This window comes from Euprymna scolopes, chromosome 12 (assembly GCF_053919585.1).
Source record: "Euprymna scolopes isolate OS-2025 chromosome 12, ASM5391958v1, whole genome shotgun sequence".
Classification (NCBI taxonomy): domain Eukaryota; kingdom Metazoa; phylum Mollusca; class Cephalopoda; order Sepiida; family Sepiolidae; genus Euprymna; species Euprymna scolopes.
In genome coordinates, this window is record NC_136493.1 from 151,231,020 (window position 1) to 151,303,108 (window position 72,089).

Sequence of the window (72,089 nt, forward strand, 5' to 3'; positions counted from 1 at the left end):
TGCATCATCTAAAGAAAAAAAATGTATATTTGACTATTTTGAGTACGGATGTATAATGCATCATCTAAAGAAAAAAAAATGTATATTTGACTATTTTGTGTACGGATGTATAATGCATCATCTAAAGAAAAAAACTGTATATTTGACTATTTTGTGTACGGATGTATAATGCATCATCTAAAGAAAAAAAATGTATATTTGACTATTTTGTGTACGGATGTATAATGCATCATCTAAAGGAAAAAAACTGTATATTTGATTATTTTGTGTACGGATGTATAATGCATCATCTAAAGAAATAAAAACTGTATATTTGACTATTTTGTGTACGGATGTATAATGCATCATCTAAAGAAAAAAAAACTGTATATTTGACTATTTTGTGTACGGATGTATAATGCATCATCTAAAGAAAAAAAAATGTATATTTGACTATTTTGTGTACGGATGTATAATGCATCATCTAAAGAAAAAAAATGAATATTTGACTATTTTGTGTACGGATGTATAATGCATCATCTAAAGAAAAAAAAACTGTATATTTGACTATTTTGTGTACTAATGTGTAATGCATAATCTAAAGAAAAAAAAACTGTATATTTGATTATTTTGTGTACTGATGTGTAATGCATAATCTAAAGAAAAAAAATGTATATTTGACTATTTTGTGTACGGATGTATAATGCATCATCTAAAGAAAAAAACTGTATATTTGACTATTTTGTGTACGGATGTATAATGTATCATCTAAAGAAAAAAAATGTATATTTGACTATTTTGTGTACGGATGTATAATGCATCATCTAAAGAAAAAAACTGTATATTTGACTATTTTGTGTACGGATGTATAATGCATCATCTAAAGAAAAAAAAATGTATATTTGACTATTTTGTGTACGGATGTATAATGCATTATATAAAGAAAAAAAAACTGTATATTTGACTATTTTGTGTACGGATGTATAATGCATCATCTAAAGAAAAAAACTGTATATTTGACTATTTTGTGTACGGATGTGTAATGCATCATCTAAAGAAAAAAAACTGTATATTTGACTATTTTGTGTACTGATGTGTAATGCATAATCTAAAGAAAAAAACTGTATATTTGACTATTTTGTGTACGGATGTGTAATGCATAATCTAAAGAAAAAACAACTGTATATTTGACTATTTTGTGTACTGATGTGTAATGCATAATCTAAAGAAAAAAAAATGTATATTTGACTATTTTGTGTACGGATGTATAATGCATCATCTAAAGAAAAAAAAACTGTATATTTGACTATTTTGTGTACGGATGTATAATGCATCATCTAAAGAAAAAACATGTATATTTGACTATTTTGTGTACGGATGTATAATGCATCATCTAAAGAAAACAACTGTATATTTGACTATTTTGTGTACGGATGTATAATGCATCATCTAAAGAAAAAAAACTGTATATTTGACTATTTTGTGTACGGATGTATAATGCATCATCTAAAGAAAAAAAAACTGTATATTTGACTATTTTGTGTACGGATGTATAATGCATCATCTAAAGAAAAAAAATGTATATTTGACTACTTTGTGTACGGATGTATAATCCATCATCTAAAGAAAAAAACTGTATATTTGACTATTTTGTGTACGGATGTATAATGCATATCTAAAGAAAAAAAACTGTATATTTGATTATTTTGTGTACGGATGTATAATGCATCATCTAAAGAAAAAAAACTGTATATTTGACTATTTTGTGTACGGATGTATAATGCATCATCTAAAGAAAAAAAATGTATATTTGACTATTTTGAGTACGGATGTATAATGCATCATCTAAAGAAAAAAAATGTATATTTGACTATTTTGTGTACGGATGTATCATGCATCATCTAAAGAAAAAAACTGTATATTTGACTATTTTGTGTACGGATGTATAATGCATCATCTAAAGAAAAAAACTGTATATTTGACTATTTTGTGTACGGATGTATAATGCATCATCTAAAGAAAAAAAAACTGTATATTTGACTATTTTGTGTACGGATGTATAATGCATCATCTAAAGGAAAAAAACTGTATATTTGATTATTTTGTGTACGGATGTATAATGCATCATCTAAAGAAATAAAAAATGTATATTTGACTATTTTGTGTACGGATGTATAATGCATCATCTAAAGAAAAAAAAACTGTATATTTGACTATTTTGTGTACGGATGTATAATGCATCATCTAAAGAAAAAAAAACTGTATATTTGACTATTTTGTGTACGGATGTATAATGCATATCTAAAGAAAAAAACTTTATATTTGACTATTTTGTGTACGGATGTATAATGCATCATCTAAAGAAAAAAAACTGTATATTTGATTATTTTGTGTACGGATGCGTAATGCATCATCTAAATATAAAAAAAACTGTATATTTGACTATTTTGTGTACGGATGTATAATGCATCATCTAAAGAAAAAAAACTGTATATTTGATTATTTTGTGTACGGATGCGTAATGCATCATCTAAAGATAAAAAAAAATGTATATTTGACTATTTTGTGTACGGATGTATAATGCATCATCTAAAGAAAAAAACTGTATATTTGACTATTTTGTGTACGGATGCGTAATGCATCATCTAAATATAAAAACAACTGTATATTTGACTATTTTGTGTACGGATGTATAATGCATCATCTAAAGAAAAAAACATGTATATTTGATTATTTTGTGTACGGATGTATAATGCATCATCTAAAGAAAAAAAATGTATTTTTGACTATTTTGTGTACGGATGTATAATGCATCATCTAAAGAAAAAAAATGTATATTTGACTATTTTGAGTACGGATGTATAATGCATCATCAAAAGGAAAAAAACTGTATATTTGATTATTTTGTGTACGGATGTATAATGCATATCTAAAGAAAAAAAAACTGTATATTTGACTATTTTGTGTACGGATGTATAATGCATCATCTAAAGAAATAAAAACTGTATATTTGACTATTCTGTGTACGGATGTATAATGCATCATCTAAAGAAAAAAAAACTGTATATTTGACTATTTTGTGTACGGATGTATAATGCATCATCTAAAGAAAAAAAAACTGTATATTTGATTATTTTGTGTACGGATGTGTAATGCATCATCTAAAGGAAAAAAACTGTATATTTGATTATTTTGTGTACGGATGTATAATGCATCATCTAAAGAAATAAAAACTGTATATTTGACTATTTTGTGTACGGATGTATAATGCATCATCTAAAGAAAAAAAAACTGTATATTTGACTATTTTGTGTACGGATGTATAATGCATCATCTAAAGGAAAAAAACTGTATATTTGATTATTTTGTGTACGGATGTATAATGCATATCTAAAGAAAAAAAACTGTATATTTGACTATTTTGTGTACGGATGTATAATGCATCATCTAAAGAAATAAAAACTGTATATTTGACTATTTTGTGTACGGATGTATAATGCATCATCTAAAGAAAAAAAAACTGTATATTTGACTATTTTGTGTACGGATGTATAATGCATCATCTAAAGAAAAAAAAACTGTATATTTGACTATTTTGTGTACGGATGTGTAATGCATCATCTAAAGGAAAAAAACTGTATATTTGATTATTTTTTGTACGGATGTATAATGCATCATCTAAAGAAATAAAAACTGTATATTTGACTATTTTGTGTACGGATGTATAATGCATCATCTAAAGAAAAAAAAACTGTATATTTGACTATTTTGTGTACGGATGTATAATGCATCATCTAAAGAAAAAAAAACTGTATATTTGACTATTTTGTGTACGGATGTATAATGCATCATCTAAAGAAAAAAAAACTGTATATTTGACTATTTTGTGTACGGATGTATAATGCATCATCTAAAGAAAAAAACTGTATATTTGACTATTTTGTGTACGGATGTATAATGCATCATCTAAAGAAAAAAAAACTGTATATTTGACTATTTTGTGTACGGATGTATAATGCATCATCTAAAGATAAAAAAAACTGTATATTTGACTATTTTGTGTACGGATGTATAATGCATCATCTAAAGAAAAAAACTGTATATTTGACTATTTTGTGTACGGATGTATAATGCATCATCTAAAGAAAATAAAACTGTATATTTGACTATTTTGTGTACGGATGTATAATGCATCATCTAAAGAAAAAAAAACTGTATATTTGACTATTTTGTGTACGGATGTATAATGCATCATCTAAAGAAAAAAACTGTATATTTGACTATTTTGTGTACGGATGTATAATGCATCATCTAAAGAAAAAAAAACTGTATATTTGACTATTTTGTGTACGGATGTATAATGCATCATCTAAAGAAAAAAAAATGTATATTTGACTATTTTGTGTACGGATGTATAATGCATCATCTAAAGAAAAAAACTGTATATTTGACTATTTTGTGTACGGATGTATAATGCATCATCTAAAGAAAAAAAAACTGTATATTTGACTATTTTGTGTACGGATGTATAATGCATCATCTAAAGGAAAAAAACTGTATATTTGATTATTTTGTGTACGGATGTATAATGCATCATCTAAAGAAAAAAAATGTATATTTGACTATTTTGTGTACGGATGTATAATGCATCATCTAAAGAAAAAAAAACTGTATATTCGACTATTTTGTGTACGGATGTATAATGCATCATCTAAAGAAAAAAAACTGTATATTTGACTATTTTGTGTACGGATGTATAATGCATCATCTAAAGAAAAAAACTTTATATTTGACTATTTTGTGTACGGATGTATAATGCATCATCTAAAGAAAAAAAACTGTATATTTGATTATTTTGTGTACGGATGCGTAATGCATCATCTAAATATAAAAAAAACTGTATATTTGACTATTTTGTGTACGGATGTATAATGCATCATCTAAAGAAAAAAAAACTGTATATTTGACTATTTTGTGTACGGATGTATAATGCATCATCTAAAGAAAAAAAAACTGTATATTTGACTATTTTGTGTACGGATGTATAATGCATCATCTAAAGAAAAAAAACTGTATATTTGATTATTTTGTGTACGGATGCGTAATGCATCATCTAAATATGAAAAAAAATGTATATTTGACTATTTTGTGTACGGATGTATAATGCATCATCTAAAGAAAAAAACTGTATATTTGACTATTTTGTGTACGGATGCGTAATGCATCATCTAAATATAAAAACAACTGTATATTTGACTATTTTGTGTACGGATGTATAATGCATCATCTAAAGAAAAAAACATGTATATTTGATTATTTTGTGTACGGATGTATAATGCATCATCTAAAGAAAAAAAAATGTATTTTTGACTATTTTGTGTACGGATGTATAATGCATCATCTAAAGAAAAAAAATGTATATTTGACTATTTTGAGTACGGATGTATAATGCATCATCTAAAGAAAAAAAAATGTATATTTGACTATTTTGTGTACGGATGTATAATGCATCATCTAAAGAAAAAAACTGTATATTTGACTATTTTGTGTACGGATGTATAATGCATCATCTAAAGAAAAAAAATGTATATTTGACTATTTTGTGTACGGATGTATAATGCATCATCTAAAGGAAAAAAACTGTATATTTGATTATTTTGTGTACGGATGTATAATGCATCATCTAAAGAAATAAAAACTGTATATTTGACTATTTTGTGTACGGATGTATAATGCATCATCTAAAGAAAAAATAACTGTATATTTGACTATTTTGTGTACGGATGTATAATGCATCATCTAAAGAAAAAAAAACTGTATATTTGACTATTTTGTGTACGGATGTATAATGCATATCTAAAGAAAAAAACTGTATATTTGACTATTTTGTGTACGGATGTATAATGCATCATCTAAAGAAAAAAAACTGTATATTTGATTATTTTGTGTACGGATGCGTAATGCATCATCTAAATATAAAAAAAAAACTGTATATTTGACTATTTTGTGTACGGATGTATAATGCATCATCTAAAGAAAAAAAAACTGTATATTTGACTATTTTGTGTACGGATATATAATGCATCATCTAAAGAAAAAAAAACTGTATATTTGACTATTTTGTGTACGGATGTATAATGCATCATCTAAAGAAAAAAAACTGTATATTTGATTATTTTGTGTACGGATGCGTAATGCATCATCTAAATATGAAAAAAAAATGTATATTTGACTATTTTGTGTACGGATGTATAATGCATCATCTAAAGAAAAAAACTGTATATTTGACTATTTTGTGTACGGATGCGTAATGCATCATTTAAATATAAAAACAACTGTATATTTGACTATTTTGTGTACGGATGTATAATGCATCATCTAAAGAAAAAAACTGTATATTTGACTATTTTGTGTACGGATGTATAATGCATCATCTAAAGAAAAAAACTGTATATTTGACTATTTTGTGTACGGATGCGTAATGCATCATCTAAAGAAAAAAACTGTATATTTGACTATTTTGTGTACGGATGTATAATGCATCATCAAAAAAAAAATGTATATTTGACTATTTTGTGTACGGATGTGTAATGCATCATCTCAAGATAAAAAAAACTGTATATTTTACTATTTTGTGTACGGATGTATAATGCATCATCTAAAGAAAAAAAAACTGTATATTTGACTATTTTGTGTACGGATGTGTAATGCATCATCTAAAGGAAAAAAACTGTATATTTGATTATTGTGTGTACGGATGTATAATGCATCATCTAAAGAAATAAAAACTGTATATTTGACTATTTTGTGTACGGATGTATAATGCATCATCTAAAGAAAAAAAAACTGTATATTTGACTATTTTGTGTACGGATGTATAATGCATCATCTAAAGAAAAAAAAACTGTATATTTGACTATTTTGTGTACGGATGTATAATGCATCATCTAAAGAAAAAAAAACTGTATATTTGACTATTTTGTGTACGGATGTATAATGCATCATCTAAAGAAAAAAAACTGTATATTTGACTATTTTGTGTACGGATGTATAATGCATCATCTAAAGAAAAAAAAACTGTATATTTGACTATTTTGTGTACGGATGTATAATGCATCATCTAAAGATAAAAAAAACTGTATATTTGACTATTTTGTGTACGGATGTATAATGCATCATCTAAAGAAAAAAACTGTATATTTGACTATTTTGTGTACGGATGTATAATGCATCATCTAAAGAAAATAAAACTGTATATTTGACTATTTTGTGTACGGATGTATAATGCATCATCTAAAGAAAAAAAAACTGTATATTTGACTATTTTGTGTACGGATGTATAATGCATCATCTAAAGAAAAAAACTGTATATTTGACTATTTTGTGTACGGATGTATAATGCATCATCTAAAGAAACTAAACTATATATTTGACTATTTTGTGTACGGATGTATAATGCATCATCTAAAGAAAAAAAAACTGTATATTTGACTATTTTGTGTACGGATGTATAATGCATCATCTAAAGAAAAAAACTGTATATTTGACTATTTTGTGTACGGATGTATAATGCATCATCTAAAGAAAAAAAAACTGTATATTTGACTATTTTGTGTACGGATGTATAATGCATCATCTAAAGGAAAAAAACTGTATATTTGATTATTTTGTGTACGGATGTATAATGCATCATCTAAAGAAAAAAATGTATATTTGACTATTTTGTGTACGGATGTATAATGCATCATCTAAAGAAAAAAAAACTGTATATTCGACTATTTTGTGTACGGATGTATAATGCATCATCTAAAGAAAAAAAACTGTATATTTGACTATTTTGTGTACGGATGTATAATGCATCATCTAAAGAAAAAAACTTTATATTTGACTATTTTGTGTACGGATGTATAATGCATCATCTAAAGAAAAAAAACTGTATATTTGATTATTTTGTGTACGGATGCGTAATGCATCATCTAAATATAAAAAAAACTGTATATTTGACTATTTTGTGTACGGATGTATAATGCATCATCTAAAGAAAAAAAAACTGTATATTTGACTATTTTGTGTACGGATGTATAATGCATCATCTAAAGAAAAAAAAACTGTATATTTGACTATTTTGTGTACGGATGTATAATGCATCATCTAAAGAAAAAAAACTGTATATTTGATTATTTTGTGTACGGATGCGTAATGCATCATCTAAATATGAAAAAAAATGTATATTTGACTATTTTGTGTACGGATGCATAATGCATCATCTAAAGAAAAAAACTGTATATTTGACTATTTTGTGTACGGATGCGTAATGCATCATCTAAATATAAAAACAACTGTATATTTGACTATTTTGTGTACGGATGTATAATGCATCATCTAAAGAAAAAAACATGTATATTTGATTATTTTGTGTACGGATGTATAATGCATCATCTAAAGAAAAAAAAATGTATTTTTGACTATTTTGTGTACGGATGTATAATGCATCATCTAAAGAAAAAAAATGTATATTTGACTATTTTGAGTACGGATGTATAATGCATCATCTAAAGAAAAAAAAATGTATATTTGACTATTTTGTGTACGGATGTATAATGCATCATCTAAAGAAAAAAAATGTATATTTGACTATTTTGTGTACGGATGTATAATGCATCATCTAAAGAAAAAAAATGTATATTTGACTATTTTGTGTACGGATGTATAATGCATCATCTAAAGGAAAAAAACTGTATATTTGATTATTTTGTGTACGGATGTATAATGCATCATCTAAAGAAATAAAAACTGTATATTTGACTATTTTGTGTACGGATGTATAATGCATCATCTAAAGAAAAAATAACTGTATATTTGACTATTTTGTGTACGGATGTATAATGCATCATCTAAAGAAAAAAAAACTGTATATTTGACTATTTTGTGTACGGATGTATAATGCATATCTAAAGAAAAAAACTGTATATTTGACTATTTTGTGTACGGATGTATAATGCATCATCTAAAGAAAAAAAACTGTATATTTGATTATTTTGTGTACGGATGCGTAATGCATCATCTAAATATAAAAAAAAAACTGTATATTTGACTATTTTGTGTACGGATGTATAATGCATCATCTAAAGAAAAAAAAACTGTATATTTGACTATTTTGTGTACGGATATATAATGCATCATCTAAAGAAAAAAAAACTGTATATTTGACTATTTTGTGTACGGATGTATAATGCATCATCTAAAGAAAAAAAACTGTATATTTGATTATTTTGTGTACGGATGCGTAATGCATCATCTAAATATGAAAAAAAAATGTATATTTGACTATTTTGTGTACGGATGTATAATGCATCATCTAAAGAAAAAAACTGTATATTTGACTATTTTGTGTACGGATGCGTAATGCATCATTTAAATATAAAAACAACTGTATATTTGACTATTTTGTGTACGGATGTATAATGCATCATCTAAATAAAAAAACTGTATATTTGACTATTTTGTGTACGGATGTATAATGCATCATCTAAAGAAAAAAACTGTATATTTGACTATTTTGTGTACGGATGCGTAATGCATCATCTAAAGAAAAAACTGTATATTTGACTATTTTGTGTACGGATGTATAATGCATCATCAAAAAAAAAATGTATATTTGACTATTTTGTGTACGGATGTGTAATGCATCATCTCAAGATAAAAAAAACTGTATATTTTACTATTTTGTGTACGGATGTATAATGCATCATCTAAAGAAAAAACTGTATATTAGACTATTTTGTGTACGGATGTATAATGCATCATCTAAAAAAAAAATGTATATTTGACTATTTTGTGTACGGATGCGTATTGCATCATCTAAAGATAAAAAAAAACTGTATATTTGACTATTTTGTGTACGGATGTATAATGCATCATCTAAAGAAAAAAACTGTATATTTGACTATTTTGTGTACGGATGTATAATGCATCATCTAAAAAAAAATGTATATTTGACTATTTTGTGTACGGATGCGTAATGCATCATCTAAAGATAAAAAAAAACTGTATATTTGACTATTTTGTGTACGGATGTATAATGCATCATCTAAAGAAAAAAACTGTATATTTGACTATTTTGTGTACGGATGTATAATGCATCATCTAAAGAAAAAAACTGTATATTTGACTATTTTGTGTACGGATGTATAATGCATCATCTAAAGAAACTAAACTATATATTTGACTATTTTGTGTACGGATGTATAATGCATCATCTAAAGAAAAAAACTGTATATTTGACTATTTTGTGTACGGATGTATAATGCATCATCTAAAGAAAAAAACTGTATATTTGACTCTTTTGTGTGCGGATGTATAATGCATCATCTAAAGATAAAAAAAACTGTATATTTGACTATTTTGTGTACGGATGTGTAATGCATCATCTAAAGAAAAAAACTGTATATTTGACTATTTTGTGTACGGATGTATAATGCATCATCTAAAGAAAAAAAACTGTATATTTGACTATTTTGAGTACGGATGTATAATGCATCATCTAAAGAAAAAAAAACTGTATATTTGACTATTTTGTGTACGGATGTGTAATGCATCATCTAAAGAAAAAAATGTATATTTGATTATTTTGTGTACTGATGTGTAATGCATCATCTAAAAAAAATGTATATTTGATTATTTTGTGTACGGATGTATAATGCATCATCAAATGAAAAAAAAACTGTATATTTGACTATTTTGTGTACGGATGTATAATGCATCATCTAAAGAGAAAAAACTGTATATTTGACTATTTTGTGTACGGATGTATAATGCATCATCTAAAGAAAAAAAACTGTATATTTGACTATTTTGTGTACGGATGTATAATGCATCATCTAAAGACAAAAAAAAGTATATTTGACTATTTTGTGTACGGATGTGTAATGCATTATCTAAAGAAAAAAAACTGTATATTTAATTATTTTGTGTACGGATGTATAATGCCTAATCTAAAGAAAAAAACTGTATATTTGATAATTTTGTGTACGGATGTATCATGCATCATCTAAAGAAAAAAAACTGTATATTTGACTATTTTGTGTACGGATGTATAATACATAATCTAAAGAAAAAAACTGTATATTTGACTATTTTTTGTACGGATGTATAATGCATCATCTAAAGAAAAAAACTGTATATTTGACTATTTTGTGTACGGATGTGTAATGCATAATAACAAGAAAAAAACTGTATATTTGACTATTTTGTGTACGGATGTGTAATGCATAATCTAAAGAAAAAAAACTGTATATTTGACTATTTTGTGTACTGATGTGTAATGCATCATCTAAAAAAAATGTATATTTGATTATTTTGTGTACGGATGTATAATGCATCATCAAAAGAAAAAAAAACTGTATATTTGACTATTTTGTGTACGGATGTGTAATGCATCATCTAAAGAAAAAAATGTATATTTGACTATTTTGTGTACGGATGTATAATGCATCATATAAAGAACAAAAAACTGTATATTTGACTATTTTGTGTACGGATGTGTAATGCATCATCTAAAGAAAAAAAACTGTATATTTGACTATTTTGTGTACGGATGTATAATGCATCATCAAAAAAAAAATGTATATTTGATTATTTTGTGTACGGATGTGTAATGCATCATCTAAAGATAAAAAACACTGTATATTTTACTATTTTGTGTACGGATGTATAATGCATCATCTAAAGAAAAAACTGTATATTAGACTATTTTGTGTACGGATGTATAATGCATCATCTAAAAAAAATGTATATTTGACTATTTTGTGTACGGATGCGTATTGCATCATCTAAAGATAAAAAAAACTGTATATTTGACTATTTTGTGTACGGATGTATAATGCATCATCTAAAGAAAAAAACTGTATATTTGACTATTTTGTGTACGGATGTATAATGCATCATCTAAAAAAAAATGTATATTTGACTATTTTCTGTACGGATGCGTAATGCATCATCTAAAGATAAAAAAAACTGTATATTTGACTATTTTGTGTACGGATGTATAATGCATCATCTAAAGAAAAAAACTGTATATTTGATTATTTTGTGTACGGATGTATAATGCATCATCTAAAGAAAAAAACTGTATATTTGACTATTTTGTGTACGGATGTATAATGCATCATCTAAAGAAACTAAACTATATATTTGACTATTTTGTGTACGGATGTATAATGCATCATCTAAAGAAAAAAACTGTATATTTGACTATTTTGTGTACGGATGTATAATGCATAATCTAAAGAAAAAAACTGTATATTTGACTCTTTTGTGTGCGGATGTATAATGCATCATCTAAAGATAAAAAAACTGTATATTTGACTATTTTGTGTAATGCATCATCTAAAGAAAAAAACTGTATATTTGACTATTTTGTGTACGGATGTATAATGCATCATCTAAAGAAAAAAAACTGTATATTTGACTATTTTGAGTACGGATGTATAATGCATCATCTAAAGAAAAAAAAACTGTATATTTGACTATTTTGTGTACGGATGTGTAATGCATCATCTAAAGAAAAAAATGTATATTTGATTATTTTGTGTACTGATGTGTAATGCATCATCTAAAAAAAATGTATATTTGATTATTTTGTGTACGGATGTATAATGCATCATCAAAAGAAAAAAAAACTGTATATTTGACTATTTTGTGTACGGATGTGTAATGCATCATCTAAAGAAAAAAAACTGTATATTTGACTATTTTGTGTACGGGTGTGTAATGCATCATCTAAAGATAAAAAAACTGTATATTTGACTATTTTGTGTACGGATGTGTAATGCATCATCTAAAGAAAAAAAACTGTATATTTGACTATTTTTTGTACGGATGTGTAATGCATCATCTAAAGACAAAAAAAACTGTATATTTGACAATTTTGTGTACGGATGTATAATGCATCATCTAAAGAAAAAAAACTGTATATTTGACTATTTTGTGTACGGCTGTATAATGCATCATCTAAAGAAAAAAACTGTATATTTGATTATTTTGAGTACGGATGTATAATGCATCATCTAAAGAAAAAAAACTGTATATTTGACTATTTTGTGTACGGATGTGTAATGCATAATAACAAGAAAAAAACCCTGTATATTTGACTATTTTGTGTACGGATGTGTAATGCATCATCTAAAGAAAAACTGTATATTTGACTATTTTGTGTACGGATGTGTAATGCCTCATCTAAAGAAAAAAACTGTATATTTGACTATTTTGTGTACGGATGTGTAATGCATCATCTAAAGAAAAAAAAAACTGTATATTTTACTATTTTGTGTACGGATGTGTTATGCATAATCTAAAGAACAAAAAACTGTGTATTTGACTATTTTGTGTACGGATGTATAATGCATCATCTAAAGAAAAAAAACTGTATATTTGACTATTTTGTGTATGGATGTGTAATGCATAATCTAAAGAAAAAAAATGTATGTTTGACTATTTTGTGTACGGATGTGTAATGCATCATCTAAAGAAGAAAAACTGTATATTTGATTTTTTTGTGTACTGATGTGTAATGCATCATCTAAAGAAAAAAATGTATATTTAATTATTTTGTGTACGGATGTATAATGCATCATCTAAAGAAAAAAACTGTATATTTGACTATTTTGTGTACGGATGTATAATACATCATCTAAAGATAAAAAAACTGTATATTTGCTTATTTTGTGTACGGATGTATAATGCATCATCTAAAGAGAAAAAACTGTATATTTGACTATTTTGTGTACGGATGTATAATGCATCATCTAAAGAAAAAAAACTGTATATTTGACTATTTGTGTACGGATGTATAATGCATCATCTAAAGACAAAAAAAAGTATATTTGACTATTTTGTGTACGGATGTGTAATGCATTATCTAAAGAAAAAAAACTGTATATTTAATTATTTTGTGTACGGATGTATAATGCCTAATCTAAAGAAAAAAACTGTATATTTGATAATTTTGTGTACGGATGTATCATGCATCATCTAAAGAAAAAAAACTGTGTATTTGACTATTTTGTGTACGGATGTATAATGCATAATCTAAAGAAAAAAACTGAATATTTGACTATTTTTTGTACGTATGTATAATGCATCATCTAAAGAAAAAAACTGTATATTTGACTATTTTGTGTACGGATGTGTAATGCATAATAACAAGAAAAAAACTGTATATTTGACTATTTTGTGTACTGATGTGTAATGCATAATCTAAAGAAAAAAAAATGTATATTTGACTATTTTGTGTACGGATGTATAATGCATCATCTAAAGAAAAAAAAACTGTATATTTGACTATTTTGTGTACGGATGTATAATGCATCATCTAAAGAAAAAACATGTATATTTGACTATTTTGTGTACGGATGTGTAATGCATCATCTAAAGAAAAAAATGTATATTTGACTATTTTGTGTACGGATGTATAATGCATCATATAAAGAAACAAAACTGTATATTTGACTATTTTGTGTACGGATGTGTAATGCATCATCTAAAGAAAAAAAACTGTATATTTGACTATTTTGTGTACGGATGTGTAATGCATCATCTAAAGATAAAAAAAACTGCATATTTGACTATTTTGTGTACGGATGTGTAATGCATCATCTAAAGAAAAAAAACTGTATATTTGACAATTTTGTGTACGGATGTGTAATGCATCATCTAAAGATAAAAAAACTGCATATTTTACTATTTTGTGTACGGATGTATAATGCATCATCTAAAGATAAAAAAACTGTATATTTGACTATTTTGTGTACGGATGTGTAATGCATAATCTAAAGAAAAAAAAACTGTATATTTGACTATTTTGTGTACGGATGTATAATTCATAATCTAAAGAAAAAAAATGTATATTTGACTATTTTGTGTACGGATGTGTAATGCATCATCTAAAGAAAAAAAACTGTATATTTGACTATTTTGTGTACGGATGTATAATGCATAATCTAAAGAAAAAAAATGTATATTTGACTATTTTGTGTACGGATGTATAATGCATAATCTAAAGAAAAAAATGTATATTTGACTATTTTGTGTACGGATGTGTAATGCATCATCTAAAGAAAAAAAACTGTATATTTGACTATTTTGTGTACGGATGTGTAATGCCTCATCTAAAGAAAAAAACTGTATATTTGACTATTTTGTGTACGGATTTGTAATGCATAATCTAAAGGAAAAAAACTGTATATTTGACTATTTTGTGTACGGATGTGTAATGCATAATACCAAGAAAAAAACTGTATATTTGACTATTTTTTGTACGGATGTGTAATGCATTACCTAAAGGAAAAAAACTGTATATTTGACTATTTTGTGTACGGATGTGTAATGCATAATCTAAAGAAAAAAAACTGTATATTTGACTTTTTTGTGTACGGATGTATAATGCATCATCTAAAGAAAAAAAAATGTATATTTGACTATTTTGTGTACGGATGTGTAATGCATTACCTAAAGGAAAAAAAATGTATATTTGACTATTTTGTGTACGGATGTATAATGCATCATCTAAAGAAAAAAAACTGTATATTTGACTATTTTGTGTACGGATGTGTAATGCATAATCTAAAGAAAAAAAACTGTATATTTGACTATTTTGTGTACGGATGTGTAATGCATCATCTAAAGAAAAAAAAACTGTATATTTGATTATTTTGTGTACGGATACGTAATGCATTAGCTAAAGAAAAAAACTGTGTATTTGACTATTTTGTGTACGGATGTGTAATGCATCATCTAAAGAAAAAAACTGTATATTTGATTATTTTGTGTACGGATACGTAATGCATTATCTAAAGAAAAAAACTGTGTATTTGACTTCTCTGTGTACGGAAGTGTAATGCATAATCTAAAGAAAAAAAAACTGTATATTTGATTATTTTGATTACGGATGTATAATGCATCATCTAAAGAAAAAAAAACTGTATATTTGACTATTTTGTGTACGGATGTGTAATGCATAATACCAAGAAAAAAACTGTATATTTGACTATTTTGTGTACGGATGTGTAATGCATAATACAAAGAAAAAACTGTATATTTGACTATTTTGTGTACGGATGTGTAATGCATAATCTAAAGGAAAAAAACTGTATATTTGACTATTTTGTGTACGGATGCGTAATGCATAATCTAAAGAAAAAAAACTGTATATTTGACTATTTTGTGTACGGATGTGTAATGCATAATCTAAAGAAAAAAAACTGTATATTTGACTATTTTGTGTACGGATGTGTAATGCATAATCTAAAGGAAAAAAACTGTATATTTGACTATTTTGTGTACGGATGTGTAATGCATAATACCAAGAAAAAAAACTGTATATTTGACTATTTTTTGTACGGATGTGTAATGCATTACCTAAAGGAAAAAAACTGTATATTTGACTATTTTGTGTACGGATGTGTAATGCATAATCTTAAGATAAAAACCTGTATATTTGACTATTTTGTGTACGGATGTATAATGCATCATCTAAAGAAAAAAAAATTGTATATTTGACTATTTTGTGTACGGATGTGTAATGCATTACCTAAAGGAAAAAAAATGTATATTTGACTATTTTGTGTACGGATGTATAATGCATCATCTAAAGAAAAAAACTGTATATTTGACTATTTTGTGTACGGATGTATAATGCCTCATCTAAAAAAAACAAATGTATATTTGACTATTTTGTGTACGGATGTGTAATGCATAATCTAAAGAAAAAACTGTATATTTGATTATTTTGATTACGGATGTATAATGCATCATCTAAAGAAAAAAAAAGGTATATTTGACTTTTTTGTGTACGGATGTATAATTCATCATCTAAAGAAAAAAAAACTGTATCTTTGACTATTTTGTGTACGGATGTGTAATGCATTACCTAAAGGAAAAAACTGTATATTTGACTATTTTGTGTACGGATGTATAATGCATCATCTAAAGAAAAAAAACTGTATATTTGACTATTTTGTGTACGGATGTGTAATGCATAATCTAAAGAAAAAAAAACTGTATATTTGACTATTTTGTGTACGGATGTGTAATGCATAATCTAAAGAAAAAAACTGTATATTTGACTATTTTGTGTACGGATGTATAATGCATCATCTAATAAAAAACAACTGTATATTTGACTATTTTGTGTACGGATGTGTAATGCATAACCTAAAGAAAAAAAACTGTATATTTTATTATTTTGTGTACGGATACGTAATGCATTAGCTAAAGAAAAAAACTGTGTATTTGACTATTTTGTGTACGGATGTGTAATGCATCATCTAAAGAAAAAAACTGTATATTTGATTATTTTGTGTACGGATACGTAATGCATCATCTAAAGAAAAAAACTGTGTATTTGACTTCTCTGTGTACGGAAGTGTAATGCATAATCTAAAGAAAAAACTGTATATTTGATTATTTTGATTACGGATGTATAATGCATCATCTAAAGAAAAAACAACTGTATATTTGACTATTTTGTGTACGGATGTGTAATGCATAATACCAAAAAAAAACTGTATATTTGACTATTTTGTGTACGGATGTGTAATGCATAATACCAAGAAAAAACTGTATATTTGACTATTTTGTGTACGGATGTGTAATGCATCATCTAAAGGAAAAAAACTGTATATTTGACTATTTTGTGTACGGATGTGTAATGCATCATCTAAAGAAAAAAAACTGTATATTTGACTATTTTGTGTACGGATGTGTAATGCATAATCTAAAGAAAAAAAACTGTATATTTGACTTTTTTGTGTACGGATGTGTAATGCATCATCTAAAGGAAAAAAACTGTATATTTGACTATTTTGTGTACGGATGTGTAATGCATAATACCAAGAAAAAAAACTGTATATTTGAAAATTTTTTGTACGGATGTGTAATGCATTACCTAAAGGAAAAAAACTGTATATTTGACTATTTTGTGTACGGATGTGTAATGCATAATCTAAAGAAAAAAACTGTATATTTGACTATTTTGTGTACGGATGTATAATGCATCATCTAAAGAAAAAAAAACTGTATATTTGACTATTTTGTGTACGGATGTGTAATGCATTACCTAAAGGAAAAAAACTGTATATTTGAGTATTTTGTGTACGGATGTATAATGCCTAATCTAAAGAAAACAAAATGTATATTTGACTATTTTGTGTACGGATGTGTAATGCATAATCTAAAGAAAAAAATGTATATTTGACTATTTTGTGTACGGATGTGTAATGCATGATCTAAAGAAAAAAAAGGAATATTTGACTATTTAGTGTACGGATGCGTAATGCATAATCTAAAGAAAAAAAACTGTATATTTGACTATTTTGTGTACGGATGTGTAATGCATCATCTAAAGAAAAAAATGTATATTTGACTATTTTGTGTACGGATGTATAATGCATCATCTAAAGAAAAAAACTGTATATTTGACTATTTTGTGTACGGATGTGTAATGCATAATCTAAAGAAAAAAACTGGATATTTGATTATTTTGTATACGGATGCGTAATGCATCATATAAAGAAAAAACTGTATATTTGATTATTTTGTGTACGGATACGTAATGCATCATCAAAAGAAAAAAACTGTATATTTGACTATATTGTGTACGGATGTGTAATGCATCATCTAAAGGAAAAAACTGTATATTTGAATATTTTGTGTACGGATGTGTTATGCATAATCTAAAGAACAAAAAAACTGTATATTTGACTATTTTGTGTACGGATGTGTTATGCATAATCTAAAGAACAAAAAACTGTATATTTGACTATTTTGTGTACGGATGTGTTATGCATAATCTAAAGAACAAAAAAACTGTATATTTGACTATTTTGTGTACGGATGTGTTATGCATAATCTAAAGAACAAAAAACTGTATATTTGACTATCTTGTGTACGGATGTGTAATGCATAATCTAAAGAAAAAAAAAACTTTAAATTGGACTATTTTGTGTACGGATGCGTAATGCATCATCTAAAGAAAAAAAACTGTATATTTGACTATTTTGTGTACGGATGTATAATGCATAATCTAAAGAAAAAAAACTGTATATTTGACTATTTTGTGTACGGATGTGTAATGAATCATCTAAAGAAAAAAAAACTTTATATTGAACTATTTTGTCTCCGGATGCGTAATTCATCATCTAAGGGAAAAAACTGTATATTTGACTATTTTGTGTACGGATGTGTAATGCTTCATCTAAAGAAAAAAAACTGTATATTTGACTATTTTGTGTACGGATATGTAATACCTCATCTAAAGAAAAAAAGTGTATATTTGACTATTTTGTGTACGGATTTGTAATGCCTAATCTAAAGAAAAAACTGTATATTTGACTATTTTGTGTACGGATGGGTAATGCATCATCTAAAAAAAATAAAACTGTATATTTTACTATTTTGTGTACGGATGCGTAATGCATCATCTAACGAAAAAAAACTGTCTATTTTACTATTTTTTTAACGGATGTGTAATGCATCATCTAAAGAAAAAAAACTGTATATTTCTCTATTTGGAGTACGGGTGTGTAATGCATCATCTAATGAAAAAAAACTGTATATTTAACTATTTTGTGTACGGATGTGTAATGCATTATCTAAAGAAAAAACTGTATATTTGACTATGTTGTGTACGGATGCGTAATGCATCATCTAAAGAAAAAAACTGTATATTTGACTATTTTGTGTACGGATGCATAATGCATCATCTAAAAAAACTGTATATTTGACTATTTTGTGTATGGATATCTAATGCATCATATAAAGAAAAAAAACTCTATATTTGATTATTTTGTGTACGGATGTGTAACGCATAATATAAAGAAAAAAACTGTATATTTGGCTATTTTGTGTACGGATGTATAATGCATCATCTAAAGAAAAAAAACTGTATATTTGACTATTTTGTGTACGGATGTGTAATGCATAATCTAAAGAAAAAAAAACTGTATATTTGACTATTTTGTGTACGGATGTGTAATGCATAATCTAAAGAAAATAAACTGTATATTTGACTATTTTGTGTACGGATGTATAATGCATCATCTAATAAAAAACAACTGTATATTTGACTATTTTGTGTACGGATGTGTAATGCATAACCTAAAGAAAAAAAACTGTATATTTGATTATTTTGTGTACGGATACGTAATGCATTAGCTAAAGAAAAAAACTGTGTATTTGACTATTTTGTGTACGGATGTGTAATGCATCATCTAAAGAAAAAAACTGTATATTTGATTATTTTGTGTACGGATACGTAATGCATCATCTAAAGAAAAAAACTGTGTATTTGACTTCTCTGTGTACGGAAGTGTAATGCATAATCTAAAGAAAAAACTGTATATTTGATTATTTTGATTACGGATGTATAATGCATCATCTAAAGAAAAAAAAACTGTATATTTGACTATTTTGTGTACGGATGTGTAATGCATAATACCAAAAAAAAACTGTATATTTGACTATTTTGTGTACGGATGTGTAATGCATAATACCAAGAAAAAACTGTATATTTGACTATTTTGTGTACGGATGTGTAATGCATAATCTAAAGGAAAAAAACTGTATATTTGACTATTTTGTGTACGGATGTGTAATGCATCATTTAAAGAAAAAAAACTGTATATTTGACTATTTTGTGTACGGATGTGTAATGCATAATCTAAAGAAAAAAAACTGTATATTTGACTTTTTTGTGTACGGATGTGTAATGCATCATCTAAAGGAAAAAAACTGTATATTTGACTATTTTGTGTACGGATGTGTAATGCATAATACCAAGAAAAAAAACTGTATATTTGACTATTTTTTGTACGGATGTGTGATGCATTACCTAAAGGAAAAAAACTGTATATTTGACTATTTTGTGTACGGATGTGTAATGCATAATCTAAAGAAAAAAACTGTATATTTGACTATTTTGTGTACGGATGTATAATGCATCATCTAAAGAAAAAAAAACTGTATATTTGACTATTTTGTGTACGGATGTGTAATGCATTACCTAAAGGAAAAAAACTGTATATTTGAGTATTTTGTGTACGGATGTATAATGCCTAATCTAAAGAAAACAAAATGTATATTTGACTATTTTGTGTACGGATGTGTAATGCATAATCTAAAGAAAAAAAATGTATATTTGACTATTTTGTGTACGGATGTGTAATGCATGATCTAAAGAAAAAAAAAGGAATATTTGACTATTTAGTGTACGGATGCGTAATGCATAATCTAAAGAAAAAAAACTGTATATTTGACTATTTTGTGTACGGATGTGTAATGCATCATCTAAAGAAAAAAATGTATATTTGACTATTTTGTGTACGGATGTATAATGCATCATCTAAAGAAAAAAACTGTATATTTGACTATTTTGTGTACGGATGTGTAATGCATAATCTAAAGAAAAAAACTGGATATTTGATTATTTTGTATACGGATGCGTAATGCATCATATAAAGAAAAAACTGTATATTTGATTATTTTGTGTACGGATACGTAATACATCATCAAAAGAAAAAAAACTGTATATTTGACTATATTGTGTACGGATGTGTAATGCATCATCTAAAGGAAAAAACTGTATATTTGAATATTTTGTGTACGGATGTGTTATGCATAATCTAAAGAACAAAAAAACTGTATATTTGACTATTTTGTGTACGGATGTGTTATGCATAATCTAAAGAACAAAAAACTGTATATTTGACTATTTTGTGTACGGATGTGTTATGCATAATCTAAAGAACAAAAAAACTGTATATTTGACTATTTTGTGTACGGATGTGTTATGCATAATCTAAAGAACAAAAAACTGTATATTTGACTATCTTGTGTAGGGATGTGTAATGCATAATCTAAAGAAAAAAAAACTTTAAATTGGACTATTTTGTGTACGGATGTGTAATGCATCATCTAAAGAAAAAAAACTGTATATTTGACTATTTTGTGTACGGATGTATAATGCATAATCTAAAGAAAAAAAACTGTATATTTGACTATTTTGTGTACGGATGTGTAATGAATCATCTAAAGAAAAAAAAACTTTATATTGAACTATTTTGTCTCCGGATGCGTAATTCATCATCTAAGGGAAAAAACTGTATATTTGACTATTTTGTGTACGGATGTGTAATGCTTCATCTAAAGAAAAAAAACTGTATATTTGACTATTTTGTGTACGGATATGTAATACCTCATCTAAAGAAAAAAAAGTGTATATTTGACTATTTTGTGTACGGATTTGTAATGCCTAATCTAAAGAAAAAACTGTATATTTGACTATTTTGTGTACGGATGGGTAATGCATCATCTAAAAAAAATAAAACTGTATATTTGACTATTTTGTGTACGGATGCGTAATGCATCATCTAACGAAAAAAAACTGTCTATTTTACTATTTTTTTAACGGATGCGTAATGCATCATCTAAAGAAAAAAAACTGTATATTTCTCTATTTGGAGTACGGGTGTGTAATGCATCATCTAATGAAAAAAAACTGTATATTTAACTATTTTGTGTACGGATGTGTAATGCATTATCTAAAGAAAAAACTGTATATTTGACTATGTTGTGTACGGATGCGTAATGCATCATCTAAAGAAAAAAACTGTATATTTGACTATTTTGTGTACGGATGCATAATGCATCATCTAAAAAAACTGTATATTTGACTATTTTGTGTATGGATATCTAATGCATCATATAAAGAAAAAAAACTCTATATTTGATTATTTTGTGTACGGATGTGTAACGCATAATATAAAGAAAAAAACTGTATATTTGGCTATTTTGTGTACGGATGGGTAATGCATCATCTAAAGGCAAAAAATCTGTATATTTGACTATTTTGTGTACGGATGGGTAATGCATCATTTACATAAAAAATATATATATATACATAATTGTATCACACATCCGTACACAATATAGTCAAATATACAGTTTTTTTCTTTAGATGATGCATTACACATCCGTACACAAAATAGTCAAATATACAGTTTTTTTTCTTTAGATTATGCATTATACATCCGTACACAAAATAGTCAAATATACAGTTTTTTTTCTTTAGATTATGCATTACGTATCCGTACAGAAAAAGTCAAATATACAGTTTTTTCCCTTTAGACGATGCATTACGCATCCGTACACAAAATAGTCAAATATACAGTTTTTTTTTCTTTAGATGATGCATGACACATCCGTACACAAAATAGTCAAATATACAGTTTTTTTGTTAGATGATGCATTACACATCCGTACACAAAATAGTTAAATATACAGTTTTTTTTAGATGATGCATTACGCATCCGTATAACAAATAATCAAATATACAGTTTTTTTTCTTTAGATTATGCATTACACATCCGTACACAAAATAGTCAAATATACAGTTTTTTTCTTTAGATGATGCATTACGCATCCGTACACAAAAAAATCAAATAGACAGTTTTTTCCCTTTAGATGATGCATTACGCATCCGTACACAAAATAATCAAATATACAGTTTTTTTTCTTTAGATTATGCATTACACATCCGTACACAAAATAGTCAAATATACAGTTTTTTTTCTTTAGATTATGCATTACACATCCGTACACAAAATGGTCGAATATACAGTTTTTTTTCTTTAGATGATGCATTACGCATCCGTACACAATATAGTCAAATATACAGTTTTTTTCTTTAGATGATGCATTACACATCAGTACACAAAATAGTCAAATATACGGCTTGTTTTCTTTAGATTAGGCATTACGCATCCGTACACAAAATGGTCCAATATACAGTTTTTTTTCTTTAGATGATGCATTACGCATCCGTACACAAAATAGTCAAATATACAGTTTTTTTCTTTAGATGATGCATTACACATCCGTACACAAAATAGTCAAATATACATTTTTTTTTCTTTAGTTTATGCATTACACATCCGTACATAAAATAGTCAAATATACAGTTTTTTTCTTTAGATTATGCATTACAAATCCGTACATAAAATAGTAAAATATACAGTTTTTTCTTTAGATGATGCATTACACATCAGTACCTAAAATTGTCAAATATACAGTTTTTTTCTTTAGATTATGCATTACACATCCGTACACACAATAGTCTAATATACAGTTTTTTTCTTTAGATGATGCATTATACATCCGTACACAAAATAGTCAAATATGCAGTTTTTTTTCTTTAGATGATGCATTACACATCCGTACACAATTTAGTCAAATATACAGTTTTTTTTCTTTAGATGATGCATTACACATCCGTACAAAAAATAGTCAAATATACAGTTTTTTTTCTTTAGATTATGCATTACACATCCGTACACAAAATAGTCAAATATACAGTTTTTTTTCTTCAGATAATGCATTACACATCCGTACACAAAATAGTCAAATATGCAGTTGTTTTTTCTTTAGATGATGCATTACACATCCGTACACAAAATAGTCAAATATACAGTTTTTTTTCTTTAGATGATGCATTACACATCCGTACACAAAATAGTCAAATATGCAGTTGTTTTTTTTTTAGATGATGCATTACACATCCGTACACAAAATAGTCAAATATACAGTTGTTTTTTCTTTAGATGATGCATTACACATCCGTACACAAAATAGTCAAATATACAGTTTTTTTTTCTTTAGATGATGCATTACACATCCGTACACAAAATAGTCAAATAGGCAGTTGTTTTTTCTTTAGATTATGCATTACACATCCGTACACAAAATAGTCAAATATGCTGTTTTTTCTTTAGATGATGCATTACACATCCGTACACAAAATAGTCAAATATACAGTTTTTTTTCTTTAGATGATGCATTACACATCCGTACACAAAATAGTCAAATATGCAGTTGTTTTTTCTTTAGATGATGCATTAAACATCCGTACACAAAATAGTCAAATATACAGTTTTGTTTTCTTTAGATGATGCATTACACATCCGTACACAAAATAGTCAAATATGCAGTTGTTTTTTCTTTAGATGATGCATTACACATCCGTACACAAAATACTCAAATATACAGTTTTTTTTCTTTAGATGATGCATTACGCATCGACCCACAAAATAGTCAAATATACAGTTGTTTTTTCTTTAGATGATGCATTACACATCCGTACACCAAATAGTCAAATATACAGTTTTTTTTTCTTTAGATGATGCATTACGCATCCACACACAAAATAGTGAAATATGCAGTTGTTTTTTCTTTAGATGATGCATTACACATCCGTGCACAAAATAGTCAAATATACAGTTTTTTTTTCTTTAGATGATGCATTACGCATCCACACACAAAATAGTGAAATATGCAGTTGTTTTTTCTTTAGATGATGCATTACACATCCGTACACAAAATAGTCAAATATACAGTTTTTTTTTCTTTAGATGATGCATTACGCATCCACACACAAAATAGTCAAATATTCAGTTGTTTTTTCTTTAGATGATGCATTACACATCCGTACACAAAATAGTCAAATATACAGTTTTTTTCTTTAGATGATGCATTACACATCCGTACACAAAATAGTCAAATATACAGTTTTTTTCTTTAGATGATGCATTACGCATCCGTACACAAAAAAATCAAATATACAGTTTTTTCCCTTTAGATGATGTATAACGAATCCGTACACAAAATTATCAAATATACAGTTTTTTCTCTTTAGATTATGCATTACACATCCGTACACAAAATAGTCAAATATACAGTTTTTTTTTCTTTAGATTGTGCATTACACATCCGTACACAAAATGGTCGAATATACAGTTTTTTTTCTTTAGATGATGCATTACGCATCCGTACACAATATAGTCAAATATACAGTTTTTTTCTTTAGATGATGCATTACACATCCGTACACAAAATAGTCAAATATACAGTTTTTTTTCTTTAGTTTATGCATTACACATCCGTACACAAAATAGTCAAATATACAGTTATTTTTCTTTAGTTTATGCATTACACATCCGTACATAAAATAGTCAAATATACAGTTTTTTTCTTTAGATGATGCATTACAAATCCGTACATAAAATAGTAAAATATACAGTTTTTTTCTTTAGATGATGCATTACACATCAGTACCTAAAATTGTCAAATATACAGTTTTTTCTTTAGATGATGCATTACACATCCGTACACAAAATAGTCAAATATACAGTTTTTTTTCTTTAGATTATGCATTACGCATCCGTACACAAAAAAATCAAATATACAGTTTTTTCCCTTTAGATGATGCATTACGCATCCGTACACAAAATAGTCAAATATACAGTTTTTTTTTCTGTAGATGATGCATGACACATCCGTACACAAAATAGTCAAATATACAGTTTTTTTTTAGATGATGCATTACACATCCGTACACAAAATAGTTAAATATACAGTTTTTTTTTAGATGATGCATTACGCATCCGTATACAAAATAGTCAAATATACAGTTTTTTTTTCTTTAGATGATGCATTACACATCCGTACACAAAATAGTCAAATATACAGTTTTTTTCTTTAGATGATGCATTACGCATCCATACACAAAAAAATCAAATATACAGTTTTTTCCCTTTAGATGATGCATTACGCATCCGTACACAAAATAATCAAATATACAGTTGTTTTTTCTTTAGATTATGCATTACACATCCGTACACAAAATAGTAAAATATACAGTTTTTTTTTCTTTAGATTATGCATTACACATCCGTACACAAAATGGTCGAATATACAGTTTTTTTTTCTTTAGATGATGCATTACGCATCCGTACACAATATAGTCAAATATACAGTTTTTTTCTTTAGATGATGCATTACACATCAGTACACAAAATAGTCAAATATACGGATTGTTTTCTTTAGATTAGGCATTACGCATCCGTACACAAAATGGTCGAATATACAGTTTTTTTTTCTTTAGATGATGCATTACGCATCCGTACACAATATAGTCAAATATACAGTTTTTCTTTAGATGATGCATTATACATCCGTACACAAAAAAGTCAAATATACAGTTTTTTTTCTTTAGTTTATGCATTACACATCCGTACACAAAATAGTCAAATATACAGTTTTTTTTTCTTTAGTTTATGCATTACACATCCGTACATAAAATAGTCAAATATACAGTTGTTTTCTTTAGATGATGCATTACAAATCCGTACATAAAATAGTCAAATATACAGTTTTTTTCTTTAGATGATGCATTACACATCAGTACCTTAAATTGTCAAATATACAGTTTTTTTCTTTAGATTATGCATTACACATCCGTACACAAAATAGTCAAATATACAGTTTTTTTCTTGAGATGATGCATTACATATCCGTAGACAAAATAGTCAAATATACAGTTTTGTTTCTTTAGATTATGCATTACATATCCGTACACAAAATAGTCAAATATAATTTTTTTTCTTTAGATTATGCATTACACATCCGTACATAATTTAGTCAAATATACAGTTTTTTTTTCTTTAGATGATGCATTATACATCCGTACACAAAATAGTAAAATATACAGTTTTTTTTCTTTAGATGATGCATTACACATCCGTACACAAAATAGTCAAATATGCAGTTGTTTTTTCTTTAGATGATGCATTACACATCCGTACACAAAATAGTCAAATATACAGTTTTTTTTTCTTTAGATGATGCATTACACATCCGTACACAAAATAGTCAAATATTCAGTTGTTTTTTCTTTAGATTATGCATGACACATCCGTACACAAAATAGTCAAATACACAGTTTTTTTTCTTTAGATGATGAATTATACATCCGTACACAAAATAGTCAAATATACATTTTTTTTCTTTAGATGATGCATTACACATCCGTATACAAAATAGTCAAATATACAGTTTTTTTTCTTTAGATGATGCATTACACATCCGTACACAAAATAGTCAAATATGCAGTTGTTTTTTCTTTAGATAGTGCATTACACATCCGTACACAAAATAGTCAAATATGCAGTTGTTTTTTCTTTAGATGATGCATTACACATCCGTACACAAAATAGTCAAATATACTTTTTTTTTCTTTAGATGATGCATTATACATCCGTACACAAAATAGTCAAATATGCAGTTGTTTTTTCTTTAGATTATGCATTACGAATCCACACACAAAATAGTCAAATATGCAGTTCTTTTCTTTAGATGATGCATTACACATCCGTACACAAAATAGTCAAATATACAGTTTTTTTTCTTTAGATTATGCATTACACATCCGTACACAAAATAGTCAAATATGCAGTTGTTTTTTCTTTAGATGATGCATTACACATCAGTACACAAAATAGTCAAATATACAGTTTTTTTTCTTTAGATGATGCATTATACATCCGTAAACAAAATAGTCAAATATACAGTTTTTTGTGCTTTATATGATGAATTATACATCCGTACAAAAAATAGTCAAATATACAATTTCTTTTCTTTAGATTATGCATTTCACATCCGTACACAAAATAGTCAAATATACAGTTTTTTTTCTTTAGATGATGCATTATACATCCGTAAACAAAATAGTCAAATATACAGTTTTTTGTGCTTTATATGATGAATTATACATCCGTACACAAAATAGTCAAATATACAATTTCTTTTCTTTAGATTATGCATTACACATCCGTACACAAAATAGTCAAATATACAGTTTTTTTTTCTTTAGATGATGCATTACACATCCGTACACAAAATAGTCAAATATACAGTTTTTTTTCTTTAGATGATGCATTACACATCCGTACACAAAATAGTCAAATATACAGTTTTTTTTCTTTAGATGATGCATTACACATCCGTACACAAAATAGTCAAATATACAGTTTTTTTTCTTTAGATGATGCATTACACATCCGTACACAAAATAGTCAAATATACAGTTGTTTTTTCTTTAGATGATGCATTACACATCCGTACACAAAATAGTCAAATATACAGTTTTTTTCTTTAGATGATGCATTACACATCCGTACACAAAATAGTCAAATATACAGTTTTTTTTTCTTTAGATGATGCATTACACATCCGTACACAAAATAGTCAAATATACAGTTTTTTTTTCTTTAGATGATGCATTACACATCCGTACACAAAATAGTCAAATATACAGTTTTTAGTCTTTAGATGATGCATTACACATCCGTACACAAAATAGTCAAATATACAGTTTTTTTTTCTTGTGATAGGGCATTACACATCCGTACACAAAATAGTCAAATATACAGTTTTTTTCTTTAGATGATGCATTATACATCCGTACACAAAATAGTCAAATATGCAGTTGTTTTTTCTTTTGATGATGCATTACACATCCGTACACAAAATAGTCAAATATACAGTTTTTTTCTTTAGATGATGCATTACACATCCGTACACAAAATAGTCAAATATACAGTTTTTTTTCGTTAGATGATGCATTACACATCCGTACACAAAATAGTCAAATATACAGTTTTTTTTTCTTTTGATGATGCATTACACATCCGTACACAAAATAGTCAAATATACAGTTTTTTTCTTTAGATGATGCATTACACATCCGTACACAAAATAGTCAAATATGCAGTTGTTTTTTCTTTTGATGATGCATTACACATCCGTACACAAAATAGTCAAATATACAGTTTTTTTTCTTTAGATGATGCATTACACATCCGTACACAAAATAGTCAAATATACAGTTTTGTTTCTTTAGATGATGCATTACACATCCGTACACAAAATAGTCAAATATACAGTTTTTTTTTCTTTTGATTATGCATTACACATCCGTACACAAAATAGTCAAATATACAGTTTTTTTCTTTAGATGATGCATTACACATCCGTACACAAAATAGTCAAATATACAGTTTTTTTTTCTTTTGATTATGCATTACACATCCGTACACAAAATAGTCAAATATACAATTTTTTTTCTTTAGATGATGCATTACACATTCGTACACAAAACAGTCAAATATACAATTTTTTTTCTTTAGATTATGCATTACACATCCGTACACAAAATAGTCAAATATACAATTTTTTTTCTTTAGATTATGCATTACACATCCGTACACAAAATAGTCAAATATACAATTTTTTTTCTTTAGATGATGCATTACACATCCGTACACAAAATAGTCAAATATACAATTTTTTTTTCTTTAGATGATGCATTACACATCCGTACACAAAATAGTCAAATATACAATTTTTTTTTCTTTAGATGATGCATTACACATCCGTACACAAAATAGTCAAATATACAATTTTTTTTCTTTAGATTATGCATTACACATCCGTACACAAAATAGTCAAATATACATTTTTTTTCTTTAGATGATGCATTACACATCCGTACACAAAATAGTCAAATATACAATTTTTTTTCTTTAGATGATGCATTACACATCCGTACACAAAATAGTCAAATATACAATTTTTTTTCTTTAGATGATGCATTACACATCCGTACACAAAATAGTCAAATATACAATTTTTTTTTCTTTAGATGATGCATTATACATCCGTACACAAAATAGTCAAATATACAGTTGTTTTCTTTAGATGATGCATTACACATCCGTACACAAAATAGTCAAATATACAGTTGTTTTTTCTTTAGATGATGCATTACACATCCGTATACAAAATAGTCAAATATACAGTTTTTTTTCTTTAGATGATGCATTACACATCCGTACACAAAATAGTCAAATATGCAGTTTTTTTTTTCTTTAGATGATGCATTACGCATCCACACACAAAATAGTGAAATATGCAGTTGTTTTTTCTTTAGATGATGCATTACACATCCGTACACAAAATAGTCAATAATACAGTTTTTTTCTTTAGATGATGCATTACGCATCCACACACAAAATAGTCAAATATGCAGTTGTTTTTTCTTTAGATGATGCATTACACATCCGTACAAAAAATAGTCAAATATACAGTTTTTTTCGTTAGATGATGCATTACACATCCGTACACATAATAGTCAAATATACAGTTTTTTTCTTTAGATGATGCATTACGCATCCGTACACAAAATCGTCGAATATACAGTTTTTTTTCTTTAGATGATGCATTACGCATCCGTAGACAATATAGTCAAATATACAGTTTTTTTCTTTAGATGATGCATTACACATCCGTACACAAAATAGTCAAATATACAGTTTTTTTTCTTTAGTTTATGCATTACACATCCGTACACAAAATAGTCAAATATACAGTTTTTTTTCTTTAGTTTATGCATTACACATCCGTACATAAAATAGTCAAATATACAGTTTTTTTCTTTAGATGATGTATAACAAATCCGTACATAAAATAGTAAAATATACAGTTTTTTTCTTTAGATGATGCATTACACATCAGTACCTAAAATTGTCAAATATACAGTTTTTTCTTTAGATGATGCATTACACATCCGTACACAAAATAGTCAAATATACAGTTTTTTTTCTTTAGATTATGCATTACGCATCCGTACACAAAAAAATCAAATATACAGTTTTTCCCTTTAGATGATGCATTACGCATCCGTACACAAAATAGTCAAATATACAGTTTTTTTTTCTGTAGATGATGCATGACACATCCGTACACAAAATAGTCAAATATACAGTTTTTTTTTAGATGATGCATTACACATCCGTACACAAAATAGTTAAATATACAGTTTTTTTTCAGATGATGCATTACGCATCCGTATACAAAATAGTCAAATATACAGTTTTTTTTCTTTAGATGATGCATTACACATCCGTACACAAAATAGTCAATTATACAGTTTTTTTCTTTAGATGATGCATTACGCATCCATACACAAAAAAATCAAATATACAGTTTTTTCCCTTTAGATGATGCATTACGCATCCGTACACAAAATAATCAAATATACAGTTTTTTTTCTTTAGATTATGCATTACACATCCGTACACAAAATAGTCAAATATACAGTTTTTTTTTCTTTAGATTATGCATTACACATCCGTACACAAAATGGTCGAATATACAGTTTTTTTTTCTTTAGATGATGCATTACGCATCCGTACACAATATAGTCAAATATACAGTTTTTTTCTTTAGATGATGCATTACACATCAGTACACAAAATAGTCAAATATACGGTTTGTTTTCTTTAGATAAGGCATTACGCATCCGTACACAAAATGGTCGAATATACAGTTTTTTTTTCTTTAGATGATGCATTACGCATCCGTACACAATATAGTCAAATATACAGTTTTTCTTTAGATGATGCATTATACATCCGTACACAAAATAGTCAAATATACAGTTTTTTTTCTTTAGTTTATGCATTACACATCCGTACACAAAATAGTCAAATATACAGTTTTTTTTTCTTTAGTTTATGCATTACACATCCGTACATAAAATAGTCAAATATACAGTTGTTTTCTTTAGATGATGCATTACAAATCCGTACATAAAATAGTCAAATATACAGTTTTTTTCTTTAGATGATGCATTACACATCAGTACCTTAAATTGTCAAATATACAGTTTTTTTCTTTAGATTATGCATTACACATCCGTACACAAAATAGTCAAATATACAGTTTTTTTCTTGAGATGATGCATTACATATCCGTAGACAAAATAGTCAAATATACAGTTTTGTTTCTTTAGATTATGCATTACATATCCGTACACAAAATAGTCAAATATAATTTTTTTCTTTAGATTATGCATTACACATCCGTACATAATTTAGTCAAATATACAGTTTTTTTTTCTTTAGATGATGCATTATACATCCGTACACAAAATAGTAAAATATACAGTTTTTTTTCTTTAGATGATGCATTACACATCCGTACACAAAATAGTCAAATATGCAGTTGTTTTTTCTTTAGATGATGCATTACACATCCGTACACAAAATAGTCAAATATACAGTTTTTTTTTCTTTAGATGATGCATTACACATCCGTACACAAAATAGTCAAATATGCAGTTGTTTTTTCTTTAGATTATGCATTACACATCCGTACACAAAATAGTCAAATACTAAGTTTTTTTTCTTTAGATGATGCATTATACATCCGTACACAAAATAGTAAAATATACAGTTTTTTTTCTTTAGATGATGCATTACACATCCGTACACAAAATAGTCAAATATGCAGTTGTTTTTTCTTTAGATGATGCATTACACATCCGTACACAAAATAGTCAAATACTAAGTTTTTTTTCTTTAGATGATGCATTACACATCCGTACACAAAATAGTCAAATATGCAGTTGTTTTTTCTTTAGATAATGCATTACACATCCGTACACAAAATAGTCAAATATTCAGTTGTTTTTTCTTTAGATGATGCATTACACATCCGTACACAAAATAGTCAAATATACTTTTTTTTTCTTTAGATGATGCATTATACATTCGTACACAAAATAGTCAAATATGCAGTTGTTTTTTCTTTAGATTATGCATTACGAATCCACACACAAAATAGTCAAATATGCAGTTCTTTTCTTTAGATGATGCATTACACATCCGTACACAAAATAGTCAAATATACAGTTTTTTTTTCTTTAGATTATGCATTACACATCCGTACACAAAATAGTCAAATATGTAGTTGTTTTTTCTTTAGATGATGCATTACACATCAGTACACAAAATAGTCAAATATACAGTTTTTTTTCTTTAGATGATGCATTATACATCCGTACACAAAATAGTCAAATATACAGTTTTTTGTGCTTTATATGATGAATTATACATCCGTACACACAATAGTCAAATATACAATTTTTTTTCTTTAGATTATGCATTACACATCCGTACACAAAATAGTCAAATATACAGTTTTTTTTTCTTTAGATGATGCATTACACATCCGTACACAAAATAGTCAAATATACAGTTTTTTTTCTTTAGATGATGCATTACACATCCGTACACAAAATAGTCAAATATACAGTTTTTTTTTCTTTAGATGATGCATTACACATCCGTACACAAAATAGTCAAATATACAGTTTTTTTTCTTTAGATGATGCATTACACATCCGTACACAAAATAGTCAAATATACAGTTGTTTTTTCTTTAGATGATGCATTACACATACGTACACAAAATAGTCAAATATACAGTTTTTTTCTTTAGATGATGCATTACACATCCGTACACAAAATAGTCAAATATACAGTTTTTTTTTCTTTAGATGATGCATTACACATCCGTACACAAAATAGTCAAATATACAGTTTTTTTTCTTTAGATGATGCATTACACATCCGTACACAAAATAGTCAAATATACAGTTTTTTTTTCTTTAGATGATGCATTACACATCCGTACACAAAATAGTCAAATATACAGTTTTTAGTCTTTAGATGATGCATTACACATCCGTACACAAAATAGTCAAATATACAGTTTTTTTTTCTTGTGATAGTGCATTTAACATCCGTACACAAAATAGTCAAATATACAGTTTTTTTTCTTTAGATGATGCATTACACATCCGTACACAAAATAGTCAAATATACAGTTTTTTTTTCTTTTGATGATGCATTACACATCCGTACACAAAATAGTCAAATATACAGTTCTTTTTTCTTTAGATGATGCATTACACATCCGTACACAAAATAGTCAAATATGCAGTTGTTTTTTCTTTTGATGATGCATCACACATCCGTACACAAAATAGTCAAATATACAGTTTTTTTTTCTTTAGATGATGCATTACACATCCGTACACAAAATAGTCAAATATACAGTTTTTTTTTCTTTAGATGATGCATTACACATCCGTACACAAAATAGTCAAATATACAGTTTTTTTTTCTTTTGATTATGCATTACACATCCGTACACAAAATAGTCAAATATACAGTTTTTTTCTTTAGATGATGCATTACACATCCGTACACAAAATAGTCAAATATACAGTTTTTTTTTCTTTTGATTATGCATTACACATCCGTACACAAAATAGTCAAATATACAATTTTTTTTCTTTAGATGATGCATTACACATTCGTACACAAAATAGTCAAATATACAATTTTTTTTCTTTAGATTATGCATTACACATCCGTACACAAAATAGTCAAATATACAATTTTTTTTCTTTAGATTATGCATTACACATCCGTACACAAAATAGTCAAATATACAATTTTTTTCTTTAGATGATGCATTACACATCCGTACACAAAATAGTCAAATATACAGTTTTTTTCTTGAGATGATGCATTACATATCCGTAGACAAAATAGTCAAATATACAGTTTTGTTTCTTTAGATTATGCATTACATATCCGTACACAAAATAGTCAAATATAATTTTTTTCTTTAGATTATGCATTACACATCCGTACATAATTTAGTCAAATATACAGTTTTTTTTTCTTTAGATGATGCATTATACATCCGTACACAAAATAGTAAAATATACAGTTTTTTTTCTTTAGATGATGCATTACACATCCGTACACAAAATAGTCAAATATGCAGTTGTTTTTTCTTTAGATGATGCATTACACATCCGTACACAAAATAGTCAAATATACAGTTTTTTTTTCTTTAGATGATGCATTACACATCCGTACACAAAATAGTCAAATATGCAGTTGTTTTTTCTTTAGATTATGCATTACACATCCGTACACAAAATAGTCAAATACTAAGTTTTTTTTCTTTAGATGATGCATTATACATCCGTACACAAAATAGTAAAATATACAGTTTTTTTTCTTTAGATGATGCATTACACATCCGTACACAAAATAGTCAAATATGCAGTTGTTTTTTCTTTAGATGATGCATTACACATCCGTACACAAAATAGTCAAATATACAGTTTTTTTTTCTTTAGATGATGCATTACACATCCGTACACAAAATAGTCAAATATGCAGTTGTTTTTTCTTTAGATTATGCATTACACATCCGTACACAAAATAGTCAAATACTAAGTTTTTTTCTTTAGATGATGCATTATACATCCGTACACAAAATAGTCAAATATACAGTTTTTTTTCTTTAGATGATGCATTACACATCCGTATACAAAATAGTCAAATATACAGTTTTTTTTCTTTAGATGATGCATTACACATCCGTACACAAAATAGTCAAATATGCAGTTGTTTTTTCTTTAGATAATGCATTACACATCCGTACACAAAATAGTCAAATATTCAGTTGTTTTTTCTTTAGATGATGCATTACACATCCGTACACAAAATAGTCAAATATACTTTTTTTTTCTTTAGATGATGCATTATACATCCGTACACAAAATAGTCAAATATGCAGTTGTTTTTTCTTTAGATTATGCATTACGAATCCACACACAAAATAGTCAAATATGCAGTTCTTTTCTTTAGATGATGCATTACACATCCGTACACAAAATAGTCAAATATACAGTTTTTTTTTCTTTAGATTATGCATTACACATCCGTACACAAAATAGTCAAATATGTAGTTGTTTTTTCTTTAGATGATGCATTACACATCAGTACACAAAATAGTCAAATATACAGTTTTTTTTCTTTAGATGATGCATTATACATCCGTACACAAAATAGTCAAATATACAGTTTTTTGTGCTTTATATGATGAATTATACATCCGTACACACAATAGTCAAATATACAATTTTTTTTCTTTAGATTATGCATTACACATCCGTACACAAAATAGTCAAATATACAGTTTTTTTTTCTTTAGATGATGCATTACACATCCGTACACAAAATAGTCAAATATACAGTTTTTTTTCTTTAGATGATGCATTACACATCCGTACACAAAATAGTCAAATATACAGTTTTTTTTTCTTTAGATGATGCATTACACATCCGTACACAAAATAGTCAAATATACAGTTTTTTTTCTTTAGATGATGCATTACACATCCGTACACAAAATAGTCAAATATACAGTTGTTTTTTCTTTAGATGATGCATTACACATACGTACACAAAATAGTCAAATATACAGTTTTTTTCTTTAGATGATGCATTACACATCCGTACACAAAATAGTCAAATATACAGTTTTTTTTTCTTTAGATGATGCATTACACATCCGTACACAAAATAGTCAAATATACAGTTTTTTTTCTTTAGATGATGCATTACACATCCGTACACAAAATAGTCAAATATACAGTTTTTTTTTCTTTAGATGATGCATTACACATCCGTACACAAAATAGTCAAATATACAGTTTTTTTTTCTTTTGATTATGCATTACACATCCGTACACAAAATAGTCAAATATACAGTTTTTTTTTTCTTGTGATAGTGCATTACACATCCGTACACAAAATAGTCAAATATACAGTTTTTTTTCTTTAGATGATGCATTACACATCCGTACACAAAATAGTCAAATATACAGTTTTTTTTTCTTTTGATGATGCATTACACATCCGTACACAAAATAGTCAAATATACAGTTCTTTTTTCTTTAGATGATGCATTACACATCCGTACACAAAATAGTCAAATATGCAGTTGTTTTTTCTTTTGATGATGCATCACACATCCGTACACAAAATAGTCAAATATACAGTTTTTTTTTCTTTAGATGATGCATTACACATCCGTACACAAAATAGTCAAATATACAGTTTTTTTTTCTTTAGATGATGCATTACACATCCGTACACAAAATAGTCAAATATACAGTTTTTTTTTCTTTTGATTATGCATTACACATCCGTACACAAAATAGTCAAATATACAGTTTTTTTCTTTAGATGATGCATTACACATCCGTACACAAAATAGTCAAATATACAGTTTTTTTTTCTTTTGATTATGCATTACACATCCGTACACAAAATAGTCAAATATACAATTTTTTTTCTTTAGATGATGCATTACACATTCGTACACAAAATAGTCAAATATACAGTTTTTTTCTTTAGATGATGCATTACACATCCGTACACAAAATAGTCAAATATACAGTTTTTTTTCTTTAGATTATGCATTACACATCCGTACACAAAATAGTCAAATATGCAGTTGTTTTTCTTTAGATGATGCATTACACATCCGTACACAAAATAGTCAAATATGCAGTTGTTTTTTCTTTAGATGATGCATTACACATCCGTACACAAAATAGTTAAATTTGCAGTTGTTTTTTTCTTTAGATGATGCATTACACATCCGTATACAAAATAGTCAAATATGCAGTTGTTTTTTCTTTAGATTATGCATTACACATCCATACACAAAATAGTCAAATATGCAGTTCTTTTTTCTTTAGATGATGCATTACACATCCGTACACAAAATAGTCAAATATACAGTTTTTTTTCTTTAGATGATTCATTATACATCCGTACACAAAATAGTCAAATATGCAGTTGTTTTTTCTTTAGATGATGCATTACACATCCGTACACAATTTAGTCAAATATACAGTTTTTTTTTCTTTAGATGATGCATTACACATCCGTACAAAAAATAGTCAAATATACAGTTTTTTTTCTTTAGATGATGCATTACTCATCCGTACACAAAATAGTCAAATATGCAGTTGTTTTTTCTTTAGATGATGCATTACACATCCGTACACAAAATAGTCAAATATACAGTTTTTTTTTCTTTTGATTATGCATTACACATCCGTACACAAAATAGTCAAATATACAGTTTTTTTCTTTAGATGATGCATTACACATCCGTACACAAAATAGTCAAATATGCAGTTGTTTTTTCTTTAGATTATGCATTACACATCCGTACACAAAATAGTCAAATATGCAGTTGTTTTTTCTTTAGATGATGCATTACACATCCGTACACAAAATAGTACAATATGCAGTTGTTTTTCTTTAGATGATTCATTACACATCCGTACACAAAATAGTCAAATATACAGTTTTTTTTTCTTTAGATGATGCATTACACATCCGTAAACAAAATAGTCAAATATGCAGTTGTTTTTTCTTTAGTTTATGCATTACACATCCGTACACAAAATAGTCAAATATAGAGTTTTTTTTCTTTAGATTATGCATTACACATCCGTACACAAAATAGTCAAATATACAGTTTTGTTTTCTTTAGATGATGCATTACACATCCGTACACAAAATAGTCAAATATACAGTTTTTTCTTTAGATGATGCATTACACATCCGTAAACAAAATAGTGAAATATGCAGTTGTTGTTTCTTTAGATCATGCATTACACATCCGTACACAAAATAGTCAAATATACAGTTTTTTTTCTTTAGATTATGCATTACACATCCGTACACAAAATAGTCAAATATAGAGTTTTTTTTCTTTAGATGATGCATTACACATTCGTACACAAAATAGTCAAATATGCAGTTGTTTTTTCTTTAGATGATGCATTACACATCCGTACACAAAATAGTCAAATATACAGTTTTTTTTTCTTTAGATTATGCATTACACATCCGTACACAAAATAGTCAAATATAGAGTTTTTTTTCTTTAGATGATGCATTATACATCCGTACACAAAATAGTCAAATATACAGTTGTTTTTTCTTTAGATGATGCATTACACATCCGTACACAAAATAGTCAAATATACAGTTTTTTTTTCTTTAGATTATGCATTACACATCCGTACACAAAATAGTCAAATATAGAGTTTTTTTTCTTTAGATGATGCATTATACATCCGTACACAAAATAGTCAAATATACAGTTGTTTTTTCTTTAGATGATTCATTACACATCCGTACACAAAATAGTCAAATATACAGTTTTTTTTTCTTTAGATGATGCATTACACATCCGTACACAAAATAGTCAAATATAGAGTTTTTTCTCTTTAGATGATGCATTACACATCCGTACACAAAATAGTCAAATATGCAGTTGTTTTTTCTTTAGATGATGCATTACACATCCGTACACAAAATAGTCAAATATGCAATTGTTTTTTCTTTAGATGATGCATTACACATCCGTACACAAAATAGTCAAATAGGCAGTTGTTTTTCTTTAGATGATGCATTACACATCCGTACACAAAATAGTCAAATATGCAGTTGTTTTTTCTTTAGATGATGCATTACACATCCGTACACAAAATAGTCAAATATGCAGTTGTTTTTTCTTTAGATTATGCATTACACATCCGTACACAAAATAGTCAAATATGCAGTTGTTGTTTCTTTAGATGATGCATTACACATCCGTACACAAAATAGTCAAATATGCAGTTGTTTTTCTTTAGATGATTCATTACACATCCGTACACAAAATAGTCAAATATACAGTTTTTTTTCTTTAGATGATGCATTACACATCCGTAAACAAAATAGTCAAATATGCAGTTTTTTTTCTTTAGATTATGCATTACACATCCGTACACAAAATAGTCAAATATAGAGTTTTTTTTTCTTTAGATTATGCATTACACATCCGTACACAAAATAGTCAAATATACAGTTTTGTTTTCTTTAGATTATGCATTACACATCCGTACACAAAATAGTCAAATATACAGTTGTTTTTTCTTTAGATGATGCATTACACATCCGTAAACAAAATAGTGAAATATGCAGTTGTTGTTTCTTTAGATTATGCATTACACATCCGTACACAAAATAGTCAAATATACAATTTTTTTTCTTTAGATGATGCATTACACATCCGTACACAAAATAGTCAAATATAGAGTTTTTTTTCTTTAGGTGATGCATTACACATTCGTACACAAAATAGTCAAATATACAGTTTTTTTTTCTTTAGGTAATGCATTACACATTCGTACACAAAATAGTCAAATATACAGTTTTTTTTCTTTAGGTGATGCATTACACATTCGTACACAAAATAGTCAAATATGCAGTTTTTTTTATTTATGTGATGCATTAAACATTCGTACACAAAATAGTCAAATATAGAGTTTTTTTCTTTAGGTGATGCATTACACATTCGTACACAAAATAGTCAAATATACAGTTTTTTTTCTTTAGGTGATGCATTACACATTCATACACAAAATAGTCAAATATGCAGTTGTTTTTTCTTTAGGTGATGCATTACACATTAGTACACAAAATAGTCAAATATACAGTTTTTTTTTCTTTAGATTATGCATTACACATCCGTACACAAAATAGTCAAATATAGAGTTTTTTTTCTTTAGGTGATGCATTACACATTCGTACACAAAATAGTCAAATATACAGTTTTTTTTCTTTAGATTATGCATTACACATTCGTACACAAAATAGTCAAATATGCAGTTGTTTTTTCTTTAGGTGATGCATTACACATTCGTACACAAAATAGTCAAATATACAGTTTTTTTTCTTTAGGTGATGCATTACACATTCGTACACAAAATAGTCAAATATACTGTTTTTTTTCTTTAGATTATGCATTACACATCCGTACACAAAATAGTCAAATATACAGTTTTTTTTCTTTAGGTGATGCATTACACATTCGTACACAAAATAGTCAAATATAGAGTTTTTTTTCTTTAGATTATGCATTACACATCCGTACACAAAATAGTAAAATATACAGTTTTTTTTCTTTAGGTGATGCATTACACATTCGTACACAAAATAGACAAATATACAGTTTTTTTTCTTTAGGTAATGCATTACACATTCGTACACAAAATAGTCAAACATACAGTTTTTTTTCTTTAGATTATGCATTACACATTCGTACACAAAATAGTCAAATATGCAGTTTTTTTTCTTTAGGTAATGCATTACACATTCGTACACAAAATAGTCAAATATACAGTTTTTTTTCTTTAGGTGATGCATTACACATTCGTACACAAAATAGTCTAATATACAGTTTTTTTCTTTAGATTATGCATTACACATTCGTACACAAAATAGTCAAATATACAGTTTTTTTTCTTTAGGTGATGCATTACACATTCGTACACAAAATAGTCAAATATACAGTTTTTTTTCTTTAGGTAATGCATTACACATTCGTACACAAAATAGTCAAATATACAGTTTTTTTCTTTAGATTATGCATTACACATTCGTACACAAAATAGTCAAATATGCAGTTTTTTTTCTTTAGGTAATGCATTACACATTCGTACACAAAATAGTCAAATATACAGTTTGTTTTTCTTTAGGTGATGCATTACACATTCGTACACAAAATAGTCAAATATACAGTTTTTTTTCTTTAGATTATGCAGTACAAATTCGTACACAAAATAGTCAAATATGCAGTTTTTTTTCTTTAGGTGATGCATTACACATTCGTACACAAAATAGTCAAATATACAGTTGTTTTTCTTTAGGTGATGCATTACACATTCGTACACAAAATAGTCAAATATACAGTTTTTTTTCTTTAGGTAATGCATTACACATTCGTACACAAAATAGTCAAATATACAGTTTTTTTTCTTTAGGTAATGCATTACACATTCGTACACAAAATAGTCAAATATACAGTTTTTTCCTTTAGGTGATGCATTACACATCCGTACACAAAATAGTCAAATATACAGTTTTTTTTCTTTAGGTAATGCATTACACATTCGTACACAAAATAGTCAAATATACAGTTTTTTTTCTTTAGGTGATTCATTACACATTCGTACACAAAATAGTGAAATATGCAGTTGTTTTTTCTTTAGATTATGCATTACACATCCGTACACAAAATAGTCAAATATACAGTTGTTTTTTCTTTAGATTATGCATTACACATCCGTACACAAAATAGTCAAATATACAGTTTTGTTTTCTTTATATTATCCATTACGCATCCGTAAACAAAATAGTGAAATATGCAGTTGTTTTTTCTTTAGATTATGCATTTGACATCCGTACACAAAATAGTCAAATATAGAGTTTTTTTTTCTTTAGATTATGCATTACACATCCGTACACAAAATAGTCAAATATACAGTTTTGTTTTCTTTAGATTATGCATTACACATCCTTACACAAAATAGTCAAATATACAGTTTTTTTTCTTTAGATGATGCATTACACATCCGTAAACAAAATAGTCAAATATACAGTTGTTGTTTCTTTAGATTATGCATTACACATCCGTACACAAAATAGTCAAATATACAGTTTTTTTTCTTTAGATGATGCATTACACATCCGTACACAGAATAGTCAAATATACAGGTTTTTTTTCTTTAGATTATGCATTACACATCCGTACACAAGATAGTCAAATCTACAGTTTTTTTTCTTTAGATGATGCATTACACATCCGTAAACAAAATAGTGAAATATGCAGTTGTTTTTTCTTTTGATGATTCATTACACATCCGTACACAAAATAGTCAAATATGCAGTTGTGCTTTCTTTAGATGATTCATTACACATCCGTACACAAAATAGTGAAATATGCAGTTGTTTTTTCTTTAGATGACTCATTACACATCCGTACACAAAATAGTGAAATATGCAGTTTTTTTTTCTTTAGATGATGCATTACACATCCGTACACAAAATAGTCAAATATACAGTTTTTTTTTCTTTAGATGATTCATTACACATCCGTACAAAAAATAGTCAAATATACAGTTTTTTTTTCTTTAGATGATTCATTACACATCCGTACACAAAATAGTGAAATATGCAGTTTTTTTTTCTTTAGATGATGCATTACACATCCGTAAACAAAATAGTCAAATATGCAGTTGTTGTTTCTTTAGATTATGTATTACACATCCGTACACAAAATAGTCAAATATACAGTTTTTTTTCTTTAGATGATGCATTACACATCCGTACACAGAATAGTCAAATATACAGGGTTTTTTTCTTTAGATTATGCATTACACATCCGTACACAAGATAGTCAAATATACAGTTTTTTTTCTTTAGATGATGCATTACACATCCGTAAACAAAATAGTGAAATATGCAGTTGTTTTTTCTTTAGATGATGCATTACACATCCGTACACAAAATAGTCAAATATGCAGTTGTGCGTTCTTTAGATGATTCATTACACATCCGTACACAAAATAGTGAAATATGCAGTTGTTTTTTCTTTAGATGACTCATTACACATCCGTACACAAAATAGTGAAATATGCAGTTTTTTTTCTTTAGATGATGCATTACACATCCGTACACAAAATAGTCAAATATACAGTTTTTTTTTCTTTAGATGATTCATTACACATCCGTACACAAAATAGTCAAATATACAGTTTTTTTTTCTTTAGATGATGCATTACACATCCGTACACAAAATAGTGAAATATGCAGTTTTTTTTTCTTTAGATGATGCATTACACATCCTTACACAAAATAGTCAAATATGCAGTTGTTTTTTTTTAGATGGTTCTTTACACATCCGTACACAAAATAGTCAAATATGGAGTTGTTTTTTCTTTAGATGATTCATTACACATCCGTACACAAAATAGTGAAATATGCAGTTGTTTTTCTTTAGATGATGCATTACACATCCGTACACAAAATAGTGAAATATGCAGTTGTTTTTTCTTTAGATGATTCATTACACATCCGTACACAAAATAGTGAAATATGCAGTTGTTTTTTCTTTAGATGATGCATTACACATTCGTACACAAAATAGTCAAATATACAGTTTTTTTTCTTTAGGTAATGCATTACACATTCGTACACAAAATAGTCAAATATACAGTTTTTTTCTTTAGATTATGCATTACACATTCGTACACAAAATAGTCAAATATGCAGTTTTTTTTCTTTAGGTAATGCATTACACATTCGTACACAAAATAGTCAAATATACAGTTTGTTTTTCTTTAGGTGATGCATTACACATTCGTACACAAAATAGTCAAATATACAGTTTTTTTTCTTTAGATTATGCATTACACATTCGTACACAAAATAGTCAAATATGCAGTTTTTTTTCTTTAGGTGATGCATTACACATTCGTACACAAAATAGTCAAATATACAGTTTTTTTTCTTTAGGTGATGCATTACACATTCGTACACAAAATAGTCAAATATACAGTTTTTTTTCTTTAGGTAATGTATTACACATTCGTACACAAAATAGTCAAATATACAGTTTTTTTTCTTTAGGTAATGCATTACACATTCGTACACAAAATAGTCAAATATACAGTTTTTTTCTTTAGGTGATGCATTACACATCCGTACACAAAATAGTCAAATATACAGTTTTTTTTCTTTAGGTAATGCATTACACATTCGTACACAAAATAGTCAAATATACAGTTTTTTTTCTTTAGGTGATGCATTACACATTCGTACACAAAATAGTCAAATATGCAGTTCTTTTTCTTTAGGTGATGCATTACACATTCGTAAACAAAATAGTCAAATATGCAGTTGTTTTTTCTTTAGGTAATGCATTACACATCCGTACACAAAATAGTCAAATATACATTTTTTTTTCTTTAGGTAATGCATTACACATTCGTACACAAAATAGTCAAATATACAGTTTTTTTTTCTTTAGGTGATTCATTACACATTCGTACACAAAATAGTGAAATATGCAGTTGTTTTTTCTTTAGATGATTCATTACACATCCGTACACAAAATAGTCAAATATGCAGTTGTTTTTCTTTAGATGATGCATTACACATCCGTACACAAAATAGTGAAATATGCAGTTGTTGATTCTTTAGATGATTCATTACACATCCGTACACAAAATAGTGAAATATGCAGTTGTTTTTTCTTTAGATGATGCATTACACATCCGTACACAAAATAGTCAAATATACAGTTTTTTTTCTTTAGATGATGCATTACACATCCGTACACAAAATAGTCAAATATACAGTTTTTTTTCTTTAGATGATGCATTACACATCCGTACACAAAATAGTCAAATATACAGTTTTTTTTTCTTTAGATGATTCATTACACATCCGTACACAAAATAGTGAAATATGCAGTGTTTTTTTCTTTAGATGATGCATTACACATCCGTACACAAAATAGTCAAATATGCAGTTGTTTTTTCTTTAGATGATTCATTACACATCCGTACACAAAATAGTCAAATATACAGTTTTTTTTTCTTTAGATGATGCATTACACATCCGTACACAAAATAGTCAAATATGCAGTTGTTTTTTCGTTAGATGATGCATTACACATCCGTACACAAAATAGTCAAATATACAGTTTTTTTTTCTTTAGATGATGCATTACACATCCGTAAACAAAATAGTGAAATATGCAGTTGTTTTTTCTTTAGATGATGCATTACACATCCGTACACAAAATAGTGAAATATGCAGTTGTTTTTTCTTTAGATGATTCATTACACATCCGTACACAAAATAGTCAAATATACAGTTTGTTTTTCTTTAGATGATGCATTACACATCCGTAAACAAAATAGTGAAATATGCAGTTGTTTTTTCTTTAGATGATGCATTACACATCAGTACACAAAATAGTCAAATATGCAGTTTTTTTTTCTTTAGATGATTCATTACACATCCGTACACAAAATAGTCAAATATACAGTTTTTTTTTCTTTAGATGATGCATTACACATCCGTAAACAAAATAGTGAAATATGCAGTTGTTTTTTCTTTAGATGATGCATTACACATCCGTACACAAAATAGTCAAATATGCAGTTGTTTTTTCTTTAGATGATTCATTACACATCCGTACACAAAATAGTCAAATATACAGTTTTTTTTCTTTAGATGATGCATTACACATCCGTACACAAAATAGTCAAATATACAGTTTTTTTTTTCTTTAGATGATGCATTACACATCCGTAAACAAAATAGTGAAATATGCAGTTGTTTTTTCTTTAGATGATGCATTACACATCCGTACACAAAATAGTCAAATATGCAGTTGTTTTTTCTTTAGATGATGCATTACACATCCGTACACAAAATAGTCAAATATACAGTTTGTTTTTCTTTAGATGATGCATTACACATCCGTACACAAAATAGTCAAATATGCAGTTGTTTTTTCTTTAGATGATTCATTACACATCCGTACACAAAATAGTCAAATATACAGTTTTTTTTTCTTTAGATGATGCATTACACATCCGTACACAAAATAGTCAAATATACAGTTTTTTTTCTTTAGATTATGCATTACACATCCGTAAACAAAATAGTGAAATATGCAGTTGTTTTTTCTTTAGATTATGCATTACACATCCGCACACAAAATAGTCAAATATGCAGTTGTTTTTTCTTTAGATGATTCATTACACATCCGTACACAAAATAGTCAAATATACAGTTTTTTTTCTTTAGATGATGCATTACACATCCGTAAACAAAATAGTGAAATATGCAGTTGTTTTTTCTTTAGATGATTCATTACACATCCGTACACAAAATAGTCAAATATGCACTTGTTTTTTCTTTAGATGATTCATTACACATCCGTACACAAAATAGTCAAATATACAGTTTTTTTTTCTTTAGATGATGCATTACACATCCGTAAACAAAATAGTCAAATATGCAGTTGTTTTTTCTTTAGATGATTCATTACACATCCGTACACAAAATAGTCAAATATGCAGTTGTTTTTTCTTTAGAGTATTCATTACACATCCGTACACAAAATAGTCAAATATGCAGTTGTTTTTTCTTTAGATGATGCATTACACATTCGTACACAAAATAGTCAAATATACAGTTGTTTTTTCTTTAGATGATTCATTACACATCCGTACACAAAATAGTCAAATATACAGTTTTTTTTTCTTTAGATTATGCATTACACATCCGTACACAAAATAGTCAAATATGCAGTTGTTTTTTCTTTAGATGATGCATTACACATCCGTACACAAAATAGTCAAATATGCAGTTGTTTTTTCTTTAGATGATTCATTACACATCCGTACACAAAATAGTCAAATATACAGTTTTTTTTTCTTTAGATGATGCATTACACATCCGTACACAAAATAGTCAAATATACAGTTTTGTTTTCTTTAGATGATGCATTACACATCCGTACACAAAATAGTTAAATATGCAGTTGTTTTTTCTTTAGATGATGCATTACACATCCGTACACAAAATAGTCAAATATGCAGTTGTTGTTTCTTTAGATGATTCATTACACATCCGTACACAAAATAGTCAAATATACAGTTTTTTTTCTTTAGATGATGCATTACACATCCGTAAACAAAATAGTGAAATATGCAGTTGTTTTTTCTTTAGATGATGCATTACACATCCGTACACAAAATAGGAAAAAATTGCAGTTGTTTTTTCTTTAGATGATTCATTACACATCCGTACACAAAATAGTCAAATATACAGTTTTTTTTTCTTTAGATGATGCATTACACATCCGTAAACAAAATAGTGAAATATGCAGTTGTTTTTTCTTTAGATTATGCATTACACATCCGTACACAAAATAGTCAAATATGCAGTTGTTGTTTCTTTAGATTATGCATTATACATCCGTACACAAAATAGTCAAATATACAATTTTTTTTCTTTAGAGTATGCATTACACATCCGTACACAAAATAGTCAAATATACAGTTTTTTTTCTTTAGATTATGCATTACACATCCGTACACAAAATAGTCAAATATACAGTTTTTTTTCTTTAGGTTATGCATTACACATTCGTACACAAAATAGTCAAATATACAGTTTTTTTTTCTTTAGGTGATGCATTACACATTCGTACACAAAATAGTCAAATATACAGTTTTTTTTCTTTAGGTGATGCATTACACATTCGTACACAAAATAGTCAAATATGCAGTTTTTTTTCTTTAGATTATGCATTACACATCCGTACACAAAATAGTCAAATATACATTTTTTTTCTTTAGATGATGCATTATACATCCGTACACAAAATAGTCAAATATACAGTTTTTTTCTTTATATTATACATTACGCATCCGTACACAAAATAGTCAAATATACAGTTTTTTCTTTAGATTATACATTACACATCTGTACACAAAATAGTCAACGATACAGTTTTTTTTCTTGAGATGATGCATTGCGCATCCGTACACAAAATAGTCAAATATACAGTTTTTTTCTTTAGATGATTCATTACACATCCGTACACAAAATAGTCAAATATACAGTTTTTTTCTTTAGATGATGCATTACACATCCGTACACAAAATAGTCAAATATACAGTTTTTTTTTCTTTAGATGATTCATTACACATCCGTACACAAAATAGTCAAATATACAGTTTTTTTTCTTTAGATGATGCATTACACATCCGTACACAAAATAGTCAAATATGCAGTTGTTTTCTTTAGATGATGCATTACACATCCGTACACAAAATAGTCAAATATGCAGTTGTTTTTTCTTTAGATGATGCATTACACATCCGTACACAAAATAGTCAAATATACAGTTTTATATCTTTAGATTATGCATTACGCATCCGTACACAAAATAGTCAAATATACAGTTTTTTTTTTTTATTTTTAGGTGATGCATTACGCATCCCTACAGAAAATAGTCCAATATACAGTTTTTTTTTTTTTCTTTAGATGATGCATTACACATCCGTACACAAAATAGTCAAATATACAGTTTTTTTTATTTTTAGGTGATGCATTACACATCCCACGCCGTACTAAGCTCGCCGATATGCGCAAAAACTGAATTCAGCATTGTGAAAAAAGAAATAAAGATATTTTATTTTTCTACAACTTCATTGCGTCTTTTTTAACCGGAACACATCACTCTGACGGACTGCATACACTTGTGCCCCCATGACATAAATACCCTCGACAAACCCGAAAAGCAGCCCTACACAACAGAGATCCCTAGATCTAAGAGAGCTTTCTACTCCAGTAGTTTCTTCCCCAGAATCTCTAGACTTTGGAATTCCCTTCTGGGTTTCTGCTTCCCCAACTTTACTGACATGCAGGAGTTCAGGTGTAATGTGAACCGACATCTTGCGTCCCAACTCCCTACATTGTATCCCAGTAGCTCATATCCCTGATAGTTGCCCCTACACTAAAGTGGCAATGTGCCTTGTTTGTGGTGAAATTGCAATAAAAAAAAATTTTAATGTTACTTAATTTTTTTCTGAAACCGTAAAACTCTTAACAGAACTGTTCAGCCCAAAAACGTTGTTATTTCATAAGAGGTGAAAATTCTTCAATTTTACCAAGACGACGGGGACTATTTTACATTTGCATCAATAATCAACAAATATTGTGACGATTTTAAACTAAATGAACTGAGCGCTTACAATTTCAAATGCTCGATATTCATACAATGATTGGTTTTGGCAAAAGACTCTGAATTTGACACAGAGTTTTAACTAAATTAAAAAACGAACCACACGAGTGATTAGCATTAAAAAGGATTCAAGAAACATTAAAGAATCTAATGTCTCATGCATAAGAAAGATACATAAAAAGTTAAAACTATATTCTCCAGAGAAAATAAAAAAGAAAGAACATTATTACCACCTACACACAAAAAAGACACTGAGAAACAAAGTAAGTCAGCACCAAGTCCATGTGATTGGTGCTGTCTCTGCATTGGGATAAAGACTGCCCATACTGTACAAAAACTTGTTGGAGTTCTGACAGAATTGGACATAAAAGCTCCCTTTGTAGAGCAAAGAGCAAAATTAATAATTGGACACGACATGCTATGTTATATATTGTGATTAAAAATTTGTACAAACCTGTTTGTATAGTCTGTGGAGTTCCGTGTAGACAAGGAGAAGGAAGAAAAATATGGCTGCCTTTCTCTTTATATTCTTGTAATGTTGTCACATGACATGCAAAGGAGATGATTCCGGTTGAATATAAAAAGCCTGATTTTTCAGAGACAGGGCGATTCTTGATTTGGATGTCAGAGTAGCAAATGTTGTCAGCAGTGTGTTGTGTCCTAGAGTTGAGTTTTGACAGTAGAGTGTTGAGATTTGGAGTAGCACGTTTTTTGGCAGCAGTGTGTCGGATTTAACGTTTTTTAACCACATATATTACGGCCATGCAGATGAAATTGCAGGTATTGATGGACGATCGAACTAACAAATTGTGAATTTACGATGGATCAAATATTTTAAAACTAGTTCAAATATTTATAAAAAAAAAAGGAGATTGTAACAAAAAGGAAATATTTGAAACAATGAAAGTTTAGAATTTACTTCAGCAAAATAATGTTGGAATAATATTTACAATATAACAATTACAAAAAGATTGACCTTTCGACGTAAACAGAAACAATGGTTTTGTTAGATCTAGATTTCTCCAGATCGGATTAAAAAAACATGTCAGAATTTTATCTTTTATTCCTAGCAGCCATCAAGCGGTGTCAGAGGACAGGGTGGGGTTCGGCTTTGCTTTTGCCTTTGTTAAGTAGAATACCTACACTTCTTAACCTGGCATAATCATCATCATCATCATCATCATCATCATCATTACTATCCTCGCTATCACCTTCCTCCCTACAGCAGTCCCGACAGAAGTGAGTGGGAGAGGGATTTTTGCCCAATTTCTTCAGTTCTCGAGTTAACTGGCATCGCCAGTAGCTGGGCTTCGCGAGCTCCATCAAAATCACTTTTTTTTTCACGCTAATTAAAAACGCTTTATACATTTGGGCGCTAAGTAGGACGTCCCTCAGTACGAAAGGGTGAATGCAGTTAAAGATACTAGCTAGGAGAAACTTTTGTTTAGTTCTGGAGTGACAAGGATGACCAAAGACCCCCAATTTCCTTGCTTTTGAGTTGGCCTTGAGCCTAAGTTTTTTGTTCAGTTTGAACTTACACTGGAGTTTTGGCCTGAATAAAGGATTTAATATATCAAAATCACTTTTTTTTTACGTTAAATATTTTGTTTTGTATTTTTATATTTTAGGGAAAAACGTTAATTTCATTTCCAGTTAATTTATCATCTGGTAAACTATTAGTCTCTTTTTTTTAGAATTTAAATTTGATGGCCTGTTCGACAAGAGGACATAAGAGCATGTGTTGCTCGTGAAAGGAACTAAGGAAAGAAACCATCCAGGAAGACATTTCTACCCAAATTCCTTTCTCTTCAGGACATTTTTATTTTTGCATGTGTTTGTTATTTGTAATTTTGTAAGCTATCATTTCACCAACGGTCTTGCATACCATATTTTTCTCGCCTTTTGTTTAAACTGTATGCCTTCTCCCCTTGATCATGTTGCCATTTTAAATTTTTTAGGGAAACGAAAATTGAGACATCTTTTGCGTTTGAATTTTTCCTCTATAAATTTGCTTTTCATTTCAAATAAATTTATTATTTGCTAACTAGCATATTTGATGTTTAAATATAATTTTATTGACTAAAGTCAGCATATTCTTTTACTTGTTGCATTTGTTGAATGTACATAACATTTTCGTATTTTAATGAAACCTGTATGTCAGATTTTTACCTCATGGGGTTTTATGGGTTTTTAAATTTATTTACCTTCAATTAGCTTAGTTTTAAACTGTAGGCTTCTTGAGAGACACTTTCTCTCATACAATTTTATATATTTAAAGTCACAATAAACTTATTTCTCTACAGTGACTTTATTTCCCCATAGTCTTAAGAAATTGAGTTTTAAAAAAAAGGGGGTTTCATGGAAGACAGTTTTTCCTTTGGTATAATTTTGTATTTGAAAATATTTTTCTCCTGGGAAAATTTGTACTAGGAGATTAACAGGGAATTTATTTTCCCTTGTTAGTTTTATTCCAGTATTGTTTTATGTTTTGAGAATCTATTTCTCCTTTTAATTCCCAAGTCTGCTTTGCTTTGTTTGCAGAAAAAATTAAAAGAAATATTTCTTTCCTTTGAATTCCAACTGCCGCATTTGCAGTTGAGTATTTAGTTAGTTGTGAGGTCTTCGAAGGGAAGACAGTCGTTCCCCAGGATTTGAGGTTAGTTTTCTTTGAGTTTTTAATTCTGGCCGTAGTCTAAGATAGAAGATGCTTCTGTGATTATTTTGATAAAAGAAAAAAGTTCTGTATTTTATGAAGAAATATATATTGTTTCCGATGAGAAAAAATTCTTCTGCATTTTCTTAGATTAGGAACAATCCTTCTGCCTTCTTTTTATCGAAGGAAAATTTGTTATTATGACATGACCGTCTGGAGGAGCGATACTGCTCCCCATTGACGAGATTAAAATTCCCTAAAATCCTGAGAAAGGCCAGGTAATTATGCTGAGATTGTCTGTTAAACATTGATTGAATCCCGGACAGCGGCAGCTGACCTATAAAAAGGGATGAATTTATTGTAAAAACAGACAGATATCTTATTTTTTAAAAAGTGACAGGAAATGTCATAATAAGGTGGATAAAATCATACATTCGATTGGTCTGAGGAACACCTGCTCAGACGTTCTGCCTTTCTGAGAACAGGTTTGACCTTTTGGGGGCGTGTGAGTAGAAACTTAGTATTGGTCCCAGATTCATAAGCTATAGAAGACCTATTGAGATGCACACACGCAAAAAGGCTTGTGAATTCTCCGTTTCATGTGTTGGATTTTGGTTGGTCTGACAGATTGCCCTGACCAACCCTGTTACCTTAGTATTTAAGCAAATGCCCAGGCCGATTTTAGACGATTGAAGCCAAATCTCAAGAAAAACACACGCTCCAAGAACGCCACAAACCCCCCTCCATCCATCCTAACCACTATTGTGCAGAATGAAGAATAAGATTTTGGAGATTTTGGAGAATCTTGATGTTCCTGGTGTAATCAAACTGAACGATGTACATATGTAAACCTTGTAAAGAGTAATAAAAAATATTAATAGTAATAATACATTAAGTAATGCAACCACTGTAAAAGAGTAATAAAAAATATTAATAGTAATAATACATTAAGTAATGCATCCACTGTAAAAGAGTAATAAAAATTATTAATAGTAATAATACATTAAGTAATGTAACCACTGTAAAAGAGTAATAAAAATATTAATAGTAATAATACATTAAGTAATGCATCCACTGTAAAAGAGTAATAAAAAATATTAATAGTAATAATACATTAAGTAATGCATCCACTGTAAAAGAGTAATAAAAAAATTTAATAGTAATAATACATTAAGTAATGCAACCACTGTAAAAGAGTAATAAAAAATATTAATAGTAATAATACATTAAGTAATGCAACCACTGTAAAAGAGTAATAACAAATATTAATAGTAATAATAAATTAAGTAATGCAACCACTGTAAAAGAGTAATAAAAAATATTAATAGTAATAATACATTAAGTAATGCATCCATTGTAAAAGAGTAATAAAAAATATTAATAGTAATAATACATTAAGTAATGCAACCACTGTAAAAGAGTAATACAAAATATTAATAGTAATAATACATTAAGTAATGCAACCACTGTAAAAGAGTAATAAAAAATATTAATAGTAATAATAAATTAAGTAATGCAACCACTGTAAAAGAGTAATAAAAAATATTAATAGTAATAATACATTAAGTAATGCATCCACTGTAAAAGAGTAATAAAAAATATTAATAGTAATAATACATTAAGTAATGCATCCACTGTAAAATATTTTATCACCTTTATTGTAATTACTAGCTTATTTGATACGTTAGTATCCTACAGTGCTTTGGTGGAAGAGAGGCTGTATGCCATGGATGCAGTTATATTCAACCTGTACTGGGTGAGGTCCAATAAAGCTTTCTTTTTTTATTCCATTTTCAAACCAAACAAAGCACAGTGCCACTATCAGGGACAAGTTTCAAGGATACTATGTAGGAAGTTGAGCAGCAAGATGTCTGTTCACATTACACTTGAACTTCTGCATGTCAGTACAGTTAGGAAAGCAGGAACCCGGAAGGGAGTTCCAGAGTATAGCAGTTTTGGGAAGAATCTATTAGAGTAGAAGGCTTTCTTACATTTGCTGCTTGTCCAATTAGTCTGGGTATTTACATTGAGGGGGTACAAGGGTTTGTAGTTCATCAGAGCACCCACCATTAAAATACTTGTAGAATAGGCAGAGGGATGCAATATTTAATCGGTGGGACAGAGGTTGAAGCTTAGATGACAGTTCAAGACCTATCAGGTTAACGATTCTCTTTTGAACCTTGTCTAGGAGCAAGAGACTAGTAGCAGATGCACCAGCCCAAATATGACATTACTCCATACATGGGCGAATGATGGCTTTGTAGAGGTACAGTATATTTTCTAGGTGTAAGTAACTTTATAGCATGGTAGAGAGAGCCCACCTTCCTCGCAACGGTCCTGGCAATGCTCTCAATGTATCTGTTCCAATTCATGTTCCCTGTGAATGTTAAGCCAAGGAATTTTAAAGAAGTACTTTCAGGTGATGTATCTTTAGCCATAGCTATTGAGAAGGATTCTTGTAATTATTGAAAAAAAAAACAAGAGTCTTGGCAGCATTGGATGTGGCCATCCATTTTTGTCCCCATTCCACTACAAACTGGAGGTCTTCCTCTAGGATTTCCGCCATTGCCTTAGATATGTGTTCATTTGTTTCACCCTCATGCCTGTTAAAGAGTGTGATGTCATCAGCAAATATACCTATCTCAGAGACAACTTTATGAATTTATGAATATTAGGAATAATAAAGTTTCAAGGATAGACACCTGAGGTACTCCCCCATTTATGTCATATTGTTTAGATGTATGACCGTCGAGGACAACCTGGATTCTTCTCATATTTAAGAAGGATTTAATTATGTTAAGTATTCGTTCAGTGATACTGTATGATCTGATTTTCCTGAGGAGACCACCGTGCCATACCCTGTCAAAAGCCTTAGATATATCTAGGGCTACTGCTCTCCCCTCTCCTGCTTGGTCCAGTGTATGGTATGTACGTTCAGAGATCAAAATTAGGATATCTGTAGAACGGGCTTGTCTAAATCCATATTGTTGGTCAGTCAGAAGTTTAGCATCTGTAAAGTGATGAACTAGAGCTTGGTTAATTATGGACTCAAATATTTGGGTGAAAAGCGGGATGAGGCCAATGGAGTGATAATTTAATGGGTCAGTTCTTTCACCACAATTCTTGTAAACTGGTACCACAGAAACAGTTTTTCCAGCAGTCAGGAAAGCAAGATTCGTTACAGCATTTGTTGTAAAGTTTGGAGAGGACTGGAGCAACCTCAGCAGAGCATTTTTTAATCGCACAGCCAGGATGAGATCATGTTCACATCCTTTTGAGGTGTCTAGGTTTTTTATGACAGCATGCACCTGAGAATGGGTGATTTTTAGATCATCTAGTGTGGCGTCTGTCATCTATATATATAAAAGCAAAAATGTGTGTATGTATGTATGCATGTTTACTTTTTGTGTATGTCTGTAAAAGGCTTTTTTCGTTGGACTTCTCGGTCTGAAAACTTTTTATATCACGTCTAAATGATAATATCTAAGAGTTCACAACGAGGATCGCCTGTCTATTTAATTTGCTCGACTTTGAAAAGATAAATATTCAACATTTTTCGATCGTCGCATGTGCATTAAACGTTTTTGTATAATAAAAGTGAAACTAATTCTGGCAGCATTTTTCCGGAAATGTCCAAAAGCAATCAGCTTTGGTGGAGTTTCTCCTTATATCAGACAATTGCTATTCAGTTTGGACAATCCCCTTTTTATGGGGAGCTGATTTTCTCCACAACGTCTTGGGGAAACAAAAAAAATTAAAAAATCCTAACCTGCAGTAAATAAAATACTGTCCCGCATTAAAAGTTGACCTCATTAAAAACGGGCACTTGCCAACTTTTAGTATTTAAATAAATTCAAACATGTTTCCGTTACTATTTCGTGGTGGTCCGGTGGTTAACTTTGCACATTTTTTTTCACACTTTAATTTTCAACTTTGCCTCAAGGGTTCGGGTTCGATCCTTCATACTTACCTACCAAAACTTTTTTTTATTTTAACCCCCCCCCCCGACACAAACACCCGGGTGACCACACACACCTCCAAACACCCAGCTAGTCTTCTATATATATAAAAGGAAAAATGTGTGCTAGTGTGTGTGTTTTTTGTGTATGTCCAGCAAAGGCTTTTTTATAGGGTACGCTCGGTGGGGGTCACTCATTCTTAAAACTTTTTATATACTATCTATATTATAATATCTACGAGTTACAAGGGGAGGTCGCATCTATCTTTAATTTGGGCAACTTTTGCTTTTGCTATTTTCAAGATTTTTTTCGCTCGCCACATCTTTGTTTTGCTTTTTTTTGTTTTACACCTCCAAACACCCAGGCAATGCCGGGCACCCCCGCTAGTCTAATATATAAAGGCAAAATGTTTGTGTGTGTGTGTGTGTGTGTGTGTGTGTGTGTGTGTGTGTGTGTGTGTGTGTGTGTGTGTGTGTGTGTGTGTGTGTGTATGTCTGCCAAAAACTTTCGGCAGATCCAACCAAAATTGACAGATGAAAAATATCGAAAATTCGGCCCAAACGGCCAACTCTAAGTTGATCAGCTAGCCGGTTTTCTGTCCAAAACTTTAATGACATTTTAACATTATTTCTATATAACTTAATGTTATTTATACATATTTGAAAAAACGCTTAGTTATGTCACCGGATGTGACGTCAGCTCCCTTTAATGGCAACGTTTACAGCCTTTAAATAAGAGACTGTTATGGGTAAGTTATACTACAAACTAAATGATTCACTTTCACGTTTTAAAAATGGTACTAACGTGATTATTACATTTTAAAACGTAAAATACTAAATTATCACGAAAATCAAAGAGGAACAAATCAAATTATGAGTGATTGAAAATATTTACCAACAAAGATCGAAATTACAAGTCGCTATATTTTAAAATGTAAACAATACATTTCTATATGAAAGTCTAAACGTCCAACTCGTAATCCCAAACATTGCGGAGAAAAGGGGGATAATGTGGATTAATCAAGGTTTGTTTCTCTAAAGCCTCATACTTACAGATGTTAAGATTATACAAAATTTGAATTAATGGATTTAGTGAGTGTTTGTATGAGATGCCAGGCATAACCTCCTCCTTATTTTCAAGTGGGGGGGGGGTGATAGTCTGATGTGTTCACTTCAGATGATGACGTCATTATCTTCTGTTAATGTAACGAGGGGGATAGTATATAGATATCAAGTAATGAAATAATGTGGCTTTTATAGGGCAATCTCATTTGCATAAATATTCACAGTCACGTGATTATTCACATAAAACAAACCGCCATGTTCTTTTTCTCATTTCATTCCACACCCGACCCTTTGAATCATGCTAGTCAAGTAAGTCACACGTTTTCCTACATACAAGGGTTGTGCTTTGGCGGCAAACGCATCCTCAATTAGTTTTAAGCCATGGTCCAAAACCGACCAACCCTAGTCTAGAATTCATATAGATTTTGCGGGCCCATTGGAAAATTGGTATTACCTAATTGTGGTGGACAGCTACACAAAATGGCCAAAAGTTCTCAAAAGTAAGAGATCCACAACAGAGGTAGTTATTAATTTCCTCCATAAATTATTTGCCCGATTTGGAGTTGTCAACTGCTTAGTAAGTGACAATTTACATCCACATGGTCAAACAGGCAGGCGAAATGCTTTATTGACACATTAAAACGGCACTCAAGAAAACATGCAACAGTTTCTACAGCTCTAAATGATCACACCTAATCCTAATATATCATCAACATTATCCTCAGTGGAAGATAAGACCCGTATTTTAACATCTGTTACCAAAGCAAACAAAATTATGAATCTGTATTGTGCTTAAGAAACGTTATGGCCCAGGAGAAAAAGTTTTCTACAAAACATACAAAAACAACACGTTTTTCTGGCCCAGTAGACAAAGAATCAGAAATATGGAATACATCATTCATGCATGAATAAAAGACACCTTAATCAGATAAGAAAACGTCTGTCAGATGATTCAAGCTATGCTTCTCATGAAAAAGAACAGTTCATTGAGATGATATTTGACATTTTTTATCTCAAACCATCTCATGTAGATCCAGAACGCCACAGGAAGGAAAAGATAACTCACAGATCCTTTAACTATCAATCTGAAAAGGTACTAGTACCCCTTGCAGAGTAAAGGCTTGGAAAGGAGGGTATGGGGGCTTACCCATTCACTTGTAACGGACTCTTCTGATCATTATAAAAACCTTAAGAGTTTATCCTCTCAATGTGAGATTATAGACTAACTTAACAGTCGGTAAATAATGACAACCTTTCTTTGTATTCACTTTCTTGTACAATATATTCTTTCTACCTAAACCTGTTGTTCGTATCTTTCTTTGTGATTATTTCCAAAGAGCATAGAAACTCAGTATTTAACAATTTCTCATAATTCATTGTTCATTTGTAGCTAATACCTCATTGTCATTTCAAATGCACATCTCTCCAACGATATCAATACTTGTCTTAGCTATCTGTTTAGCTTTCCAAAATACTTCATTCCTCTGATCATCCCTGAAATGTTGAAAGGGAATGGCTCACGGGCGTCAAGTTGCAAGAAAAGAGAACAAAACATAGATAGGTAGAAACTGACCCAGAAGTCTTTATTTTTTTTCATATCTCTACTTTATACATGCTTTTAGGGTAGTTTAAAGGGCACAAAACTCTTTGGGATTCATGTCCCTTTTGATTGCAAGATTAGAATCCCTTCATATCTGGAAACCTGGCTTACTCATTACAATTCTTCTTATTCTTATTGGAATACATTTTTTTTGTATGTTTGTTACTTTATTATGAAGTTTTTGAGTCTGGCTGGGGCAGTCTTTTCCGTGATAGGTTTTGTCTCGGAAGTTAGTCATCCATTGGGGTTATGAGTGTTCTCCAATGCTCTTCTTGTGGATGTGGGTTGTACTCAACGTCAAAATCAGAGTGGAACTCCTCTTCCTTACGGAATGTATTTGAGCATACTTGATTAAAAAGAGAGGAGTTTCTGGTGACTTGGTCATTTCCTCTCTGCACGGTTATCATACTGTCCTTTTTTTTGTGACTGTATATAGTTTTGGGTTATATAGTGGGGACAGCTTATTTTGTTTCTTTTGTTTGACCAGCATTTTCTCAGCTAGGCAGAACGGTTTTGTATTTGTCTCTTTTTGTCTGCATACCCTTTCATTTTCTTCTTTATTTTGGATTATTTTTTTGCTGTTAGGCACTGGCCCTAGTACTGATTTCTCAACTGTATTAGCTATGCCATTATTAATTTTTCTGTCAGGCTTCAAAGAAAGATATTTTTGTGGTATGGGGAGTAGCTGCATATTGCCTTAGAAAGTGAGGTAAATAGGTTTTCCAGTTGTAACCTCACACTGTAGCAGCAAGCCCAAATCTTTTTCATGTATGCATAAATCATTTTAATGTACGCATAAATTGTTTTAATGCACACATAAATTTTTTTAATGTATGCATAAATCGTTTTAATGTACACATAAATCGTTTTAATGTACACATAAATCATTTTAATGTACACATAAATACTTTTAATGTACAAATAAATCATTTTAATGTATGCATAAATCATTTTAATGTACACATAAATCGTTTTAATGTACACACCAATCTTTTTAATGTACACATAAATACTTTTAATGTACAAATAAATCATTTTAATGTACACATAAATCTTTTTAATGTACAAATAAATCATTTTAATGTACACATAAATCATTTTAATGTATGCATAAATCGTTTCAATGTACACATAAATCGTTTTAATGTACACATTAATAGTTTTAATGTACACATAAATCGTTTTAGTGTACACATAAATCGTTTTAATGTACACATAAATCTTTTTAGGGTACGCATAAATCATTTTAATGTACGCATAAATCGTTTTAATGTACAAATAAATCATTTTAATGTACACATAAATCGTTTTAATGTATGCATAAATCGTTTTAATGTACACATAAATCTTTTTAATGTACACATAAATACTTTTAATGTACACATAAATCTTTTTAATGTACACACTAATCATTTTAATGTACAAATAAATCATTTTACTGTACACATAAATCATTTTAATGTACACATAAATCTTTTTAATGTACACATAAATCTATTTAATGTACACATAAATCATTTTAATGTACACATAAATCTTTTAATGTACAAATAAATCATTTTAATGTACACATGAATCATTTTAATGTACAAATAAATCATTTTAATGTACAAATAAATCATTTTAATGTACGCATAAATCATTTTAATGTACGCATAAATCGTTTTAATGTACACATAAATCATTTTAATGTACACACCAATCTTTTTAATGTACACATAAATCATTTAAATGTACAAATAAATCATTTTAATGTACAAATAAATCATTTTAATGTACACATAAATCATTTTAATGTACACATAAATCATTTTAATGTACTCATAAATCTTTTTAATGTACACATAAATAATTTTACTGTACAAATAAATCATTTTAATGTACACAAATAATTTTAATGTACACATAAATCATTTTAATGTACACATAAATAATTTTAATGTACAAATAAACCATTTTAATGTACAAATAAATCATTTTAATGTACACATAAATCGTTTTAATGTACAAATAAATCATTTTAATGTACGCATAAATCTTTTTAATGTACAAATAAATCATTTTAATGTACGCATAAATCATTTTAATGTTCAAATAAATCATTTTCATGTACAAATAAATCATTTTACTGTACACATAAATCGTTTTAATGTACGCATAAATCTTTTTAATGTACAAATAAATCTTTTTAATGTATGCATAAATCATTTTAATGTACAAATAAATAATTTTAATGTACACATAAATCATTTAAATGTACAAATAAATCATTTTAATGTACAAATAAATCATTTTAATGTACACATAAATCATTTTAATGTACAAATAAATAATTTAATTTACACATAAATAATTTTAATGTACAAATAAATCATTTTAATGTACAAATAAATCATTTTAATGTACAAATAAATCATTTTAATGTAAACATAAATCGTTTTAATGTACAAATAAATCATTTTAATGTACGCATAAATCTTTTTAATGTATAAATAAATCATTTTAATGTTCAAATAAATAATTTTAATGTACAAGTAAATAATTTTACTGTACACATAAATCGTTTTAATGTACACATTATTCTTTTTAATGTACACATAAATCGTTTTAATGTATGCATAAATCATTTGAATGTACACATAAATCTTTTTATGTATGCATAAATCTTTTAAATGTACACATAAATCGTTTTAATGTACACATAAATCTTTTTAATGTATGCATACATCATTTTAATGTACACATAAATCTTTTTAATGTACACCCTAATCATTTTAATGTACACATAAATCTTTTAATGTATGCATAAATCCTTTTAATGTACAAATAAATCATTTTAATGTAAAAATAAATAATTTTAATGTAAAAATAAATCGTTTTAATGTACACATACATATTTTAAATGTACACATTCATCTTTTTAATGTATGCATAAATCATTTTAATGTACAAATAAATCATTTTACTGTACACCTAAATCGTTTTAATGTATGCATAAATCATTTTAATTTACACATAAATCATTTTAATGTACAAATAAATCATTTTAATGTACACATAAATCTTTTTAATGTACACATAAATCATTTTAATGTACACATAAATCTTTTTAATGTACGCATAAATCCTTTTAATGTACAAATAAATAAGTTTAATGTACGCATAAATCATTTTAATGTACGCATAAATCATTTTAATGTACAAATAAATCATTTTAATGTACACATAAATCTTTTAATGTACACATAAATCTTTTTTATGTACACATAAATCGTTTTAATGTACAAATAAATCATTTTAATGTACACATAAATCATTTTAATGTACAAATAAATCATTTAAATGTACAAATAAATCATTTTAATGTACAAATAAATCATTTTAATGTACACATAAATCATTTTAATGTACAAATAAATCATTTTAATGTACAAATAAATCATTTTAATGTACAAATAAATCATTTCAATATACAAATAAATCATTTTACTGTACACATAAATCGTTTTAATGTACAAATAAATCTTTTTAATGTACACATAAATAATTTAAACGTACAAATAAATCATTTTAATGTACAAATAAATCATTTTAATGTACAAATAAATCATTTTAATGTACACATAACTCATTTTAATGTACAAATAAATCATTTTAATGCAGAAATAAATCATTTTTATATACGCATAAATCATTTTAATGTACGCATAAATCGTTTTAGTGTACACATAAATCGTTTTAATGTACACATAAATCTTTTTAGGGTACGCATAAATCATTTTAATGTACGCATAAATCGTTTTAATGTACAAATAAATCATTTTAATGTACACATAAATCGTTTTAATGTATGCATAAATCGTTTTAATGTACACATAAATCTTTTTAATGTACACATAAATACTTTTAATGTACACATAAATCGTTTTAATGTACACATAACTCGTTTTAATGTACACATAAATCTTTTTAATGTACAAATAAATCGTTTTAATGTACACATAAATCTTTTTAATGTACACACTAATCATTTTAATGTACAAATAAATCATTTTACTGTACACATAAATCATTTTAATGTACACATAAATCTTTTTAATGTACACATAAATCTATTTAATGTACACATAAATCATTTTAATGTACACATAAATCTTTTAATGTACAAATAAATCATTTTAATGTACACATGAATCATTTTAATGTACAAATAAATCATTTTAATGTACAAATAAATCATTTTAATGTACGCATAAATCATTTTAATGTACGCATAAATCGTTTTAATGTACACATAAATCATTTTAATGTACACACCAATCTTTTTAATGTACACATAAATCATTTAAATGTACAAATAAATCATTTTAATGTACAAATAAATCATTTTAATGTACACATAAATCATTTTAATGTACACATAAATCATTTTAATGTACTCATAAATCTTTTTAATGTACACATAAATAATTTTACTGTACAAATAAATCATTTTAATGTACACAAATAATTTTAATGTACACATAAATCATTTTAATGTACACATAAATAATTTTAATGTACAAATAAACCATTTTAATGTACAAATAAATCATTTTAATGTACACATAAATCGTTTTAATGTACAAATAAATCATTTTAATGTACGCATAAATCTTTTTAATGTACAAATAAATCATTTTAATGTACGCATAAATCATTTTAATGTTCAAATAAATCATTTTCATGTACAAATAAATCATTTTACTGTACACATAAATCGTTTTAATGTACGCATAAATCTTTTTAATGTACAAATAAATCTTTTTAATGTATGCATAAATCATTTTAATGTACAAATAAATAATTTTAATGTACACATAAATCATTTAAATGTACAAATAAATCATTTTAATGTACAAATAAATCATTTTAATGTACACATAAATCATTTTAATGTACAAATAAATAATTTAATTTACACATAAATAATTTTAATGTACAAATAAATCATTTTAATGTACAAATAAATCATTTTAATGTACAAATAAATCATTTTAATGTAAACATAAATCGTTTTAATGTACAAATAAATCATTTTAATGTACGCATAAATCTTTTTAATGTATAAATAAATCATTTTAATGTTCAAATAAATAATTTTAATGTACAAGTAAATAATTTTACTGTACACATAAATCGTTTTAATGTACACATTATTCTTTTTAATGTACACATAAATCGTTTTAATGTATGCATAAATCATTTGAATGTACACATAAATCTTTTTATGTATGCATAAATCTTTTAAATGTACACATAAATCGTTTTAATGTACACATAAATCTTTTTAATGTATGCATACATCATTTTAATGTACACATAAATCTTTTTAATGTACACCCTAATCATTTTAATGTACACATAAATCTTTTAATGTATGCATAAATCCTTTTAATGTACAAATAAATCATTTTAATGTAAAAATAAATAATTTTAATGTAAAAATAAATCGTTTTAATGTACACATACATCTTTTTAATGTACACATTCATCTTTTTAATGTATGCATAAATCATTTTAATGTACAAATAAATCATTTTACTGTACACCTAAATCGTTTTAATGTATGCATAAATCATTTTAATTTACACATAAATCATTTTAATGTACAAATAAATCATTTTAATGTACACATAAATCTTTTTAATGTACACATAAATCATTTTAATGTACACATAAATCTTTTTAATGTACGCATAAATCCTTTTAATGTACAAATAAATAAGTTTAATGTACGCATAAATCATTTTAATGTACGCATAAATCATTTTAATGTACAAATAAATCATTTTAATGTACACATAAATCTTTTAATGTACACATAAATCTTTTTTATGTACACATAAATCGTTTTAATGTACAAATAAATCATTTTAATGTACACATAAATCATTTTAATGTACAAATAAATCATTTAAATGTACAAATAAATCATTTTAATGTACAAATAAATCATTTTAATGTACACATAAATCATTTTAATGTACAAATAAATCATTTTAATGTACAAATAAATCATTTTAATGTACAAATAAATCATTTCAATATACAAATAAATCATTTTACTGTACACATAAATCGTTTTAATGTACAAATAAATCTTTTTAATGTACACATAAATAATTTAAACGTACAAATAAATCATTTTAATGTACAAATAAATCATTTTAATGTACAAATAAATCATTTTAATGTACACATAACTCATTTTAATGTACAAATAAATCATTTTAATGCAGAAATAAATCATTTTTATATACGCATAAATCATTTTAATGTACGCATAAATCGTTTTAATGTACACATAAATCATTTTAATGTACACATAAATCATTTTAATGTACAAATAAATCATTTTAATGTACACATAAATCATTTTAATGTACACATAAATCTTTTTAATGTACAAATAAATCATGTTAATGTACACATAAATCATTGTAATGTACACATAAATCATTTTTATGTACACATAAATCTTTTTAATGTACACATAAATCATTTTAATGTACACATAAATCATTTTAATGTACAAATAAATCATTTTAATGTACACATAAATCATTTTAATGTACACATAAATCATTTTAATGTACAAATACATCGTTTTAATCTACACATAAATCATTTTAATGTACACATAAATCATATTATGTACAAATAAATCATTGTAATGTACACATAAACCATTTTTATGTACACATAAATAATTTTAATGTACACATAAATCATTTTAATGTACACATAAATCATTTTATTGTACAAATAAATCATTTTAATGTACAAATAAATCATTTTAATGTACACATAAATCATTTTAATGTACACATAAATCATTTTAATGTACACATAAATCATTTTAATGTACAAATAAATAATTTTAATGTACAAATAAATCATTTTAATGATCAAATAAATAATTTTAATGTACAAATAAATAATTTTAATGTACACATTAATCATTTTGATGTACACATAAATCATTTTAATGTACAAATAAATCATTTTAATGTACAAATAAATCATTTTAATGTACACTGGAATCATTTTGATGTACACATAAATCATTTTAATTTACAGATAAATCATTTTAATGTACAAATAAATCATTTTAATGTACACATAAATCATTTTAATGTACAAATAAATCATTTTAATGTACACATAAATCATTTTAATGTACAAATAAATCATTTTAATGTACACATAAATCATTTTAATGTACACATAAATCATTTTTATGTACACATAAATCATTTTAATGTACAAATAAATCATTTTAATGTACACATAAATCATTTTAATGTACAAATAAATCATTTTAATGTACACATAAATCATTTTAATGTACACATAAATCATTTTTATGTACACATAAATCATTTTAATATACAAATAAATCATTTTAATGTACACATAAATCATTTTAATGTACACATAAATCATTTTAATGTACAAATAAATCATTTTAATGTACGCATAAATCATTTTAATGTTCAAATAAATCATTTTAATGTACGCATAAATCATTTTAATGTACAAATAAATCATTTTGATGTATGCATAAATCATTTTAATGTACACATAAATCATTTAATGTACACATAAATCATTTTAATGTACAAATAAATCATTTTGATTTACACATAAATCGTTTTAATGTACACATAAATCTTTTTAATGTACACATAAATCATTTTAATGTACAAATAAATCATTTTAATGTACACATAAATCATTTTAATTTACACATAAACCATTTTAATGTACACATAAATCATTTTAATGTACTAATAAATCATTTTAGTGTACACATAAATCATTTGTATGTACAAATACATCATTTTACTGTACAAATAAATCATTTTAATGTACACATAAATCATTTTAATTTACACATAAATAATTTTAATTTACACATAAATCGTTTTAATGTACACATAAATCTTTTTAATGTACACATAAATACTTTTAATGTACAAATAAATCATTTTAATGTACAAATAAATCATTTTTATGTACACATAAATCATTTTAATGTACAAATAAATCATTTTAATGTACAAATAAATCATTTTAATGTACACACAAATGTTTTTAATGTACACATAAATCATTTTAATGTACAAATAAATCATTTTAATGTACACATAAATAATTTTAATGTACAAATACATCATTTTAATGTACACATAAATCATTTTAATGCACAAATAAATCATTTTAATGTACAAATAAATCATTTTAATGTACGAATAAATCATTTTAATGTACGAATAAATCATTTTAATGTACAAATAAATCATTTTAATGTACACATAAATCATTTTAATGTACGAATAAATCATTTTAATGTACAAATAAATCATTTTAATGTACAAATAAATCATTTTAATGTACGAATAAATCATTTTAATGTACAAATAAATCATTTTAATGTACACATAAATCATTTTAATGTACGAATAAATCATTTTAATGTACAAATAAATCATTTTAATGTACAAATAAATCATTTTAATGTACGAATAAATCATTTTAATGTACAAATAAATCATTTTAATGTACGAATAAATCATTTTAATGTACACATAAATCATTTTAATGTACGAATAAATCATTTTAATGTACACATAAATCATTTTAATGTACACATAAATCATTTTAATGTACAAATAAATAATTTTAATGTACAAATAAATTATTTTAATGTACAAATAAATCATTTTAATGTACACATAAATCATTTTAAAGTACAAATAAATCATTTTAATGTACACATAAATCATTTTAATGTACAAATAAATCATTTTAATGTACAAATTAAACATTTTGATGTACAAATAAATCATTTTAATGAACAAATAAATTATTTTAATGTACAAATAAATCTTTTTAATGTACAAATAAATTATTTTAATGTACAAATAAATCATTTTAATGTACACATAAATCATTTTAAAGTACAAATAAATCATTTTAATGTACAAATAAATAATTTTAATGTACAAATAAATCATTTTAATGTACAAATTAAACATTTTGATGTACAAATAAATCATTTTAATGTACACATAAATCATTTTAATGAACACATTAATCATTTTAATGTACACATAAATCATTTTAATGTACAAATAAATCATTTTAATGTACAAATAAATCATTTTAATGTACACATAAATCATTTTAATGTACACATTAATCATTTTAATGTACAAATAAATCATTTTAATGTACACATAAATCATTTTAATGTACACATAAATCTTTTTAATTTACAAATAAATCATTTTAATGTACAAATAAATCGTTTTAATGTACACATAAATCATTTTAATGTACACATAAATCATTTTAATGTACAAATAAATCATTTTAATGTACAAATAAATCATTTTAATGTACACATAAATCATTTTAATGTACACATAAATCTTTTTAATTTACAAATAAATCATTTTAATGTACACATAAATCATTTTAATGTACACATAAATCATTTTAATGTACAAATACATCGTTTTAATATACACATAAATCATTTTAATGTACACATAAATCATATTATGTACAAATAAATCATTGTAATGTACACATAAATCATTTTTATGTACACATAAATAATTTTAATGTACACATAAATCATTTTAATGTACACATAAATCATTTTATTGTACAAATAAATCATTTTGATGTACAAATAAATCATTTTAATGTACACATAAATCATTTTAATGTACACATAAATCATTTTAATGTACACATAAATCATTTTAATGTACAAATAAATAATTTTAATGTACAAATAAATCATTTTAATGATCAAATAAATCATTTTAATGTACAAATAAATCATTTTAATGTACACATAAATCATTTTAATGTACACATAAATCATTTTAATGTACAAATAAATCATTTTAATGTACAAATAAATCATTTTGATGTACACAGGAATCATTTTAATGTACACATAAATCATTTTAATTTACACATAAATCATTTTAATGTACAAATAAATCATTGTAATGTACACATAAATCATTTTAATGTACAAATAAATCATTTTGATGTACAAATAAATCATATTAATGTGCAAATAAATCATTTTAATGTACACATAAATCATTTTAAAGTACAAATAAATCATTTTAATGTACACATAAATCATTTTTATGTACACATAAATCATTTAAATGTACAAATAAATCATTTTAATGTACACATAAATCATTTTAATGTACAAATAAATCATTTTAATGTACACATAAATCATTTTAATGTACACATAAATCATTTTTATGTACACATAAATCATTTTAATGTACAAATAAATCATTTTAATGTACACATAAATCATTTTAATGTACACATAAATCATTTTAATGTACACATAAATCATTTTAATGTACACATAAATCATTTTAATGTACAAATAAATAATTTTAATGTACAAATAAATCATTTTAATGATCAAATAAATCATTTTAATGTACAAATAAATCATTTTAATGTACACATAAATCATTTTAATGTACAAATAAATCATTTTAATGTACAAATAAATTATTTTAATGTACACATAAATAATTTTAATGTACACATAAATCATTTTAATGTACAAATAAATCATTTTAATGTACACATAAATCATTTTAATGTACACATAAATCATTTTAATGTACACATAAATCATTTTAATGTACACATAAATCATTTTAATGTACAAATAAATCATTTTAATGTACAAATAAATCATTTTAATGTACACATAAATCATTTTAATGTACAAATAAATCATTTTAATGTATGCATAAATCATTTTAATGTACAAATAAATCATTTTAATGTACACATAAATCATTTTAATGTACACATAAATCATTTTAATGTAGACATAAATCATTTTTGTGTACAAGTAAATCATTTTAATGTACACATAAATCTTTTTAATGTACACATAAATCATTTTAATGTACAAGTAAATCATTTTTATGTACACATAAATCATTTTAATGTACACATAAATCATTTGTATGTACAAATACATCATTTTAATGTACACATAAGTCATTTTAATGTACACATAAATCATTTTAATGTCCAAATAAATCATTTTAATGTACACATAAATCATTTTAATGTACAAATAAATCATTTTAATGTACACATAAATCATTTTAATGTACACATATATCATTTTAATGTACACATAAATCATTTTAATGTACAAATAAATCGTTTTAATGTACACGTAAATCATTTTCGTGTACACATAAATCATTTTAATGTACACATAAATCATTTTAATGTACGCATAAATCATTTTAATGTACAAATAAATCATTTTAATGTACACATAAATCATTTTAATGTACACATACATCATTTTGATGTACAAATAAATCATTTTAATGTACAAATAAATCATTTTAATGTACAAATAAATCATTTTAATGTACAAATAAATCATTTTAATGTACAAATAAATCATTTTAATGTACACATAAATCATTTTAATTTACACATAAATCATTTTGATGTACACATAAATAATTTGGATGTACACATAAATCATTTTAATGTACAAATAAATCATTTTAATTTACACATAAATCGTTTTAATGTACACATAAATCATTTTGACGTACGCATAAATCGTTTTAATGTACACATAAATCATTTTAATGTACGCATAAATCATTTTAATGTACGCATAAATCATGGTTATTTACACATAAATCATTTTAATGTACACATAAATCATGTTAATTTACACATAAATCATTTTAATGTACACATAAATCGTTTTAATGTACAAATAAATCATTTTAATTTACACATAAATCATTTTAATGTACACATAAATCATGTTAATTCACACATAAATCATTTTAATGTACACATAAATCGTTTTAATGTACACATAAATCATTTTGATGTACACATAAATCATTTTAATGTACACATAAATCATGTTAATTTACACATAAATCATTTTAATGTACACATAAATTATGTTAATTTACACATAAATCATTTTAATGTACACATAAATCATTTTAATGTACACATAAATCATTTTAATGTACACATAAATCATTTTAATGTACACATAAATCATTTTAATGTACAAATAAATCATTTTAATGTACACATAAATGGTTTTTATTTACAAATTAATCATTTTGATGTACACATAAATCATTTTAATGTACAAATAAATCATTTTAATGTACACATAAATCATTTTAATGTACACATAAATCATTTTAATGTACACATAAATCATTTTAATGTACACATAAATCATTTTAATGTACACATAAATCATTTTAATGTACAAATAAATCATTTTAATGTACACATAAATCATTTTAATGTACACATAAATCATTTTAATGTACACATAAATCATTTTAATGTACAAATAAATCATTTTAATGTACAAATAAATCATTTTAATGTACACATAAATCATTTTAATGTACAAATAAATCATTTTA